General features: G+C 38.2%; 5 protein-coding genes, 1 long non-coding RNA gene and 1 other non-coding gene across 12 annotated transcripts in view; 2 read left to right on the forward strand and 5 right to left on the reverse strand.

The window, feature by feature from the left end:
• Positions 1-2,736: 2,736 nt before the first annotated feature.
• LOC145467067 (uncharacterized) lies at positions 2,737-25,049 on the forward strand. Of its 6 annotated transcripts, none has more exons than XM_081450581.1 (7): positions 2,737-2,983; positions 5,888-5,968; positions 9,386-9,583; positions 14,952-16,481; positions 20,456-20,617; positions 21,478-21,597; positions 22,238-25,049. In XM_081450581.1, exons 3-7 carry the CDS (start codon positions 9,530-9,532, stop codon positions 22,619-22,621), a joined length of 2,250 nt encoding a protein of 749 aa, XP_081306707.1. In that variant the 5' UTR covers positions 2,737-2,983; positions 5,888-5,968; positions 9,386-9,529; the 3' UTR covers positions 22,622-25,049. The 6 variants fall into 6 exon arrangements, with proteins under 6 accessions (XP_081306707.1, XP_081306710.1, XP_081306708.1 ...); XM_081450584.1 differs by lacking the exon at positions 2,737-2,983 and adding an exon at positions 4,954-5,241; XM_081450582.1 differs by lacking the exon at positions 2,737-2,983 and having other exon boundaries at positions 5,775-5,968.
• An 83-nt stretch (positions 25,050-25,132) lies between these two features.
• LOC145467069 (leucine-rich repeat-containing protein 42-like) lies at positions 25,133-31,813 on the reverse strand. The gene is made up of 4 exons (XM_081450588.1): positions 31,517-31,813; positions 29,794-30,169; positions 28,794-29,058; positions 25,133-27,330 (listed from the first exon to the last, which is right to left on the reverse strand). The coding sequence occupies exons 1-4, from the start codon at positions 31,668-31,670 to the stop codon at positions 26,839-26,841; spliced, it is 1,287 nt and encodes a 428-aa protein (XP_081306714.1). The 5' UTR covers positions 31,671-31,813; the 3' UTR covers positions 25,133-26,838.
• A 6,454-nt stretch (positions 31,814-38,267) lies between these two features.
• LOC145467877 (mas-related G-protein coupled receptor member B4-like) lies at positions 38,268-40,645 on the reverse strand. Its single transcript, XM_081451489.1, has one exon. The coding sequence runs from the start codon at positions 39,984-39,986 to the stop codon at positions 39,036-39,038; it is 951 nt and encodes a 316-aa protein (XP_081307615.1). The 5' UTR covers positions 39,987-40,645; the 3' UTR covers positions 38,268-39,035.
• A 2,895-nt stretch (positions 40,646-43,540) lies between these two features.
• On the reverse strand, positions 43,541-43,626 carry Trnam-cau (transfer RNA methionine (anticodon CAU)). The gene is given in 2 exon segments: positions 43,541-43,576; positions 43,590-43,626. It is a non-coding gene; the product is annotated as a tRNA-Met (tRNA).
• Positions 43,627-48,776: 5,150 nt separating this feature from the next.
• LOC145467862 (uncharacterized) lies at positions 48,777-50,529 on the reverse strand. Its single transcript, XM_081451470.1, has one exon. It carries the CDS (start codon positions 49,923-49,925, stop codon positions 49,005-49,007), a length of 921 nt encoding a protein of 306 aa, XP_081307596.1. The 5' UTR covers positions 49,926-50,529; the 3' UTR covers positions 48,777-49,004.
• A 2,373-nt stretch (positions 50,530-52,902) lies between these two features.
• Positions 52,903-56,205, reverse strand: LOC145468726 (nuclear receptor subfamily 2 group F member 5-like). The gene is made up of 3 exons (XM_081452427.1): positions 55,683-56,205; positions 53,620-54,105; positions 52,903-53,195 (listed from the first exon to the last, which is right to left on the reverse strand). Exons 1-3 carry the CDS (start codon positions 55,948-55,950, stop codon positions 52,903-52,905), a joined length of 1,047 nt encoding a protein of 348 aa, XP_081308553.1. The 5' UTR covers positions 55,951-56,205.
• Positions 56,206-62,952: 6,747 nt separating this feature from the next.
• LOC145468211 (uncharacterized) overlaps positions 62,953-71,193 on the forward strand; it is an 18,031-nt gene continuing 9,790 nt past the window's right edge. The window contains exons 1-3 of the long non-coding RNA XR_014042164.1: positions 62,953-63,951; positions 69,840-69,997; positions 70,408-70,504. This is a non-coding gene — a long non-coding RNA (uncharacterized LOC145468211). The remainder of the gene's footprint in view (positions 63,952-69,839; positions 69,998-70,407; positions 70,505-71,193) is intronic.

A 71,193-nucleotide genomic window follows, 5' to 3' on the forward strand; every position in this document is an offset into this window, starting at 1 on the left:
AGAATGGCTGACAACAGCGAGGATGGAAATAGATTTCAATATGGACTAACTTGAAAACAAGGCTCAAGTTTTGCAAAAAAAAAAATATACGTTATTGCGAAATAGTGCCTTGCTATTTTTACTGATGCTTTTATGCGGGTTTAGGAACAGTTCTTGCATTTAAGGTTTGGTTTAGACATATCATCCTTCTTCCTGTAAGCCAAACCGACAAACTTGAAAAATAATTAAAGTAAAGAGGTCACAATCTTACTGATAACTGTTGAAAACTACCTTATCAGTAAAGTTTCACAGTGGCAATATGCAAAACTACACACGGTCAGATTGAGCAGAAAGTAAGTCCAATATCTGCATAATTAAGTTGCAGTATTTATCTTTCACGGTTTCCGATACTTTAGAAGACCCGGGGGGAGGTACTCCCAGAAAAATTGGGTGGGGTGTGCGGCCCGCTTCCCAAAACCCTTACCCTATTTATGACCAAAATCTGCGATTTTTCCTACCCTATTTATGACCTGACCAAATATTCGATACCCCATTTATGACCTAACCCTTAATGAATCAGTAGCTTGTTTCAGACCTGCCATATAATTAGTTCCCTAGTTCAGACCAATTTTAAATTGCTGTAAACATAATTTGTAAAGGGTTTTTGCTGATGGTCTTATTGATAATGATGAAAAAGTAGCTTCTTAAAAACATACCTTATTCAAGACTAGAGTGCAAAAACCATACCCTATTTATGACCAAAATGGCCAAAATCGATACTCTATTTATGACCAAAAAGGCTGCAAAACCCTACCCTTTTGGACCGCACATACCTATATAGCCAATTTAAGGGAGTACCCCCCTCCTCGGTAGAGGACCCAGCTTCAAAGTTCAAAGTGTTTCTTTCACGTGACGATATTGGAGTTAAAGGCAACACGAGTAACGTTTTTGGCCAACGTCTCTTGAGCATTTCTATCTGCTCCATTACACTGCAAAGCATTTAACAGCCTGCACGAGAAAGTTGAGCACACTCTTAGAATTAAGGGTTTCTCTTAGAAGGCCTTATTTAAAACTATTTGGAATCTTCCAGACTGCAATTACGACTTGACCTTGCAGATAACATCTGCAGGACACATTTCGTGTGAATTTGACTCCTGCGTTTCCAACATTATAATAAAAGATGCAATATCACGTGAAAAGAAACCCTAAAACGGTGAAAATAATGAGACACATTAACTGTCAATCATTGGTTTCTATGACAACTGACGTAATACTGAGTCACTTGCAGAACACTTGGCTTTTGATACCCGGAGGTAATTTTAGAACCAGGGTTGAAACTTTCACCGTTGGTGATCAATATAATTTGAAAGAAACTTTTGAGTTGAGATTAAAACTTCACTCATATTGACAGTGTTTTCTAGTCTTCAAGGGCCTCTTTAAAATCGTTAAGTGTAAAATTTTAATTACAACGAAAGCTATAGCTCATTAGGACACTAATTATGCTAATGTGTGATTCGTGTCCAACGAACTTTGACAGGGATGTGTTTGGGATGGAAATCTGTGGGTGTGTCGAAATCGGTGGCTCGCTCGTTAATTTTCACCACAAAAACGTTTGTTTTTAACCCACGCATTCGCCGCTTATCAAAGCGTGAATCGAACCTACTCTTCCCGTACACACACATATTAGCTCGCATGCCATAAAAGCTTTAAGCAGGCACGGTCAATCATTAGATAATGCTCCTGATTGGAACCGCAAGCACTTTATTAGCGATAACTTTGTAAAATCTACTGAAAACAATCTAGCAAGCAGTTCAATAAGGACCAAATAAGGTTATGGTTGTAGCTTTGCTTACTTACACGAACACTCACACGATATAGCTATTGTTTGGTGTAACTCTTGGGAAATTTCCGTTTTGCGCTGACCACCACAATGGACTTTAAATTTCACAAAGGAGTGAACGACAGCTCACGGCGTCTGTTTCAAATGTAGTGCTCTCAGCTTTATTTAAATAACAATAAAATAGTTCTAAAGATTTGAATGATCATCGCTGTTATGTAACAATAAACATTTCTAGAGAGCCAGAGAAGCACAATCTTACCCTGAGGCAATCTATAGCAAACGGTTTGAACCCAGGAGTATCAGTAGTTCGTCAAGTTTTGTGATTGTCTGGGTGAGGGTAGTTCTGAAAAGAACTGTTGATGGTGACTGACGTTTCGACAACGTGAGCGGAAGTCACAACAACAGTTCTCTTCAGAACTACCCTCACCCGGACGATCACACAAGACGAACTAGAGACAATCTAACCGCTTAAACTACATAAAAGTACCTATTATTTGCGAACCCATACGAACACAGCTTCTGAGAGAATGCGTCTAGCATGCAGTTGTACATGTTTAGAAATCGCTGCCCACAAACTTGGTATTGAAACCATCCCTAGAATAAAATATAATTTCTCCTTAATGATTTTCATATGAATCTTTCAAAATCACCTTTGAGAATTTGCTAGTTCATCAATCTTCATTTTTTCTACCGGTCTGCTTGGCATATATAGTCGGCTATAGCTACTGCCTACTCTGCAACTGTGTTCTGTTTTAGCTAAGAAGGAGCTTTGATATTTCCAGGTCATCTCAGTTTGTTTAACATTCTGCGTAACTGAGCTCGTTGCAGAGAGTTATTATTAGGTCCGGTTTTAGAAACTGGACAAAGGTTAATTGGAAAAAAACAAGTAAAATCTCCAGTCTGATTTAAAAGGCAAGAACTTTTGACAATACTAGTTTAATATACAAGATCCTCTGGCACTTAATATGCAATAAAAAATAACAGCTACTGGAGTCCACTGTATTAGCATCCATGCAATAGCGGCCTTGTGGGCAAAAAGCCAGTTCTAACAGGGTTTTGAATTAGTATCAAGCTTGCTACAAACGTGTTCGGTATAGACTGCCTGTGTATCAGTTTACAAAGAGGTCTGACCCGCAAACACAGATGAATTGAGCACCCACGCAGGTAAAAAACGTTCCACATTTATAAAGCATAAGCCGTTGGCCAAAAGAAGAGGTACTATATAGACTACTTAGTGAGCTGTACTCCAGAACAAGAGGTCCATGCAGGTTTGAGCAGGCCCGGAATGGATCCTTGTTCTTGGGCAAGACACTTAACTCTCACAATGCCCCTCTCCATCCAATGGTATAAATGGGTGCTGGTAATCTGTTAGAAAACCTGATAGAATGCTTGACGGTAACCCTGCGATGGACTAGCATCCCATCCATGGAGTGTACCAATGCACCAAGTTGCTTCTTGCTACAGAAACTTTACAGTTGAACCACACTATCTCGTACTCAAACCACATGATTTTCCTTGCATGTAATTTTTCATCGAGGCACTTACTACGGGCTGTTACGAGCGCTAGTACTCTCGAACTATCTTTCTTGTTTGAGAAAGTGGCTTTTAGCTGTAAAGTCGAGGGCACTTCTGATGAGCAACCTTCAGTGCTTTTCAGACCACCAGGAGTTTAGTCACTAAACTAGGAGTGAATTTAGCAAAGCTCTTAGATGAGCTGTTTTTGTTTTGTAGATGAGGGTGGGTACCCCTCACCCCTCATTGATCAATAGCGTGAAACTGTCCAAGAATTAAAAACGCACTAGTCATAATTTGACTTTTACTACGAATAGAACTGATCCAGGCTAATACGAGGTCATTTTGGCGGATCTTTCTAGAAACATACACAAACTAACCTCACACCACAAGGGCCACTACAGAGAAAAGGCATTTTTCATAAGGAAGTCGCGTTAATACTTAAGGAGTTCTTAACTAAACGGAACTTGACCTTAACCAAGCAGCTTACGAGCTTTCTAGAAACACTGACAAGACCCATATAAACGTTGATATCAAGTCTTGGGGTAACGGAACAAACTTTGTCTGAAGCACAAGAAATGTACTTGTTATAAGTCAAGCACTGGAAGGTCCTAGAATGTTTATTTCGGTATATAGCGTTTGATATGAGCAGTGAGTGGGGCAAAGAAAAAAAAACTTCAATTGGGCTACATACTGGACCGCACTGTGTTGTGTTGAGTTCGGTTTGGATCACTGATAAAATTGATTAAAAACAAAGCAATATAAGGAAATTAAAGAAACAACGGAATTAAGAAGTTTAGGGTTTTCGTCCACTGTCTTGATATATCATTCAGACGGTTTTGTTTAGATCACGAAAAATGACACCATGGACGAGATATACAACGGGAGCACATTGAAACTCGACGTACGACCATATCTGTGAATTTTTCACTCGATACTCACTCCATTAGCGACCCTTAAGCTGTAAAAAGCACGAAAGCATAGTATAAACCTTTCTAAAGAATTTGCTGCTCAGAAACGCAAGCAAAACTAAAACAATCGTATAGCAAAATATTAAAAATTTAACCTTTATAAATTTCGAATAGTTAAATACGCGTTAAGTAAAGAAATGCCATCCTAGTGTGAGGTATTTTTGAGAAGACGTAATCGAGCAAGGTACATATTGCACTTTGTTCTGTACCTAAAGGGTTTTTTAAAATAACTTTTGCGGTTCCATGTCTGAAAACGTATGGATAGGCGATACCAACATCTTAATCAGAAAATATACCGGAAAAGGAATTAACCAAACCAACCACTGAAGTGTTTTAAAAGCCTGAGGTCTATTAATATATATTTTGAAGTTAAGGCACTGATTAGATCGCTGCCGTCCACTTCAGTTCTAAGTCACGTTCTTGACTAAGGTACGTGACACTTGGGTCGGATCTCTGATGGTATTGTTTGTACAGATATTGCTTTAGAGTAGATTTTTCAGTAGTTATTTTCGTGAGAACTGAACAAATCTAAACGCTATTAGTTTATAATCCTTGCGTCTGCATCGGGTTTTAGCATCTACGTACTTGAAACTTGAGTTGAAAGAAGAATGATTATATAATTGTCTCGATAATCTGTTCACTATACTCAGTAATCTTGCGTGCATTTCGTGTGGAATATCATGAATAAAACAGTTGTAGATCGATAAAAATCACCTCACAGGAAGTTGGAAGCGTTGACCTGTATGCTCTAACAAACTACCAACAACATCGATCAAACATGCGAATACCACTGCCTTGAGAAACTCCCTTGACAAAACGAAAGAAAATTTCGAGCGAAAACGGAAATGGGTGGTAACCACTCAAGTGGATTAGAATGAACCAACTATTAATCGTCCATTAACTAGGTGGAGTTCCGAAGCATTTTACACGTTCCTTCAGGTAAAACGTTTGCCAGTTTTTGTTTAGACTCCACACGTAGCTTTTGTAAGAGAGTTGTTCAGCATCGTGTCAAGACTGGTGTTCTCGTTTGTAAATTATGCAGGGTTCTTTGCGTGTGATATAGACAGATATCTGCCCGTTGTTGTTAACAATGGGAGAGAGAAAAGAAAGATATCTGCCCAAAAAACCAATTTAATAACCATCAATAGTACACCACAAACAATAGCAGAACTTTACTCGCTTTATTGGAGCTTATGCGTTTAAAAACTTTACGATTCCTTAGTCTAGCTGTGCTCACTACGACTTAGTTTGATGCTCTAGATATACAGCCGAAGGTGACTTTAGTATGAGGTACGTGGAATGAAAAAAGGAAAAACAAACTTATCATGGAAAAGATATCCTTTTTATCATTTTTGTGGTAATGTTTTCAAAGCAAATATGATTGCACTAGTCTATTCTTTGGATTATCCGCTTAAATTCCTAAGCTGCGACTTGGCTGACTTTTTTGGACAAAGGGGTTTTATACAAAAGACACTTGATACTCTCAAACCGTCGCGTAAAAGTTGAGGTCCTCAGCTCACAGGAAATACTTGCAAGCGTATTTAACGTTGCTTAGAGCCGAATATTCATTTTGTTTTCAACACAGGGCACGAAGAAAGACGACATAAGACTAAACAGAAAACAGCCGCAGCTCAATGAACTGTACTGAACAATTGGGAAGATTTTGGTAAGTGAGAATATGGAAGTGAAAGTGTACGTAAGACTGGTAATGAAATTAAACTAAACAGTCCCAAACTGACCCATAAAAACATTCCTGAACTAATTAATCTAATGAATTGTCATCTCACAATGACTAAGAGTTAACGAAGTAGTAATATACGTTATGAATGTTGACCTGCAGACTGTTCTTTTGCTTTTTCTTTCAGTTAGATATCACAGCGTTTCGACTTTCAAATTGCCTTACTAAAAACAAAACATAACAAAAATCAGCTTTATAGAGCCTATATGATAGTTCATACAGCTGACGCAGCGAAATCTTTTTAATACGAACACCAGAGGTCCAGGGTTGAGTGTCTGTATTATGGAGAAGAACATATTGTATGAAGGTAGAGATAATGCTAATTTTGGTTTCTCCACGACAAAATGAGCTATTCGTAACTTAGAAAGATCAGTATTATGGAGGTTTTGAGGTTTAAAGAGGTTAAGATGATAGAATTTCTGGTTTTTCTGAGAGATAATGACGTTTTCGTAAAATAGAAGTGTCCATAACTATGGAGGTACTGTTCGTATCCGGAAATGTTCGACTGGTTCCAGCTTATGTAGCTACATAAAGCGACTGCCAGTACTACAAGAGTTGGTAGAGCATTGCAGGTTACACCATAACATTTTGTCGAGTTGTCTTAAGAATTCACTGCTCCCCTATTATAATCCTGGGATGAGAAGCTTATAAGAGGCTCTGTGATAGTGAAGTGTCTTGCTCAAGAATACAACACAACACAAGTCGAAGAACATGATGACCCACACCTGAACTACATGACTTTCTACCGGGCACCCTCTCAAATGCTTCAAAACGCTGTTTTAAGCCATCTGGAGTGTTTTAAAGCCCTGTATCTTAATTTTAGGCTACACTATATAATTTGTATCTCAGTGTCGGGCCATTCTAGGGGGACGCGAGTCTTCTCGACATTGTTGGGCCTTTTTTGTTCATTTTAAGGCCTTCCGAGCAGATAATGTACCGAACCGTTCCATTGGGTGTCTTGAACGATTCAGACTGTTACAAAGCTACTTAATCTGCTTTTTGCAATCAAGATCAGTTTCCAACAAATGCAGACAGAATAAGCCAAAGTGTTGTTATCTTGAAAGACACTAACCTTGGTGTGAGATACTTGACATTTCAGTCCATGTGTGGAGTGTTTTCTTCTAACAGCTACGAACAATAATGAGCAATATGAAATTAATATGGCAATTTTATTCAGTCGTAGGTTATCAGTTTCTTAGACTTATTTAGTTGCTCTTAATCGATAAAATGTTTGGTTGTTCCCTTTTTTCTAAAAATCAAAGGAACAGAGAACCATTGAAGTTAATCATATAACCTGCAACGCTGCGAAACAATTAACAGAAGCACACACAAAAAAAACTTCTAACGCCAACCCTATAACGCGTACTTCTCGCTGATAACGCGTTTACTGACGGGATTCTAAGTTCTCCCAACTGGCCCTCTTACATTTCTTATAATGCTTGCTGGGAGGGTTGATTTATTTATCAAGACAGTTTTCTCTCTGTGATCGTTTCATTTACTCTCATGACCAGCACGGCTGATTTTGTTTTGGTATCGTGATGAGAAATTAGCTGCTGATCAACTTTTAAGACAGAAGGATGCGGATTAGTGATTACTAAATTTTCAGAAATCGAATAAATATTTCTCAAACACATTGATGCCAAGAAATATTTCAAAACGCAGTACCTTAACAACATGAAAGTAAAGTGTTAAAGATAAAAGCCTTTCCAGTGGGTCACTGGAATATTTGAATAGTATGAACGTAAAGAACAAAATAAATTAAACACAAGAAACATATGTTAGGGAGATCACCTTGGTATTCGCAACTACAATGGAGCCTAAAGGAACTATCTATGTAGGGTGAGCCAGGAGACTGAGAGATGAGGAGAGGAGAGTACTCACTAATATGGTTAAAAATACGAACACTATACTAAACATTCTTTAATAAGTTAGAAAAGTGTAGCATTATTTATATTCAAAATTAGCAGTAAATACGGCTAAACTACCTATTATTTCAGAGTAATTAAAATATACCAAAGACGAAATTTTTCTCCTAGAGCTAAATAACACTTAAGTATATCAGTGAAACATCTTATAACAACCACGCGCGACAATTTGGGTGGTCGGAAAAGAGAGGTTGTCAGTGCGTTATACAGAAAGATTTTCAACCGCGGGGTTGCTCAGTCATGTGATAAAGAAACTGCCATGTCACAAGACGCGAAAGTGGAGTTCACACAGTGGAAACAACCACAAATTGAAGTTATATTTTCACTTTCCCACACAACTGTCACGTTCGAGGGATAGACACTACTGCGCATGTACTTTGGTGACAAAGGGTCTTTGATCGCAAAGTCCCATTCCTTAACCACAATTAAAGCATGAAACCCTAACTAAATTGGGAACAAGGTCGAATTTATAAGATACATTCTACCACGAACTGAAACACTAAAGCGGGACTCATATGTTAAGTAAAGTCGTTTAAGTGAAGATTGGGACCGAAAGAAGATGATTTTGTTGAGACTTGAGACATTGTAAAACTAAAGGTTTTGATGAAACCTTAAAGGCTGCAAGACTTCGCTAAGACGATTGCGTAACTTTTTGAAACGCATGCTAGTTAATTCGCTAATTAATCAATTAATTAGTCAGTCATTAGTAAGGCCTAAGGCTATTGACGATCGAGGTTAACGTTAAAAAATCAGGTAAACGTTTGACCGTTGCTAGCTGACTCATGCTAGAGGTCGGACACGCATGCGCATACTGGACGGCTATGCTTCAAAGCACGTGCAAAATCACGTGACATGAACGATAATGAGGAGTTAAATGACGTATAATTACGTAGTTATCTGTCACTCGGGCTTGAAGGGCTTCAAGATGCCTTAATCGTCAAGAATCGACGCAAAATTGAAATGCCATGGCCATTATTGGAAAGCGAACAAAGTTTAGAAGTATAAGAATCTTGTATTTTCAAATGCGTCTAAGTACTTACACAAGCAATCAGAGTACAAGACTATTTTTAAACTCGAAAAGGAACTAGTCATAACGATGGTATTGTTTCCTAGGAGAAAAGAATAAAAGTTAAAATCCATTTAAACAAAAGAGTGATACACCTATGATGATTAAGAAATTTGTTGGTACTCAGTTAGAGACACTCACTAAAAGAAAAATTACCCTTCTTCTTAAAGAACTACGGTGATTTAAACCGGACGAGGCGCGTAATAAATAGCTAACAGTTAATAAACTTGTTTGTTAAACCTTTCAAGATTTTGTTCAGTAGAGAAATATAGTTCCCTCAAGAAAACTTGAGGAAAATCCCAAAAAATGTGCAAAATGCTCATCAAGTGTGTTTCTTGTGCTAATATCTTGCAGATATCGAGCACGTTTTATCTGAAGGCTACGCCTGAGAAAAAAAATCTCTCAAGTGCTTTCCCTGCCTGGTAAGAAAAAGAAAAAGTCCTTAATTCAAAGAACACTGCCGAAATATCACTGGAGCAACAGAGAGAACGGTAAGGAATGAAGGTGGAAATAACTGACATGGAGGAGGTTTTGGAATCTATATTCCCAACGGTAAGAACTTAAAAAAAGAACGCACTTCACTAAGTACTCTTCGAGTTAAGTTGTAATTGTATCACAAGGCTTTTGTGGAAATACTGGACGATTTCTTAGTAATGGTGTGTTTTTTGGCTATGGAATCTTTGATCGGTGACTATGCAAAAGTAAAAAAACTTTTCGTGCGCGGAAAGTAATTACATAAACGCTCTTACAATTGTCTGCACGCAACCTAAAGGTGAGCGCGGTTAGGCTGAGTACAGCCAAAGATGACGCAACAACCGCCGAACAATTTAACAATTTCAACACTCTAGAATGAACCAATGAACTAGAGAAGCATTCATTTTTACGCTTGGTCGAGTCAGACCCTTAGCAGCGTGTTTTATTTTTGGATACTTAATGACTTGTCAAATAGAAAGAGTTATTGGCTCTAAAAATTACATAGGAAAGTTTGGGCACGCGAGCCCACGATTCTAATGCAAATAGCCGGCTTTTTTAATTACTACATAATGAGTGGCCTTTGCGACCAGCGCTTAGTGTAGACAGCGAACCTAGTCTAGGAACATGCAACTTCTTCCAAGTCCGGAGCCGCGTGATGAGGTAAAGAGAAAACCTTGCTCTCTTCTGACTTGATTTACTGGAGTAGCTAAACAGCATTTAATCTAAGGATATGCCTCCTTCGGTTTATTAATTTATACAAGACTGTGATTTTAGCAAGCTTTCATTGCTACCTTTTACCAATGGATTCTGCAGGTGCACAAGGCCAGTTTTGATACACTTCGGCTTGCAAGCAACTCAAAAATACAATAAGAAACTCAGTGAAACGTACTGAGAATTTGTGGGAAAACTTGATTTGAAGTTCTTGTTCCAACAAGTTTTCGATAGCATTTTGGTTCCACTTTTCTCAACAACAGAATTGACAAAGTTACATCAATACAATTTCAAAAGACTTTGAAGAAAGCCATTAGCAGTGACTAAGGATCATAGAAGTGCTGAGTCAGAAACATTGCCAAAGTCATGCGAATCACTAGTTTGGACTTCTTGTAACTTTAAAATTTATTTACACAAGGCTGAAATTGTAGAATCAACAGATAAACCGCTTTGCAGCGGAAATTTCAATGGGATTAACTTCCCGAAGCACCAATATCAGAGGTACTCGCTAATTAGAGCCAGAAAGTGAACTTTAAATCTTTACTCATACCCAATACTCGGCAGCCACTACAAGAAAACGTCTGCTACCATGATAAGCGAAACTATAACGCTTGAGTTTGTCGAACCGACGCCTAAAATAAGTGTTCCCCAGGGAAAGTTTTCCTGCGTAAACTACACAAAGGAAAGTGAATCAAGTGGGGTCAGCCGAAGGGAAAACTTTGATTTTCGATAAATATTGAAAGTCTAGCAAAATGTGATAAAATAATCAAAAAGTGTATCACATAACTTTGATTTTCTTATAAAAGATAAGATGAACTTTTCAAGAACACACAAATTTAGTTGTAAACTTTAAGTCACGAATGACTAAGGGCAGAAGAGGCTTGCCTGACTTTTAACTGAGTGATCAATATAAGGTTGATCTTAGGTTCACCTTTACGCTCTTTGCTTTTGGGGAGGATTTTAAAAACTTCATTGCCGACAAGTTGCGTAATAGCGTAAACCGGCACATGCCCGCGTTTTTATATTACAGTTCTTCGTCCACACCGAGTCAAGGAACCCCTTTAAAATCTCCCACCAAAAAAAACCTGAGGCCTCCCCTCTGATTAAGGTTTTATCAAGTTTGACCTAAAATCGTGACTATGCAAATTTCGACGAATGGCTGTCAGTTCCCTGCTCTGACGTAAACTACGCTCTTAAAGCACATCCGGGACCAATTACGGTCTGCGACGCCTGACGAAAGTGCAGCAGAGAAGCAAAGAACACTGAAGAGTAAAATCGCGCTGTGTTACAATTGGATAATAAAGTCTCCCACGTTGTGTAAGGCCTGGATGATAACCCTGATAAGAAAGATTGTTTAGATGTTACAGCTGAAGCTGCGGAAAACAGCGAGGGTAGTTTTAGAGACAGACTGTGACTGCGCTCCCTCAGACTGGACTAAGGCGCTTTGTTTGAAGGCAATGTTTCGACAGAGCGCGCACCAAAGCGTAAAGGATGAGCCAATAACAGAAAATTCAAACCATATGCCAAGTCATGGTTTTAGTCTTAAAATATTCAAAATAATTTCAATTTGACGAGAAATCAGTGTTACTATGCAAAAGAATGAACATAACAGCAAGAGAGTTCGACGAGGCTGCTCGAGGAACATAAGCTTATCTAGCACTGTTCAAGAGCGGAAGCTTTTAAGAAGCCGGCTTGATTCAATCGGAACTCTTGCAGTGAATTCATTCCCCAAAGTACTCTCAACACAATACTCCTGAAAAAAAAAAAAAAAAAAAAGAGCTAAACGAATATTCACCAGTTAGGCAGGCTTGTTATGCTCGCGGCGAAGCCTTTATTACAGGCTTTCAAATAACCGGAGAGCAGCACTGGAACATGTGCGATTTTTTTCTCTTCGTTAAAAAGACTTTTTCGATCGATCCTAGCTGTGTCGTGGCGTTGTATGACTCACAGAGTTATTTCTCCACAAAATAGCTCCAGGCTTACTTCAGGCAAGGCTCAGAACAAGTTCCGGCGGATTATTAACAAGAATCCGGAATACAGCCAAACACCACTCGGTTCAATGATTTCATGTTCTCGAAGCAATGATCATGATTTGACTCACTTTTGCTTTTGAGTGGGTTTTCAGAATTGAGCCAATCACGACCGTCGAAAACAGAGAACCTACTTCAGTGTTTATTATTCAAGAAGGCAGTGTTTTGAAAAACAGAACCGAAAATAGAAGGAATTTTAACTCCAAAACTCAAAACAACTGAACTGGACTGTAGATTCTAATAAAAATTTTTAGTCGGAGCAAAACGAAGTCGGACTTCGCCATGTCAGCTAAGGCGGTATGTAACAGTTTACTTACTGGCTTTTCAGTTGGTTAGCTAGCTTCATGTGTAGGTGCATTGTGCAACGTTTTTGCTGTCGAGGAAAACAAATTGATTTAGTTTCGCTGCTACGGCAAGCGCGTGAAAAGAAAAAAAAAATACCCAAAAGGCCCGATCCAAGGCAGTCTAAACAAATTTACGTCTTTCAGCTTTTGTGAGTTTCAACGGCAAATATCACGGCCCTATTGATACACAAAAAATTATCAAAAGAGAGATTATTAAGGTCATAATGTGGCTAGCCAATGCTTTTATCTTTTAAAAGCGAATCTTGTCACGCATATCCGAACCTTACCGCATGCACCGGAAACGTTTTTTTGCGAATTGATACTTCTTGTTAGTTCAAGGTTTCCGTCGTTGGCATGAGATATAAACCATATGCCGGGCAAATACGACCTCGTATCGTCTGGCAGGAAAAATAAGCATCGAACTGTAACATCGTATTTCTCGGAGGGCTTTTAAATCGTTGTAACACGGCGAAAAAACAAAGAGGGAATTTTCTAATACTTTAGGTAAGATTCCTATCACATTAGTCTGATTTTATAAAGTGCTAAGTCAATTAGTTTACGGGGTTTATAAGTGATGTTATCAAACGGGCAACTGTAAGCTGCCACACGGGCTAGTTACAAGTCGACTCGAGAGCCGTACAGTTCTGTACACTTGGCGACTGAAGAGAAGTTCAACACGTTTTAAAAAGGTATAACCTCGACTTGCAGATGCTTGAAATATTTGAGGCTTCCTGTCAGAGCGCAGAGTTTACTTTTCTCATTTTGTTGTAATTTGCCAAGCAGTAAAGTGTAATTGTGTCACGAACTGACTCAAGACCCGTGCAACAATTACACAACAACGGATGACAGCGTACGCAGTTCTCAGCATTTTCTCAAGGACTTCTGAAAGGTATTCCGCTTCTATTTTGATTCCAACCGCTTACTTCCTTTGGATATTCGCATGGTCGGGCCAATAACAAAGCTTAATTTTACATCCTTCGGCAACCATAAAGTAATGCCTAGTTAATTCGAGGCGAAAAGAAAGCCCGGAACTTTAAAATAACCGAAACAAAGCTCGATTTTCGATAGGCTTATCATGACACCCATCTGTTTCCATCTGTTTGTTAAAGAAGGAGAGTTTTAGTGGCGAAGCAAATATGTTTATTTGCGTTCGGCGCGAGCAGCAATCCATGTTTCCCTCGTGCGCGTTTTATAACGATCCGCCTGGCGGATGCAGAATTTTCATTGGAAATAAAACAACTATTAGCGAAGCGGATCTGTTGTAAGGCGGTTTACTTTAATGGCTCGCTATCTGGCTTCGCCGAAAGCAGAGGAGTGGTCATTTCAGAATAGCCACGGGGATGTTGAATAATAAACTTATCTACCGGTCGGTCTGATATATTTTGACATGCTGCATGAAATGATGAATGAAGTAGAGATCGAGAAATGAGGAAAAAGCGTTTGGATATAAAAAGAGAATAGAGGTTATCACATATTTGAGAAATGTTTTACGATAAACTGTTGACAAAGCGAAAGATGGGGTGTTTAGTCTGGTGGTAAAGAAGTTTCTTCTCAACTCAAAGCGGCTTGTGACGTGGAGATGGGTAAAATATTAAACTAATAAACCTCAATTTGGTGCGAAAATTGCGCGTTTATGACAAACAAATACCGGAAATGATACGTAACTCAGCTTTTGTCAGTAACTGTCAAGCTCATGTCAGGTTTAATGAAACCCTTCAAATGCACACCTTAAATGAATCCGACTGAATGGGCCAATAGAAAGATCCTTATCGAACACCTCAGGGCATTTTGATTCTTGGGAAAGTCGTTTTGCCTACGGGTGGAACGATGACGGCCGTTCAAAGGCAAAGCCAATGAAGTTAAAACACTGCGAAAAAAATAGCTTCTCCGCCTCTCGAGGCCTTGCGCTGAAAAGTGATTGGTGAGGCGGTGAAATTTAATAAGTCTTTATTAGTCTCCATGGTGATAAATATGAATAGGTGTCAATCAAGCTGGGTTTCCTGCAGAAAAGCGGAGCGATCATACAAGTCAGGTGGCAGATTTAGTGCTCTAGTTTAGCATTTCTATTGTTATTTCCATTCGTGTGTAAAGATAAGAGAAAGACAGCTTTCCCTTAAGTAATTTACATGCTTTTACAGCGTATTATCAGCCCGGCGCGTTTGAACGGAGCTTTGCGCGGGCTTCACAGCAAAATCATTTGAAGCCAAGGTAACTTAAATGACCAGAATCGCTCAGCTGGGAATTTATTTTTCATTTACCAAGTGCGAGACACCGGCCTGTGGGAGTTTAGGGGCATTTTTCTCTCTTTGCTCATTTCACCAGTTGTTTAATCTTGTTTACTTTGTTATTTGAATGTTATAGGGGAATGTGATGAGAGAAGAGAATGCCGATCTCAACTTGAAGAATTATACAGATACAGTCAGATACCTCGAACAACTGCAAGAAATCAATCTTAAAACCTTCTCCGAGGAACTCGAGGGGAGCGAAGGTGAAATTTCTGAAGACACGGACAACAGGGCTCTGAGGTCCCCTGCGCCTTTCAACGGCATAATGTATGGATCTGGAAGTGGGTTTTACGCGACTCGTACGCAAGGGCCGAAATTTCAGAGTGAAGCCCACGAGATTTCTATGGCGGCAAGAGTCAGAAATTACCGTGGAAGTTACGATTCTTTTAATCAAGCAGAATTAACTGCCGACATCGGGAGTAGAAAACTGATTACGTCGGAGAGAAGTACAGCCATGTTTGATTATCATTACATGCATCACAATACACATGGTGGAATGTCCACATCAAGCGGTGTTAACTTGCCTAACGCGCTCAACACGCAAAATGGATTTGCGGCCGAAAAAGCTGCCGCGCATTATTCCCAAGGTGTTGGAAATGGCTGCCTTTCGCCGACCCTGCAAAATTGCCCGCAATCGGTGAACATTAACCCTCTAGCTGGCTTATCAGAGCTGGCCGAGAAGGCAAACTTTGAGTCTGAACTCGCCCGGAATGGCGTCTCGCTGTCTCGGTTTAGCTCTCAAGGAACTCGCGGCCAAATAAACGGCCCGGCTCGCCAGTACAACTACCCAGAAGCACCACAACGCCGGAGCTGGTCAAGTTCGACCTCTGATGGCGCTAGTAGCCTCTTCAATGGACGACAACAACCGTTTCAAGCTGATAACTTCTCGCCGTCATTCTCGACAGGGAGCTCCGCGCCATCAGAATCCGATCTTGGCAGTCCGTGCCATTCAACACGAGCGCGTCAATTTTTTCCCTACAGCGAGTCCGATTCGGACCTTTCACCTACAGAATCAATCCCCGGGTATGCTTTTGATAGAACAAGAGCATACCAGAACTACAATCCTAGATCTTTCGCCAATTACCGGGTCTGGAGTAACCAAGCTGACTCGATCACTCCCAACGTGACAGTAGTTCCCGACCCGAGAAGCAAGCTTTCGCAGTTATTCAAGCCAGGAAGCCGCACGAAATCCGAGCAGATTCTCAAGGAACATTTGCAAACGTTTGGAAAGTTTTTGTCACCGCCGAGGGACAAAGAAGACGAGAAAGCTTCCCAGGTTGAGAACGAGAAAAGTTGGAACAGCGGAGAAGAATCAATTAAAGAAAAGAAGCCTCCTACGACCTCTTCAAACAGTATAAAGGACTCGGTTCCTAGCGAGGAGAGCTGTGTGTTCCCTTGCAAATGGCTGGGATGTGATGGACTTTATTCGGAACAAGATGACCTGGTTCGGCATATTGAGAAAGTTCACATCGACCAACGAAAGGCTGACGATCTTTACATATGTTACTGGAAGGATTGCAGCAGACAGCGACGTTGTTTTAACGCACGGTACAAGTTGGTGATTCATATGAGAGTACACTCGGGCGAGAAACCCAACAAATGTACGGTGAGTATAGAGCAAACTGATTATGTGAACTCTTGTTTGTTTTGCATTGTTTTAACATTCTATCAAATACATCGCGTCAATTATTTTACACTCAATTTTTTACACTCAATTTGATCTGGAGAAATGTTTCGTCAAACCTCGAGGTTTTCCACTTCCATCGAACATGGCGCATATAGTGTTTTTGTTTTGCGCGAATTTCTAAAAATAAACCCGCAAGTGAATTTCAATTCATTCACCGCGCGGCTTAGCCGAAGTCACGAGCGTTTATATTCAAATGCCATTTTCGGTATAATTTAATCATGTTTTCATAGACCGAGTCTCACGAGTATCTTTTCTTCGGGCCGAGGGCTTTTGTTGCCCCGCTAATACAAAGCTACATGTGAAACGCACAGGAAATACGTTGCACAATTTCGTAACTTGCGGTCAGGAAAAAACCTCTTCTCCGTTTTCAAAGAAGACCGTTCCGTCGTAGCTATAGGTGACATTCTAGTGCGGCATGCATTCGTCCCTTCACGCCAGGGTTTCTGCAGTGATTTGCATAAGACACAATAATCGCATTGTTTGTCTTTCAGTTCGGCCTCTGGGGCTTAAAATTCAATGGCATATTTGTTATACTTGCGGTTCGGGGCACCCGAAAAGAAAAACAAATTTCTTGGATCGACATCGAGTAGACGGTGTAGATCACGAAAAGGTTTAATCCATTTTAAATCCTGTCTAGCGGGTCATGAGTGTTCAAGACGGTAATCCAAGCCTCACAAGAGATTATATCTTTGGTTTGTGAAACGTTGCCACGCATAATTTCGCGCAAAAATGTGGCATGTACGCGACCGCTGTAGATGCACCATGTGGTTGAGACTCGGGGGGTCAAAATACAATTGTTTTCGCAACCAATTATTCTTACACTAATGTACCTTGCTTGTTCGAAAAGTGTCCGATTTCTGCGCGAGAAAAGAAATTAAGAGAACAAAAAAAAAAAAGTAACTTAACACCTTCGCGATTTTGTATTTTCTTTATTGTTTGATTAGCTTCTCGTGTGTAAAAGAACAGAGAGGCCTCTTTGACACATTTGTTGGCTAACTTAGAGGGGAGGAGTTCGGAACAGTACAAAGACTGTACAAAGACATGCGGCTTTGAAAAGTTGTAAGATAACCTTTTCGAACCCAAGTGTTGTTTCTCCTTTCAAATCAGGGTGTTGCTTTAATTGAATTTAACGTAAAGTAAAATAGATCTAGCTTGAACTCAGTTGCTGAGCAATACGGGTGAGTTTTAGGAGCGCCATAGCTCTACCTAGTGTTTCTCAGTAGTAATTGACCTTGGTAAACAAGTTCCCTGCTGTTAGCGTGATTCGCTCAGTCACGGAACACTTTGCCAGGATTTTTTTACATTCGTGTATTGCTTCACCAGCTGGCTTTGAGTATCGAGTGTTATATTGTTCATACAACCTTTTTATTTTCGATTTATCAACACTTCAAAAAAATTCGCTTATAATTTGTTGAAGTGCGATTTTTCCTGTACACGTACGTGTGCGTCTTAAGTAAACACGGCAAATTTAATAGCCGTCTTTTTTTATTAAAATTTTCACGGGTATTTTTAATATTTTCTCAGTGTACGACTTTTTCTAGTGATGTCTGCGTTTGAGACAAAAAATATGATTGATATGTTTCTTTTGTGTGTTAAATTCTTGCACCTGCTGCCACAAAAATAGAAAAAAAAATTTGCTAGATTGTCTTAAGTTTGTTGTGTTAAAGGCAATTTTGTTTCAAATTGCATATTTAATTCAAGCCATTCACCGTCGGTTTAGTCACGGAACTTCAACAAACCATAAACTTTGCTGTGTTTTCTTACAATTCTTTCAAAAGCCGCAGAAGGCAATTTAACTTACATGGATTTTAATTGCTTTTTACTCAATTCTTTGTGGTTTTTCCAGCATTTATTAAGCTTCTTCCCTAAATCAATCAAAGTTAAATGAAATTGGACGTCTTCAATTGTTTCCCTAAATACAAATTAATTTTGGGGGACATTATAGTTTAAACATTTACTTCGGACAACCAGCAGTCTGTTTGATTTCAAATTGACGCACAGCTACCTAAACAAACTATTCATCTATTGTTTTCAGAAACCATTTGATGAAAAACTCAGTGGCGAATTTGATTGCAGCAATTACCAAATAGTACTTCTTTGCCCAATTTTTCCTGACAATGAATTTCCCATCGGTATAAGGCCAAAAGTCCTCTAGAACATCAACAAATGTCTATTTTATGACAAAAAATTGTCTGATACATCATATGACATCCATAAATAAATAACATGCGATGGTTGTCCATCTGAAAATTGAAAAAAAAAAAACTACATACAGTTAGAAATAATTTCCTTGATCAAATCTAACTGAAAAGCAAGAAAAAAATTAAATCCTCTTCAATGGATTTTATCTCTCGTTATTAAAAACCTCCAGCTGGTAAAGAACCGATTTTTTCTATTCTACTTGTGCTAGTTATATTACGCAAAGGACAGGTGTGTGATGTTGTGATCAAGTTACTGCTTATCCAAGAATTTTACACCATATGTTTGAACTGTGAAGTTTAGAGTCAATACTCTTAACATTGTTGAAATTACATTTTACTAAGCAAGGATTAAGTTAAAGCTCTAGCTGGTCCATAAAAAGTTTATTTCCTCTTTAAATTGTTTTGTTATTTGAAAATAGGTAGAAAAAGGCAAAGGTGAACAATCTTTGATAGAAGCAATATTGTGACAAGAAAATTATTTCTAACAAAACTAAACATTTTAGGTTAACCAACCTCTCTTTGTATAAATTAGATCCACTACAATGCCATTGAGTAAAGGTGTTTTTAAGAACTTTAAAATTGATGAAATAATCCTTAAACAAATGCACAGAAGTGGTATTAAAACACAAATGTACTTAAAGCAGCCCCACATAAAGAATTACAAACACAGAAGATATGCCTGGCAATGCTTGTGTTGTAAAAGTTCAATCTCGTGGTCTCTCAAACATGTCCCATTGCAAGGAAAAAAGTTCTCGTGTATTCAGGCTATGCTAGCAAGTCAAGCTCGAGAAGCTTTGAAACTTTGAACAAGATCAGATCAGATTGCAAAGATGATTTCTGTAAGGTTAACAAAAACTCAGAATTAAATATGTAAAACACTAAAAATACAAGTTACAAAGAGTCATTACATGATGTAGCTTAGTTCAGAGTGGAAATGCACATCAAGAATAGAGGAACAGCCCCCAAAAGATATTGTCAGTCGTCTGTCAGCAGACTTGAGCTGTTTGTCTGCCGTCTTTTGGGTGACTGTTGCGGTTAACAGTTGGTCGACAGTTATTTTTTTGTCAGTTAATTCAAAGCTATATTTATACTGACTTAGTAAACTTCACCTTATACTTTGAAAGACAAAAAAAAAGCACCGAGATTTGGGGAAAGGATGTTGACAACAAAAGGCTCGCAAATAAATGCAGAGTCTTCAAACACCCAGCCCTATTAATTTATCCAACTTTCGTTGGAATAACCTCTGCTAAAGCAGAATGTGGAAGAATACCCAAAATATACTGTCCAATGTAGCTACATGTAGCAACTAATAAGCGTTATGAATGAATGGTAAACTTCTTATATGTTTATGTCGATCCTTGTTTTGTTAAAAAAGAGGTATAATATAATGTTACATTAAATCTGTTGTATTGTGCTGATGTGGTGAAAAAAACCTCTTCTTCTACAATATTTCTTGTTGATATTTTAGCATCAAGTGGGGCATATTAGAAGAGATTTGACTTTCAAAACAGCTGAACATTCCTTTTTGTCTCCTATTTTTAAGTTGTAATATTGTCAGAAAAAGCAAATGTGATCCAGTCTTGTGGTGAATGAGTAGCATTAGTACTCAGGCACCTGGGCTTTCCTAGCTTAGGCTGAGCTTATACAAAAAGTATATCAAATGACCTTGAGATGATCTTCTTTGTCTTGCAGTTTCCAGGATGTAATAAAGCATTTTCAAGACTAGAAAATCTGAAAATACACATGCGGTCACACACTGGGGAAAAGCCATACTTGTGTCAACATCTTGGTTGTCCAAAATCATTTTCCAACTCATCAGACAGAGCCAAGCATCAAAGAACACATCAAGATACGGTATGTCTAATGGAAAAAATTTCTTCCTAATGTTTTAGTATATCCGGTGTACAAGTTATCAGAGTAAAAATATGTCACAGAGACAGAATTGCCTACCAAGGCAGGGAACATGAGGGAAAAAAGAGACAGAGTAGAAAAATAACAAAGCCATAATTTTACCCAACCAGTAATATGCATGATGGATTGTTTTCAGTCGTAAGATAATTCATCCTTTGAAATGTCATAAAAAATTTCAGATGTTAATTTACACTTCTAGAAAATTCTACTCTTACAGTGCAACTTGCCCTAATAATGCTGTGAAAAATCTATATCTCCCCAATCTCCTTTCACAATGACATGGCTGTAAAATCAGTGATTTGTTTTTTCAGGGTAGGGGGTATGAATTTTTGATGGACTCTTGGGGGTCCCTGGGAATTAATTTACACCTTCTTGGCACTTTTCTTTTTTTTTCCTCGAGTTTCTTCTGTGATGACTTGTGAAAGTTTCTTCAATGATGCATTGTTTCAGAGGAATTCAAGGTTTGCACCAGTGAAAAACCAAAAAACAGTCAACAAGATTAGCTGGGCTGACCTATGATTTTAGAAACACAAATCATTGTTTTAGTTGAATCTATTTTTTTTTTCATTCCTCTAAATTATCTTTTATTCAACTTTTGCAAACAGAAATGAACAGAAGAACTGCCATCACTAGTTTGCTACATTAAAATACATGTAACCTTTGCCCTTTCAATAGAAGAGTTTGAATAATCTATGGGAACTTGTAATAGCATTTAGGACTCTGTCAAATTTTGAATTTCTGTTCTCATGCTTGTTACAATGTGAAAGGAAAACAGCAATCTTATTAGTTTGTTCTGTTTGTAGAAACCATATGCTTGTCAAGTCCCTGGCTGCCCCAAGAGGTACACAGACCCTAGTTCACTGAGGAAACACTTCAAACAACATGCAAATGGCAAGATGCCTCAACAGAACTCAAGTGGAAAGGTGAGAATCACAAGAAGAAATCTGATGACTGAGGCCTCGTCTGCACTATGCTGGAGAGATCGTAAAACAGCATTTTCACCCTGAAAATGCATCAAATGTTGTCCCTCCTCAATACACGAAAGAAAATTTGAAAACACAACAATCATTGGTCAATTTGGATTTATGTTTGAGGAAAACTCACACAGGGAAATCATATGGTTATCATGATGTCATTGCTTTTAAAAAGCTCTATTTTCAAAATGTTCTTCTGCAAAGTCGGTGTTTTTTAAATTCCTCCAGTTTGAAAAGCATTTTCGAAAAGCTGTTTTTTGACAGATTAAAGTGGGTGGTAGGCCTAGCCATAACTAAAGCTGCATTTTCAAATTTCTTGGGTGTAGTGTCATGGACATGGCCTGAGAAAAGATACTACGTGCTTATAATATAGTCCATTATATCTTAGAAGATATATTTTGGAGTTTGTTGTTTCCTGTTTATCTCTCACATGTGAGTTAATATTGACAGTTATAGCATTTGAGGTGTGACTTATAGTTTTAGTCTCTATTTTAGTTTGTGTTGTTTTGCAAGAAAACTGAAGGAGGACTGAATTCCTTAGGAATGTTTTGTCTTGGGACAGTTTGTAATGTTTATTTTATCTATTTAGTCTAAACAGAAGCCCAGAGGAAACCGATCATCAAAAAGGGACCTACTCTGTGCTGGAGTGACAAGACCTTTGTCCGATTTCAGCTTTGTAGATGAGTATCAAGCAAGAAAACGTCAAAAAACACTGGATACCTTACGCCAGACAACAGAGAAAAAAATTGCTCTCGAAAATGGTTTCACGCAAGCTCTTGATGTTCAGAGGGCATGGTATGGCACAGATAGTCTATATGGCTACAACCCACCACCATTACAGCCTGTTGCAAGGGCTAGTACACCCACACCAGAAGAGGAAGCAGGATCCTTTTGTTATACTCAAATGTTAAGCAGTATGGACATACCCACATTCGAAGACACACTAAAGCCATTGTCAAGTGCATATTCATAGCTAATGTGGTCTGAAGAGAGACAATGAACTTTAAATAATATACAGCTTCATTTTGAGGAAAATTTCCCAGGATTACAGATCAACACAACATTAAGAAAACAGTGCTTCCTTTTTGTGGAGAATTTTCCCTGCTCAGTGCTGTCAGATTACTACTCTGTAGAAATGTGGTGTATTTCTGCTGAAGCGTAACTGCACATAAGTACTACTAAAATCACAAAAATGCACTTTTTGTAAGATCAAAACTAGTACGTTATGTACAAGTTGGACAAAGTAGTAGGACAAAAGTTATTTACCATCTTGAAGGGGATCAAAGGGAGTTTTAAAATTATGTGGTTATTGAATGAAAGACAGGTTCATAGATTTTCAAATTGTTTATACAGTGTAACAGTAAACTTGAGAAAGCATTTTGACAGTTAGGTGAAGTCATTGCTAATTTCCAGCTTAACTACATTCAAGTTTACAGAGCCAAATTCAATTTATTTTTCGCAATGTTGCTGCTGCTGCTGCTGCTAACAAGATTCAAGTAAAGTTAAAATTAAATTAAAGGCATGATGTGATGAAGAGTTCTATTTTGATAAATAAGAATCTGAGTGGTACAGATTCTTTGAGAACTTACCACAAATATGTTCAAGGGGGTACGGGATATAAAATTAATGATAACTCTATTGGGTAAATGCCAAATTAGATTATTGTTTAAAAGTTTAGGTATCTTGTACAATTACTAGTAGTCTTGCGGCATTGTGAAGTGAAGAAAATTATAGTAATTTATTGTATTATACATTTGAACTAGTTTCAATATCAAAGGACTTTTCGAGAGTGAGTTACTTCCATACCCACCAGTGCTATCACACATTTATAAACATTTCAGTTCAATCCGTACATGGTTTGCTGTTGTAAGTGCAGTTTAGTTAGCTTGCATGATCAAAATGTTTAACAAACAAGGACAGACTAAACCTCTATAGATTGTCAGTGTCTGAACTTAAAAACTGTTAGGTGTAGCAGCCACATCATTTGTAAAATTACCGGTAACGTAACTTCACTCTTTAAAGGAGCTATGTCACGGTTTGTGCAACTTGAAAAGTTCAGGCTCAATATTTCAAGTTTGCCATTTTAATCTGTGTTAATCTTCGCCAACCTTAACCATCCTTTTTCCTTTATGGCTTATTATCTCTTTTATGAGAACAACTTTTTTCAGGTTTCCTTCATTTTGCAGGTGATTTTGAACATCACCAAAACAACTCAAAAATACCATGACCGAGCTCCATTAATAAATCGAAGCATCAGAAACAGTTTTGAATTTGTATGTAGTGACTCATGCATTGTGTTAACCATAATCATTGATAATTTTGTGGGTTAGTAATATTTTAGATGCAAAATTTTGACCAGCCCTCTTTAGGGCGAAGATGTTGTTAGACAAACAGGTGTATGAGAACAATATTTATGCCTAAATGTTCACATTAGGCATTAATATTGGTTCCTTTTGTATCGGGAAATGTAGAATTCATATGCTGTTCCCGAATGTACATATCACATAAAATACACAAGTGTTACAATAATCTCAATCTTGTTATTTCAAACTCTTCTTTCCATATAGTGTTAATAATAGATCATATTTTGCCATGGTTTTGTAACATTTCACGTCATGCACCTCTTTTTCTTTCATAGTGTCATAGAAAATTTACAGTATTTGTTTTGCTTAAGAGTTTTGTTATGCTTACGGGATTCATGTGAAAGAACATGCGCATTGTTGATAGCATGGTTTATCTTTTTTAATTAATAAAACAATTATTACTGGCAATAACGTTAGGTGTCATAAAATCCATGTTTTAAAAATTATTTCAATTAGGTAGCTGAGTTGGGTGCTGTACCCCTCAGAGAGCAACAAGAGTGGACTATGACAATTTCCTCTATTGGAGGTGCGGTCACCTCATGGTTAGTGCAATTGACTCTGGATCAAGTGGTCTGGGTTCGAGCCCTGGCTGGGGACATTGTGTTGTATTCTTGAACAAGACACTTAACTCTCACATTGCCTCTCTCCACCCAGGTTTATAAATGGGTACCGGCGAATATAAGGCTGGGGGTAACCCTGCAATGGACTAGCATCTACAGAAACTGGGATAAACTCTGGCCTGATGGGCCTCTTAGCTTGTATGCAGACTTAACCTTTATATCAAGTTCCTCTAGAGGGCTAATTTTTGAAAACTTCTAACATTACCACTGGCTTTTCACAACAAAACACCTCCAGAACTCCACCAGGTGCCAGGTATTTTTGAAAGCATTGCATAATTATGTTAACTTGGTGGACAAAATATTATTTTAGAAAAGTCTCTGTAAATTTTGTATCCAATTGTCATACAAATCAAAAGGTGTGCTGATCGTTCCATGAACTTAGAGGGGCTGAAAACATTCTTTACGAATACTAACGAATGTTGTCTCTCATACTTCATGTTCAACTATATCTAAATTTTTGTTTTCTATGTTTTAATATTATTGACTGCAGTTTGGGACATCATTTACGTGTTTATTGGAATTTTAAGAAAAACTTTGCTGTAATTCAGGTAAACAGGGAATTTATGACAAGATTAATAGATAACAAAATTGATGGGGAAAAAAAACTGAAACACCAGCCCCTGAATAAATGCTGGGTCTATGATGTGCATGGATGATCTACTCCTGTTTAATGACACCTTTCCGTATGATTAGCATATAATTTTACAGTGAAACCTGTATGACACCAGCTTAAGCCACGAACTTTTTTTCACACATTTACTGTGAAATAAACCTGCATTCAGCAGACACCTCTATTAAATGGATGCAGGCACCAATATTAAGCCATTTTGTTGCACAAAACCTGCAATAAGCAGACACTTCAAGGGCTCAGTTTACTTCTGAAGGTTCAGCTGAGACTCCTTAACATTGTTCAGCAATAACGTTTTAAAGCTAAGTGATTATTCCAGATTGATGTATTGATCGACTGGATATTGCACTACAAGCAGTCTTAGCTAGTCTTTGATCTCACAAAGTGTTACACTGTGAGGGTCCCAAGGGGTCCCGCTTAATACAGGTTTCACTTTATTCTCATGCTCAGACATATTAGCATACTGTGCACAGTGCATACCACCCCTGACATTTAATCAAGAAAACACAGAATAGTTTTTGCATGGGTACATTATGTGTACAATATCATTTTGTGGAATGCAGTTTACTGCCCGCAGCCCGATGCTTGTACAATTTAGTCAGGATTTAGAGGTGAATGCTTTGCAGAGAAAGAGGGCTATTCCCTAAAAATTGGATAAATAACATGGTTCAGTTTGAACAAGGCTTTCTTTGCACTTAAAATCATGTTTAGAGACTTTTCCTCACTCATTTCTTCTGCAACTCATGCTCAATATTTTTGTGTACCTGTTTAGTGTTAGATGAGCTGTGTTTGAGGACTAGCAGCATTTGATAATACAATCAAATCTTTCCTTATGAACAATATGTTTGCCAAAGACTGCAAGCAGTCTCTTTCTTTTCCTAGCCAGCAAGAAGTTAGGTTTCTGCGATCGAGCGGCAAAGGGTGAAGCCATGAGAAGCGCGGACCTACTTTGTATGATATTAACTGAGTTCCACGCACAGAAGATTTGAGGAGCACAATGCTAAGCAGGGTTTTAAGTACAGAGGGGAGAACTTATTGGTAACTAGGTACTAAAATGTATACAATAGAACCCACTCCATAAATGTGACCAGAAATAGGCCACCATGATCTGATCATGAATCAGTTTTCTTGGGGACAACAGAACAGGACAGTATAACAGGGGTTTCATTAAGGGCCAGGCACCTGGTAAATTTACTAGCTGTAAGGATGATTTTGCCCACCTAGTTTGACCATCTAGATGACAGTTCAGAAAGTTTTGTCCACTTGTGAAAACCAGTTGTCCTCCTGCTGAAAATGTCAATGGAACCCCTGGTAATCAGGGCTGTCATTAAGTTTTGAGTCACCCGTAGCCCTGTCCTTCACATTTTATGGGACAGTGAATTCTATTACCAACAGGCAATTTCACCTGTAACATCAATGGCCAATCAAGCATACTTGATTAGGGGTCACGGCCCTTAATGATAGCCCTGGTAATAACCAGATGGCTAAATCAACTAGGCAGTTGATCATCGGAGGTCTATTTATAGAACATTATAGACTAACTATTTCACTTAACCTATCTAATCTCTATTTTACTTACCTATCTGACCTGATCTAATGACTCTAATAGTGAACATTTTCTCTGCGCAGGCTTCCACTGCTTGTTGTAGTTTAAATACTGTTCAATGAAGTCATCTTCTAAAGTTTCCACATTGTTCAATGTTACTAAAGCATCTGCACTCATCTTTAACTTCTTTTTGGGTTGATCATTCCTTGCAGAATTCTCCTTGTTGTCTTTCATACATTTTCTTTCAGGTTGCCGCTTTTCTGTAGAGCTTGAACAAGCAAGTCTAGTTGTCTTTGAACTCAGCATGATTGTTGGAAGTTCACTGATGGTGTTGTTTTTGTCAGCAGTCTTTTGCATTAAGCCTGATCGTGATGATTTGTAGAACTTAACACTTTTCTTTTCAAGTTGTGCATTTGCTTTGCCTCTTGCAGTGCAAGTCTTGGACTTTTCTGTCCAGTCATCAATCACACCAACAGCCCATCCTTCAGTGACTGTAAAAACTTGACCTGACTTGAAATGATCAACCTGTGTAAATATAGATAAATAAAATAAAATAAATACCAGATTTTTCATACATTTTCATAAAATAATTAATCATAAATTTATATACATTTTCATAAATTCAGAAATAAATTTCATGCATTTTTCATACATTTTTATGAATAAAATAAAATAAAATAAATACCAGATTTTAGAATAGTGCATACTAAGGATAAGTCTGAGTTTGAGCCCAGTGGCCTATCAGGCAAGCCCCGTATATCTCTGGTTTCAAAAGCATTAAGCAACAAAGAGTGTTCCCAATGGGACGGGATGCTAGTCTGTCACAGGGTTACCCCTAACATTAACATTAATTTGCTGCTACCCATTTCTACACCTGGATGAAGAGAAGTGTGAAAATAAAGTGTCTTGCTGAAGAACATACCAAAACAGCCCATTTCGGTTTCCAGGCTTCAAACCCAGACCACTGGATCTAGAGTCCAGCATGCTAATATTATTATTATTAGGCCACCAAGTCTATACCTCCCACAGTGTATACCAAACCCACTGAACATTATATTATACAGTACATAGAGCTTATTATAAGCACAAAGAAATGGTAGAAACAATAAGAATATAACTGAGTGAAATGAACTACATAGTACAATGCCTTAGCCTGTGTAGCAAGTGTTTTCAAGGTTGAACAAGCAAAGTCTGGTCATGTGAAAATTGGGGTGAAAGCAAAAAATCAAAGGAGTTGGGGTGTGGCCACCTTACCCTTTGTCGATTTGTTTTGCTCTTGCCACAATTTTTGCATGGCCAGAATGTGGAAAAAGCTATTTGTTCATAGGAGAACTCTTGCTATGCAGGCCAGCAATGCCTCAGGTGTGCATTATATTTTATACACCTTGATTCACATTTTTAGTTCTCTGCAAAAAATAGATCGTAATTGTATGATGTCATGTCACATGCTCAAAATCTATCCCCCGGGCCTCGTTTATGCAATTTAATTTTTTCAAACATTAGGTCCCTTGTGCTGTTTTACATGTAAAAGTAGAATGGATCATGACAGATCATATGTACTTAAGGCATCCGTGGTCGGGTATCAATTTTACCCTTGATGGACCCTCAATCAAAATTTGATGGACATCTTGATTGATACTTAATCAACACCTGATCAACAGTGGGTTGAAAGCTGGCTAAATGTTGACTGACTCATATGTATCAATTGACACTTGATTGTGTGTCTGCAAAAATTAGTTGACTCACAACTGACTGTCGACTGAGATGTTGGTAAGTGTAGACTGAGTATCGATCAAGATGTTGATCGAGTGTTGATCCAGGTGTTGATCGACACTCGTCTGCAGATGCCTTTAGTACACATGATCCAGGGGAACTGTATCTCTGCAACAGCGTCTCTGAAACAACAGTTTTTTGTTTGTAGGGACCTAAAGGTACTGTATATCTCTGAGTTCCTTCGTCATTAAGCTATGTATATTTCTGTTACTTACATCCATTGCTAAACACAAGTTTGTGTGGTTCATAAGTTGTGGGACTCCATATCCAAAAGTTACTTTAGTACCAGACAGATTTAAGGCAGTCAAAGAATTAAGCTTTATGACGTGCTTGATGCTATCATCTGTGATACTAGGATTTAAGGATAAATCCAGAATTGATAGGTTCCCAAGTCCACCTCTCAAAAGACGCTGTGGTATTGTCAGTTTTCTTATGCCAGTGTCGGAAAGGCAGTTCTCTTTGAGGCTGAGCTTTGTTAAACTGCAATAAAAATCAGGGAGAGAATAAAGAGATTGAAAAATGGTTTGCTAGATTCTACATGACCAACAAGTTGCTAGACTTGTGTACAATATGTTATTAGAATCATGTTCAATGACAAGCAGCAAATCAACCTTGTTTAACAGTTTTGCAATACCTAACACATTAACCACAATTCAGAAGACACCGAAGTGTAAAGGCCACAGATCATGTTTACTGTAGGTAGTGTCAGCCGACACTGTGGACCAATATATTGACCAACACTTGGTCGACACATCGGCAGAGTATCAGTTGACACTTGGGTGATACATAACTCATATATCAGCTGACAGTCATTGCAGTGTCGGTTGAGCATTGGTCCAGTTTTGGTCAAATGTCGATCAACATTTCGGCAGTTACTAGACTGACACTTGACTGACACGCATACCCAACCAACACACGACCGACTGTCGGCCCATATATCAGCTGTGTATCAGTTGACACTCAGGCAATACAAGGCAGATACTCGGCTGATGTATCAAGTGTTGGCTGATAAATTGGTTGATAATGTTGATTGACACTGCCTATAGTAAACATGCTTCAAGGTTGCTTCAAATGACCAACAAGAGTTGTCAACTACTCAAGCGGCCTAAAAGAAAACATTCTATAGATGACCTAGCATTTCTACATTGTTAGTGTTTTCCTGAGATCCTAAGGTGTGTCAAAACACAAAAATACAAAATTATGTACAACCCCTACCCATGTAAATGAGCAATGTATGACACCAGCTCATGAGTATCTCCAAGACGACAGTGACTGACATCAAGCTCTGTCAGATATACAAACAGTTGAAGATATTCCAAATAATTGCTTGTTAGAATGTGTGCTGAGGTAAGGGACAGTTTTGACAACACAAGAATACCATACGCTTCACAGAACAACTTCAAATTCTTGGGGTCGGATCCAAATCCATCATTCTGTTGGACTTTTTTGAAAAGCTCCTCTCCAACAATGTCTGGAAATCCGTCTAAAGATTCTACCATAGATATGTTCTTAGCAACATAATCCAGACAGATACGAAAGAGGAGTTGAGGATTGTAGGTGTTGTTATCCGTGTTGACTGAACAGTTTGCTCCTGTGGAAAAAAAAAAACATATTAAGAGCTAAGTAACAATTTTTTTAACCTTTTAGTTGGCAGATAAAGAAAGGTCAGAGGGAAAAGCCTTCCACATAGGTCATAATGGTTCCACATCAAAAATCTGCCCTCTGTATACTGTAACCCTGACCTAGAAATTCAATAACCAGGTTTTTACACTGCAGTAACTGACAATTCATAATCATAAGAGGGTTCCTAAGTGGGGCTGAGGAGTAAGGGGAACCTGGTTGATGTGGCAAAACATCTGTGGGAGGTGAGGCAACAGAGTGGAAAATGGAATTCTAAAGGTTGAAGGAACTGAGAAAAATAAAAACAAATATTCAAACACAACATAACACAGTTGAGCCTCTCCACAAAGACCACCTTGGTGACAGAGGAAAGTGGCTGCTGTAAAGAAATGGCTATCATGAGGAGGTAGGGGTGTAATATGACACCTGTTTCTTAAGGGGGGTGCTACATGTTTTGTTAAAAGATGCCCATTTTAGCATATAAAGATAAAAATGTGTCAATGCGACAGACACTTAACAGAAACAGAGACTAGTGATGTGTGGTACAGATAAAGTTTGGTGTCCATTTACAATAAAAAAATGGGATTTTGTATACACCTTTCATCAGTCGTTGATTAACTGGCTGCTCAGTAGCGGTTTTTTTGGCTGGTTGAGATGAGTTTTCCATTGCTGTTGTGGAAAGGTGGACATTGTAGACAGGTTAAAATGAGAGTGAATGTATGGACTGTCCACTGGGACCAAACAAAGTGGCCGTTGTCGAGAGGTGGCCGTTAGTGGAGGTTCAAATGTACAGTAGTTTGAGACATAAATGCACAAAAAATACCGAAGCCACAGAGTAGGAAGCAGGAATTGAAAGCAATAGGTATGAGAATCAGGAAGAAATCTGCGTCCTCCCTCTTCCTATCCATCCCCTGGGCACCAAAACCACATTGAGTACCCACTGAGGGGAACTCTCCTGTGAGAGGGTCGGGATGCTTGTCACCTTAAACTAATGTCACATCTTGCTGCGGTCACCATTGCAGATTGGCATTATTTAGGGTGTTCAGGGAGGAAAATAGTATATATTTTTATAGCAGTCAAGCTATTACTCAGGATTGCATAAGAAGAAAGATGAAAACACTGACATCCACGTCAGTAGTCAAGACTGATTCGGTATAAATTTTTATTTCAATATTTTCTTTTCGGGGCCAAATAAAGCTTGATCAAAGCCTATATTAGACTTCTCTAGGAGAGGACTTCAAATTTTATGAGCTTATAAACTCAAAAAGCTTTTCAACTATTGATAGCACATCTTATCGTTAGTAATATTAAGACATACCTCTGAAGAGACTGTCTTTGAAAGAACCATCGTTTTTGCGACTTAATGTGTATCCTGGAGGCGAACGCATACGGCCATATTTGTTTCGCGTGTAAACCAAACCAACTTCGTTCCAGCTTTCACAAGCTTCCCTGGGAAAATCTTCGAACGACATTTAATCCAGCACGCAAGTTGTATTTATCCGTAAAACAAGGGTTTCCTCCAAAGCAACGTTGACAATAAAAACCAAAATTAAAAGAGAAACGATCAAATCAAAGCTAATGAACAGCTGAACCCCTCTGAGAAACTCTGCTGCGATTTGTATTTTCCCGCCATGCTAAGCGTGTTGCCCTGTCGAAAGGGGATTGGGAATTAGTTGTTTGCGAAAGAAGAAACTTCTTCAAATTTTTTTCCTCGATATAATTAGTTTATGGGGGAGTGGGGGAGGGGGTGGGCGAGGGAGGGGGGAGAGGCAGTAATAATCGGAGACAGGAGCCCATCATGGGCAATCATGGGCTCCTGTCGGAGATCTGGAGCAGAGCGTACCAGCCGCAAGAAAACTACGGTGGCCCACAGGGACAGTACAAAAATATTTCTCCCAATACAAAACATTTATCCCAGTACAAAAATAATTATCCCAGTACAAAAATAATTACCCCAATAAAAAAAAATATTTATCCCAGTACAAAAGCAATTATCCCAGTACAAAAATATTTATCCCAGTTCAAAAATTTTTATCCCAGTACAAAAATATTTCTCCCAGTACTAACAATTTCTTAAACATTTCGTTTCCAAGAAGAGCACATGGAATAACTGTTTTAAAAGTCTTCAATCGATTGGATGACGTGGACATTTCAGTGTGATCTAAACGAAGTAATGGTTTGAAAAGGCGGGAAAGTTTGTGACGCGGTGTTCACAAATTAAAGACACGGTGTTCATGAATTTGATTGAAATGTGTGGAGAGGGAGCGTGAAAGTCTAGCTCCTTCCGAAATATTCCAAGGACAATCTCCTGTTAATTAAGTCGCCCGTATTGTGGAATGATTGTGACAGCCGAGAAAAGTTTTCGGGAAGATACCATGTGGCAGGCCGAGACTGCTGGAAATGATACTCCTTGGGCGAGTCAAACCAGGAAGCAAGCTTAGAATACTTCTTCACGCAGCTGTTTTACAAGAGGACAAGACTCAAATATAAGGTGAAAAACTGAAATGCTAAGGTTAATTTTAGGCCTAAAATCAATTTCTGGCCGATCTTTCAGTTTTGCTGCTTTCGCCTTCTTCGCAAATGTATTCAGTCCTAGTTTCGTATCATAGCTGATTGTGACATTCCGGCTGTAGCTTTTTCTGGTTTCCAAAATGCCATTGCCCATTATTCCATGCACCTTAGTTAGTAACTATGACTTCACGGAGTGAAAAGGCCATTTCAAGGCCAAATTTGTTAAGCATTATGCACTTTCCTTTTAGTTAACTTTAATAGCTGTCATGGTTGAGCCAAAGCTTCTTTGCTCAAAAGTCTAGGATTTGTTGTGAAACTCAAGTCAAGGTTTACATCACAATAGTATGGCGTCAATCGTATTCCGCGCTCTGAAAACAAGTACTAGTAGGGGTAAGCATTTTAATGGCCGTTTCAGCTTTATGTTGTAAGAAGCTTGACCTCTTAAGAAACCCACAGAAAATTCTATTGGTTAAGTGATGGCAAGTGTAATACAAAGCGGGAAACACACATTGTATTATATGTGCACATTGTATTACTCTGCAAGGGCTTTGGCAAGCATAGGTTGGTTCGTCCCCCGGGGGGACTCCTATATCAAAAGGACGTGGATACTCGTCGTAGCTTTTAGGTGTTAAGCCCCGAAAGATCCATAGCAAGAGCTTGTGCGTTACCTTTTGGGGCACTGAGTCGAAAAAATATAAATGGAGATAATGTGTTATGTAAGAATTGGTACCTCTAGGAGGAGAAAAAAATTCAAGCCACGCCCACAAAACAGGATCTTTGTACCTCTTATGGGTTCTTTTCAAAATTTCCGACGAGCATGGGAGCATGGGAGCATGGGAGTCCCCCTGGGGTTTACCAAAACTATTGCAATCATCTTTCAGAAACAGATTGTGCACCTAGTCCACCAATCAAAATAGAAATATTTCCACCAATCAGAGAAAAGCCCGCCAGGTATAAACTTTTGAAAGGTCAATTCAAGCAAAGTTTCGATCCGGCATTTTTGAAGTCTTATCGATTTGCAAAACATGGTCCGTACAAAGCAAACTGCTTGTAAATCAACTGGTGGAAAAGCTCCACGTAAACAGCTCGCCACAAAGGCAGCTTGTAAGAGCGCTCCTGCCACCGGTGGAGTCAAGAAACCTCATTGTTACAGGCCTGGGACAGTCGCTCTTCGTGAGATCCGTCGTTACCAGAAATCCATCGAGCTGCTGATCCACAAGCTGCCCTTTCAGCGTTTTAGGAGACACTACATGAACAAATGCAAAGATCCGACGTCGTTATATCTTTTTCATTTTGGGCTTTTTACTCAATACATGTTCGTAGGTGCAGCAAGACCATTCAAAGTGAGGCACGCAATTTGCGTCACTAAGCGTTTTGCGCCGCGATCCGCCAAGAGTCGGTTTCGCACCATACCGTTACCCGATAATGTGCAGTTGGCGCCATTTTTGCAATGGTCTGGTTTTCGTTCAGCTGTAACAGGCTTTTATTGTCGTTGACAGTTTCTTTGCTCCAGAGATTATCCACAAACTAAACAAACACAAAAGCTGAGCAAAGTGCGACCATTTTCTGTTTCCAAATGCTCAGTGACCACTCCTGCAGTACAGGGGAATGCCTGCTACTACTATCCAGAACTCCTGCAGAGTCCCATTTTCTTTCTTTCTCTTCCAAGTTTTCTGTAGTGATTTACGAAAGAAATATGCAAAAACTCGGCGTTACATGCAAACAGCAGCAATACAGTGAAGTTGCAATATAATCTCCTGCCTCAAGTGAGCCATTACATCTTTGTTTGACCGGATCATAAGAAATTCCACAATAATAACTTTAATTTGCAGAACAATACTCGGTAAATGACTGGGACTCATTTCGCAATGAGAATGATTGACGATGGGTGAGAATAGAAACGAATAGTTTATACTGCAATATGGTCAATTAGCAAACTTACGAAAATACCACTTGTGGAGGAGTTGGCTGAAATTTGCCAACATCTTGTTGAAATTTGGCATAGCTTTCTGTCAGGAAATCGCTTTCTAATTCTATGTTTAAAGTTAAGCTCATATTATTTTCTCTGACAAACAAAGAATGTGCCAGGAAATATATTGCCTCCACTGAATTGTATTTTAAACAAATATCGAGTGACATTACACGTCTCACTCTACAGTGATGTGTTTTCTTTTTCTTTATATCAGAGTATGAATCAACAGCTGCACCGGAATCAACTCTGAATAGACTGTAATTCAGATCAATGAATAAAAAACAAACAGATCGAAAAACATAAATCAACAGCATGGCAGTTGTATTAAGGCTTTCTGAAATATTTGTTTTACAGTTCATTTCCTGTCTTACGACGGATAAGTTAGGCAGCCTCCACACTACACCGGAGAATATTGAAAACGCGGCCGTTTATTTCCACAGTTAGGCCAACCGTCTACACTAATCCGTCACGAAAACAGAGCTTTCCGAAAACGCCCTTCAAACCGGAGGGATTTGAAAACGCCGGCTTTTTGTTTTCGTGTGGACGGAAAACATTTTTAAAACGGATCTTTTAGAAAACGATGGCGTCACGATTCTCATTTGATTTCCCTATCCGAGTTTTCTTCAAACACAAACAATGTGATTTTTGCGTTTTTACGTTCCACCGGCGCAGTGTGGACGGAAAACATTGGATGCGTTTTCAGAATGAAACCTTCGTGTTGAGGCCTTAGTAACGACACCGATGTATCCGTTAGCACAGCAGATGTCCCGATGCAGGATTGAAAATGACGAACACATGCTGACCGACTTGAGTTTCTACATACATACAGACATAATCTTTATTTCAACAAATAAAAATTCGTCAGCTAAAACTCCTAATATCAAATACAATTTTAAAAAAAATGATAATCAAATAAAAAAGCTGCTTTCCACGAATGCCGTGCCTTATAGATCTCTTTTGTGTAGGCGTTTAAACTGCCTCAGCGACTCACCTCTTCCCTTAAGGTTACCGTATACCTTCAGGGGTGTCTCGCGTCCAAGCGATGTAGCGCGTCCGGTTTAAGCTGTAGATACCTAAGCCCCTATATCAAATTAAAGCTTATAGAGCTGGCTATCAAACCATACCAAAAATTTTGAAATAAAATGAATTGCCAATTTTTTCACGGTCACCAAATGCAAGCGTCCTAATCACCTTTTGGAAGCTACAAGTCAAAGCGAATTTTGTTTTTCGCCAATTTATTTTTTCCTCGGTTTCAGGACAAAAAGCGCTAAAAAAGCGTGTCTGCGTTTTTCCATATTCAATTGTAGTAAAAAGTTACAGAACATTTTCGAAATAGGATTTAAAAAATGTGAAGGGATCGTACAAAAATCGCTCTCGGAGAAAAAATATTTCGAAATAAACAATTCGCAGACACGTTTTTGTTTTTTATATGTTAATCTAGCTACTGTCCAAATTTGAGGGCAAACAAACAAATTCCGTTTGAGTTGTAACTCTTTAAAGTGTCTGCTTCAAGTGAAAAAATTTATCCGAGAAAACAACGCTAAGAAAAATATCTTACTTCGCAAACAAACTCCGCCCACAAACGCCTTCAACTGGGTTCTCAGATCACTGAGCCAATCAGCGCTTGGAAAATTTACTACCATTAACTCGCGGTGAAATTTACGCGTGAATCTGCAAAAAAAAACCTTGCGTTTCGCAATGCGCTCAAGGCGGAGAGATAATTTTTCTGCAGCTGGGTTTTTCTTGAAGCTGGTTTGGCAAAATGGGGAAGACGAAAAAGGATACGAACGTTAGAGTAGCCGGGCGACGAGAACAAACAAAAGAAAGCGCGGCAGAGCAAATGTGCATGGATAATATTACAATGGATCTCAATGAGTTGGACGATTCATCGGTATCGAACTCAACAAAAGAGTCACTGTAAACATCGCTGTTATCGCTGTCGAGTTCCCAAATTTTACACAACCTTTCTCTTCTCTTGACTCGATCTTTTTGCCTGCTTGATACGTCCGTAGCTTCATCCGCGAGGCCAACTTTCGCTTCTTCACTCATTGATCTATTTTTATTCATTCTTCGCTCTTTCGAACTGGTAAACGGAGTTTTCCGTGGTCCATGTTTACTTATAACTTAATAGAATTACATCTAACACGAAAAATGCTTGGATTAACAATGCTGATTAACTGAGTAGCCAGCCAATTCGTGGTATCAATATCGGTAATATTCCCGCGAAAGTAGTCTCGGTTGATTGCATACACGTTATAGGGCTGTCAATCAAGAGGGAACTTTTACTTCCGGCCATAACGTAAAACATCCATTTCTCCGCCAATATTAGGTTTTTCTCAATTTTGTTTTCAGAAATTAAAGATTACTCTTCGACCATTAATTTGAACCAAAAATCCAAATTTGAAGAAAATTGCCGATCTGAAGGTATACTGTAACCTTAAGTCACGCGGAAAACTGTTCCAAAGAATAGCGCCACTATAGCTAAAGCTATTTTTATAATGGTTTGTAGGCGGTAAGGGAACATTTAGTTTATTCTCAGTCTCTTAGATTATATGCGGTTTCTTGCCTCTCGAATTTAGAATTTAGATATTCTGGAGCCAACGCGTGTAGAGACTTATAAACCATAGTAGCTCTTTGAATTTGTTGCTGACTTGTTACTTTTGTAGATTTTTCCACCCGACAAGTTTGAACAGGTGACCAGCAGGTCAAAACACAGGCTGCTCTATTTCTGCGTCTTTTTTCTTGAAGCACCAAGAGGAAAAAAAATGACCAGGAAGGCTATAACGGTGTCTTCTCTTTAATTTTGTCAAAGTGTTTCAAAGTGTTGTCGTTGTTCATTAAAGGGAATCCATTTCAGCGTTGCGATAAAACTACAAGAATTAACCGCTAAGATTCCCGAGGCGCCGTTTGGCACGATTAATACCTGTAACTTTAATTATTAATTGTGACATGTCATGATATAGTCAGCAATTTTTTTCAAGGACAAGATTACTTTTACTCAAAGAACACCGTAAAATGATGTTTTGCTTTCTTAGATGGAAAAACACTTAAAAGAGGTAGTAGTAACAGTGAAAAAAATTAACAAGGATCAAGATATATTGAGTCATTTCTCAGGGGCCGAGTTCTCACAAAGTAAACTGAATAAATTCAAGATATGGCTTTGATAAACACGTTCTTTTAAAAGAGATTTGAACATCGATGAAACCAAGCTGAGATCGAATAAATCGTAAGCTGTGAACTATATGGGTTTTATAGGCACGTATTTACTGAGAGGTTTGAACATTAATGAAACCAAAATGAGAGCCGGAATGATTCTAAGAATGAACCTCATGCTATTTTCGAAAAGTCTTAAGATTTTTAAGAGTCGCAATGAGTACAAACAGAGTCACCTAGAACCTCTTCGATCTAGGCGAGCAACTGGCTCTTAAAGCAAAGACAAGCAACATGGCGCAACGACATCCCAAGTTGTAAAAAAACGCTTATGTTTATGTATACTGGGGCTACCAGAGGAGTGGCAGTGGGCTAGAGGAACTGAGAAAAGGCAGGCCCGGTGAAACGACAAACTGTTAGAACAACATGCGTCCATAAATAATTTACTTGTGCGGAAAGCCAATTTTATTAACATATTTATCACAATGCATTATCATACATAATTCAGCAAGAGACATGCTATATCTGCAAAACACATATCTAATCTCTCTTTCAAGAAGTCTCTTCAAGTTCTTTGCTAAGAGAAGTGAGTTGGAACATTTGAAAACAAGTAGCCGATTTACAATATTTAAGTTAAAGTCATTTTTTATCTGTAAATATTCTCGTGACTTTAGACGGCTAAAACATTAAGGAAGCTGGTGGTATTAAAATTTAATTAACACGATTAAAGCTGCGAATAATTTCGTACCGAACAGCAGTAGGCTATTAAATAAATAACATATATCGCAAATAAAAATCGAAAACAAAATATTACCCTCTTTTCTTCAATTACAAGTTTTTTAAAGAGATACAAATGAGGTTGAGTTGTTATTGTCTATACCTTTCAACTGAAGGGTGCTAAGGTATAGCGTATCTTAAAATTAAAAAGAAAACTTCGTTTGAATAACATTTGCTGAGGCAGAAAAACGCTAAATATATGATAAGATAAGTTAAGAATCTTTAAGTATTAAACCCTAGTGTCAAAGTATTTAGCCTTAGCGGTGATATTCGATAACTGAATCAAAATGGGACAAGGATGGCTCAAATTGAACTCGGGGAGTTATGTACAAACAATTTAATGACGGAGTAAAATCAAGCCCATAAAATTATTGAAAATGAGCCATCGCTGATGGTCTTTAAAACAAAGTTAAGAACATTCTTTTCTTCAGTTTCTGATTTCGTTTGCCGGTTGAGTAGTTTGCGATATTTCGAGGTCTGCTTGATCAAGACGAGACCTACAGAAAATTGCCATGAAGGAGTTTCGAAATTGCTTGACGCGCCACCCATACAAAAACGGATTGGCAATAGAGCTGACGCACAATAGGAAATCAGCAAATTTCTTGCATACGAAAAACCACGAAGTTTCAACACAACTTTCACAGTTTGACTCAATTTTCGTCATAACCAAAAACGGAATCTGCGTAAAAACTAACGCTAGAAGTATCAGAAAGGCAGTGTAAGCGAATTCTTTCTCGCGTTTTAGATTTCGCAAGTGCTTTTCGGCTTTCTGACCTGAAACTTCCTCGCCTGGAAAAAGGTTTCTTCTTTTTCGGATGATCCAGTATATCATGAAATATATGACTCCAGTGGCTGACAACGCCAACGTTATGTGTATATGTACATCGATAGCATCGTAGATTTCCTCAGGAATATCAGCAAGTTGGAGTAAACTAAACGCTAAACAGTATACCCAGATGACAAGGACCGCAATGGCAGAATGAGTTTTTTTGACGGAGCAGCGGTAGTAAATGGGGAAAGCCACGGCCATTAGCCGGTCAACAGACAAAGCCACGACCAGTACTGTAGCGGAGTTATCGATAAAATAATCCATAATCCAATCGAAGTAAGTCTCACCGTCTTCATTTTTAACGCAGTAAAACTCATTCTTAGCAGACGTTGTGTCTCCGATAGCTCCAACAAGAAAGTCGGTTGTGGCCAATCCAGTTATTAAAACCGCGAACGGTCGTCTGAAGCATTTCAAAGGATCTTTGAATATCACGAACAATAACAGTCCGTTTATTGTTAGTGTGATAATCGAGGCGAGTAAATAAAGCGCTCCAACTGTAGAACATACACCGACTCGCAACTTATCCGGGATTTCGCTCTCTTCTTCCATAACGGTCACTCATAGGTCGTCCAACTTTTCAGAAACATTGACAAAAAGTGATACCACAGGAAGCTTAGAGTTTCATTTATACAAATGAATTAATCAACTCGGGAATTGTGCCAAATGTGTTAACGAGTCACCGACCTGTATTTGCAAGTTAAATAGAAGTTTTCTGTAACAGTACAGACCCGATGATTAGGGCCGATCGGGTCTACATGAATAGCGCAATTATTATTTTCGTATTATACCTGATAACTGATAACTGATTTTTATTTCACAATTCAATTGCCTCCCTCTTCTTACTATACCGTCGAGAGAATTGAAATTTTCTTGTTCTCTAGTTAAACATTTCATTTTAATATTTACTCAAAGTTCTGCATTACAATTGCAAAAAAAAGAAAATGCTTGTCACCGGGACGTCAGTATTTGGCATAAAACGATCATTACCAACAATCAGCTGCACAATTGTTTGTCGCCCGCCGGCTGTTTAGAACACTGAGAAACTTATTTCTACTTAAAGCCTTGCATCAAAAACAGAGCCAAAGAACAGCAAGGAACTATCCGCAAATCGCCGATATATTTTGTAACCCTGATAAAGGTAACATTAGGAGAACCGGTGTACTGGTTTAAATATTTTAACTGAGCCACAAGTTCTGCTTGCCTCATGAACAGTGACTGGTTTTTCTCCCAGCAAATAATAAGCTAGATCGCATCACATAATCCTTAATTCTAAATCAAAATGCAAAATCTTTAGTTGCAGATTAAAATATTTTCTTTTTCTCGTATAAAGAGTTATCCTTTGGAACCCAATTAGCAAAGCTTTTAAATCATTTTTAGCGCTTCTCCGTTTGATGAATCAATTCTAGCAAAATAAACGTCAATCAGGTAGTAAAGCAGTTAAAAACGTTTTCAGCACTGCTTTTCTTGATGAATCAATTCTTACACTTTTTTTAAAAATTTCAATTGATGTTATAAATAGGATATCACAGTATACCCAACGATTGGTAAACATGTTATGTTCATTTGCGTGAGGCAAAAAGGTGACCATAGCAACAGCATAACCATTAAGAACAGCCTTGATTAATTTAACTGCTTTACAAGTTCATAACTCAAATGCGAGTCCAGAGATCCGAATCTTTTTAGCAATTGTAGTTAGCATATTGAAATACATCTTTTTACCAAGAATAAAATAAAAATTTGTGGGAAGGGGTTCAGAGAAACTTCAAGTTGGTTCTGATTCCGATCCCACCACCTGCAGCTTCCACTAATTGTGTAAAACTTTGTTGGTGGTCTCAGTATACCCCCCACCCCCCTCCCAAATGATTTTTATTAATAAAACAACTCTGTGGGACAGTTACTCACCACGGAACTTCGCAGTCTGACTTCAAAAATGAGCTTTTCGATGTCACATGACACAATAGTTAATAAATAACTTCTCCCTAAGTTTTGGAAAGTTGTTCGTTATAAGCACGATAACTTGCTAATGTAAGCTTAGTTTTGAAAAGTTGTTCATTATAAGCACGATAACTTACTAATGCAAGGTTTGAGAAGTATGTAATTAAGGGTTGATGTGGCTCAAAACAGTTTCCAACACTTTCCAAGGCTTAGATTTTGATGGACCATTATAACTACTCTTTATCATATGATACTACAATTATGAGATTAAAACACTGCCCAATCGTTGGTTAACACGCTGTTATCATTTTCGTGACACATTATGTTACCATAGCAACAGTCTGCCCTGCCAAAAACACCGTTAATTTTAGTTTTAAGTGCTTATAATTAAAAAAGGGCCCGGCAAAGCGCATTTTTTATCATCGAATTTTCATAAGCAGGACAAGACGCAACGTTTGGCAAAGTTTATAAAACAAATTGTGGCCAATCCTCCGTAAGAAAAAAGATGGCGACTGGTACATTTACCCATAATTCTTAGCCCACGAAAACTGTAACAATGCTCATAAAAACGTACAGAAAAGTTCTGAAATCCTTAAACCTAGCATAGACAATGTCGTTAGCACGGAGGCAAATATCGCAAAAAATATGGCTTTCCTGGTTTTTTATGGGCTGTGTAAGGTTCGCATGGTATTGTGGTAAAATGTACAGCCGCCATCTTTTTACTTACGGCGGATTACGGTGTGTAACGTTTGCAGACTGTGGACTACATTTAGGCTTTAAACAGCGCTCCGGTTGGCCTGGCCTGAATAGCGCTCGTGGTTAGCCTGTTTACGGTTAGCTTCCGGTAATGGAGATGGGAATACCATATCTGCATTTGCCGTCTGCAAATGTCATAGACCGCAATAGTAATTGAGCATTTAGCAGCATTTGTCTAATACCTTTCGACACCATTATACTGGCATCAACTGAATAAGTGTAGCATTGATTCATCAAAGAAGAAGCGCTGAAAAATACATACACTTTATTCGATGGTTTATCAATTAACATATAATAACTGCGGATATCTTGCGAATTGCGTAGTATCTTTTCCGAGCCCTGAGGTAACATCAATCAGACCCTGTTGCCACATTTCCAAACACCAAGAAAAGAGTTGAAACCAGGTTGAAACAAACGACGTGTAGCGGAGTATTTTTGACAAACGTTTGTTTGAAAATGCGGTGAAACACAGTTTTTGAGTGTTTGATGAATCTTCTAAATGGAAGCTAAAATTTAGTAGAAAACGGAGAAATAAAATCGTAAAATATATCTTTATAAAGATCCGAGGTACGCGTACGCGGCTCAATAAACAACGTCAAGGTCGACATGATACTTGATGAATTATTAATGAGTCTCAAAATAAAAATGATAAAACTTAACTTAAGCAGTAAATTTAATTAGTATATACAGCACAAGTGAATAGTGCTTTTCGCGCCCTCTGATTGGTTAGCTCGGAGGTGATTAGCAAGTACTATTCACCTCCGAGCAGCCGGCGTGAGAGATTTTAAAATTTCCGACCGCTTGTCACACATAAAATAACGTTTTGGTCCGCTAATTTTTCAGCAGTGTGTGGTATATACTAAAACAATTATTCACCTCAGTGTCGGTGAAAGTGATAGATATTTACCTCCACTTCAGTGAATAATAATTATTGTTAAATATTACTCTTCCACCATTGTTCAAGGATACTAAAATAAGGCTATATCTTGAAGGAAAATTCCAACCAAGTATCAACACTGTGTTAAAACATAAAAGCTGGAGATTAATACCAGGCCGACACTTGAAATTTTTGAGATCGGTGATCGACTAATCGAGGCGAACTCGTCGGCTGAAATTGAAAAAAACTTAATTGACATCTAAGAAGTAGAATTCTACATTTCAATTATTCTTGACATCGTTACCACCTGTATTTGAACCAAAGGGAAAATATTGATTATAAAGAAGCTACGAGACATTTAATATGCGCTGTAGTTTTTGCATAAATTAGCTTCATGAGTGTCGGAGAGAAACGTTTGATGCTATACGCAAGGCCAAACAAAAAATATTTTCTTCGGAGGAAAGAGATAATAAAAAAGAGTAAAAGAAGAAAAATTGTCAGAAAAGGAAGGAAAACGAAAGAAAAAAAAATTCCGTGCCCCGTGTGAGGATCGAACTCACGACCTTCAGATATCTTTCATGGATTATGAGACTGACGCGCTGCCTACTGCGCTAACGAGGCCGGTTATGAGTCCGGGTCTAAATTTATATATTTAAACAACGGAAGTAAAATCCACAGGCCAATTACAGGATTAAAATTGCTCGCGTTATCAGTTGAACGTGAAAAGGAGGCGTCCAGACCGTAGGTGAAGTTAAGAAAAAATATGAAAATCCTTTGGTCGCATTTTTACGCCTTTGTTCTGTTGAAGTCATTGTGCAACCAATACCATGGCCTATGTGGACAAGAACGGCAACAGATTGCAAATCGGAAAATTGTTAATTGCTCGCAGCTCTCAGACTTATTAAAATAAAAAATTAAAATGACATGAAAACGGATGACGGAATCTATTTCATGAACGTATTAAAAGAGGATCCAGGGTACAAATGCAAGATTTGATCAGTAGTGTCCAGTCCCCCGGGGATAACACCCATATAAAAAGGACTGGGTGCTCGTCGGTTAAAAAAAGCGCTTTTGGTACGTTTTAGGATATTGAGCAGAAAAAAATATGACAGGAGATCTTGGTTGTTTTAGAATTGATACCTCTTACAGGGGAGAAAAAATTTCAAGCCAAGTCCACTAAACGGTACGTATCTTGGTACCTCCTAAGAGTTCCTTTGAAAAGTTTCGACGAACAAGCCCGTTCTTTTCATATGAGAGGTCCCTCCGCTGGGAAAGATGTTAGACGAAGAGTAGATTCCGTCCAACCACTTGATGACAATCAATCAATCAATCAATCAATCAGTCAGTCAGTCAGTCAGTCAGTCAGTCAATCAATCATTCAACCAAAAAATGAATTAATTAGTCGACAAATCTATATAGGGGATATTCCAGGCGATTTCATCGGTTAACGTATTGTCAGTTATTGTCCTCCGAGCATCCAGCTGAACAAACATTGTAACCGAAGTGAGGGACCGTTTTCATATTTTGTGAAATTAGTGGGGGAGGGGTGAGATTTAGGGGATCATAGAAAACAAGGCTTCAAGCGGGGTGGGGGACGGAGAGAATATGGTGTGTAAAGGAGTTTTACTCATAATGATTACCATTTAAGTGTATTGAATGGAATCTATAAAAGTGGCAAAAAGCTCTACCAGAATGTCTAAAATAGTGTTCGTGAGGTTCTGAAAATTTATTAAGTTTTCGTGGGCTAGCATGTCCTCAGAACACCTACTTTATTATGCATGTTGCAACCAAGGTAAATACCTCTTACTAACCAAGTTCGAGAGCCGTACTGTAAGCTACGGACCGAGCTGTTTACCCCAATGGCCTAGGCGCAAAGCGAGCGGGCGGCCATAAATCGACGGGAAAAAAAACGAGGATCCGTAGCTTACAGTAGGGACCGAGAAGACGAGGTTAGTAAGATATTTGTTATACCTTTACTGTGTGTCTGACGGGTTCGGGAACGATTTGTATTCACGTGAAACGGCTTCAAATTTATGACGCACGTCAAAAGCAAAACGAGTCAATTTGAAATTGTTGTCAAGTGACTCTTGACGTAAGCGTATTAAAATACACAAATTTAGAAGGAAAAAAAAAGTTTTAAACTTTTACTTGCTATAAAGTGAGTTGAGAACGGCTTGGTGATAAATCACGAAACACTTTGGCAACAAAAACAGCTTTAAATTTTAGCCGACCGTACAGTAAAATTTGGCCCGCCAAGTTGACCAAACACGGCGCGGGTACCAACTGAGAGATATAATAAAGCATATTACTATTTTTTCTATCTACTCAGCTAGTTTAGTTTTCTTACTATTCTGAGTAGGTTTTTTTCTCTGCCGAATTTAGTTTATCGTTTTTATGCTAGTTTTTTACATGTAAATGTGGCAAAATAAAATAGATGGTTGTTGTTGTTGTAAATGTACCCACGGCATCAACTCAACCCCACCGAACACTCGGTTGTAAAAGAACTCCACAAAACGGCAGCCAACAGTTAATCGGTGCAATATTATTACTATTACTATCACTTAAAACTGAAATTCTACCTTCAATCCAATCTTATTCCAAATGGCCTCACCGCTTTTTGTCTTCATTAGATAGTTCGTAATTTCGATCTGCCGGGAGAAGGTGAAGGGTAATCTTACCTGTTATTCTTTCCTGGGGCCGTGTAAAGGAACAAATAGCGGCGCACTGCAAACCAGGACAGGAACGCGGCGCTTATTCAAACCACACAGGCAAAAATGCTTGAACTCTAGGGCGGGACTCATTCAGTTTCTATTTCTTCTGGAAGAGACTCACAATAACTTCACAATTTTCGCATTTCAATTGCCTTTCGCTCTCTTCTTTAACCTCTCTTTCCATCGGCCAGTACGAAAAGGTTTGATCTATCATTTCAAATAAACTTGTAGGTCCCGCACCTCTCCTGGCTCTTGTGTGGGCACTTGAAGTCAGCTCCCAGCCGGCCGCTTGGATTTTACAGGCGGAAAGCAGAGGTAAGTACACAGTAATGAGAAGTGGCTATATTCTAGTCTTTCTTCGAGTGCGCGAGGGCGGCCGCCAAGCGTGCACAAAAAAATTAATTTGATCTTTCCCCAGCCCCATCGAGTTAATTCGCTTAGCTTGGGATCTCGACGAACTCAAGACAAAATAGAGCGTCTGTGGACAGCCCAGCTGTATCATACAGCCGAATCGCGATTTCTCGAATCTCTAAGGGAAACGATAAATTAGTCGTAGAAATTGTGAGTTCGAGGTATCTGGGATAAAACTACAGTGAAACACATCGAAGAGAAACGACTTTTGGTTCAAGTTATCGGAAGGCTAGAGGAATCGAGATTTCGAGAAATTGGGATTCAATAGGCCATTTCCGAGTTACTTTGTGACTCTGTTCCAAGACGAATCTTCGTCCAAAACCTTTCTTATCATGAAAATAAGTTTGATTTGCATGAGTATGAACATGAAGGCGGAGCGCATTTTCATATGAATGCTTTCACCCGAAGACTCGTTTTCACACAGAGGCAAAAGACAACTCGGAAATGGCCTATTGTAATTCACTGAGGCGCGCGAGAATTTAATTGTTACCGTCGACTTCTCTTTCCAAACGAAAAGAAGTGTTTTATTTACTCGTGTATCAGTTTTCATAGTATTATGTTCTTAGGTTTTATCCTATATATTTGTAATTTTAACGAGTTGTAAAGTATGTCACAATTCGGCCGCTTCGGGGGCTGCAATGATTTTACTTAATAAAGCTATCTATCTATCTATCTATCTATCTCGCATAAAAATGCGCTCTCGAACTATGTCAGGTTTACGCCAGCGGCGTGGGTCAATGTTGCTGATTTGTACTTTATTTATTTTATTTTATTTTTCACTTCTGTTTTATGATCAATTTTATTATTTCACTCTATTGCCTGCTCCTTTAAGTTTTTATTAGTCCTTCCATTGTATTTTAAGTCTTACTAATTATAACTTTTAACTCGTTATAGCAGATATAGTTTCCCAGGCGAAAAACCACCCTAGGGCGACTGCAATGCAGTCGAATTAAGTGGCCACGTATTAAACGGCCACCCCTATAAGGCGGCCAGTAATCTAAGTCCCGATGAGGGCTTTCTAATGTTGTTTACCGAAATTAAGCAGTCAGCCCGCTTAAAGGGCTCTTGTCAGCCACATTTTTGTTTTGGTTTTTTTGCGAGAGTTTGGCTATTATGTTACAGATTCGCCATGAGGCAGGTGAGCATACAAACGAACGCTAGGTCCCCTACTAGGTAAACCCACCCCCATCCCCTTAAAAACGCTGTAACTCATTCCCTAGAACCCCAATATAAATAATCATAAAAACCAAAAGAAAAGAAATTCAAAAAAAAAAGAAAAAAAGGTAACAAGAACAACGTGTAACAGTATTGGTACCACGGTACTTAAGACAGACTAACATTGTATGAACGAATGTCATCTTGATTGAACACCAAACTTAATCTATTATTACTACCTTAATCTATTATATTTTATTCGGAGCGTGTCGAAACGAAGGAAATCACTATGAAACTACTGAAAATAATTAAACATACTTTTAGGAACACAACTTACTGTAAAGGTCTGTAAAGTAATAAGATTTCACTTCCCCATGCAATATCACTAATTTCGATGGCATCGAAAATGGCAGAAGCTGACTAGGGTCCTTTAAGCGACCACTATCCATTTCCTCGAGGGTGGCTGTTTAATAGGGTTGAACTGTAGTAAATTTATTCTTACAACGTCATTATTATCGTACCATTATTCTGTATCAAGAATACTGAAAAATGATAGAAAGATGTAAACAAATTACAGGCGGCCTACATCTTACTATCATTGTTTGCAAGGCTTCCCTGGCTTGATTAAGACGGGGGTTAAGTGGACATTTCCAGCGTTTATAAGGCATCTGGGTCACTAGTCTCTCTAACAGAACAAATGGCAGAGGCCATACTAAATTTACCATACATCATTAAATAATTTCTCGGAGGACTAAAAAAAAAAACAAAACTTCGGAAAATGGCTAACTAATATTTACGGCAAAAAATACAAAGTGATATTTTAGCAAATTTTTCCTCCATTACCAAAATTTAAGCATTCGTACACAGGAATATGTTATTTAATCGCATAATATAAAATTTTAGATAGTAAATAGTTAAATAAAATGTTAGAAGAGCTGCTATGGCTAAAACAACTTGTCACACCCACTCCTTGAAATCCCACGATCTGACTGCTTACTCCCGTGGGGAGGGGGGGGGGGAGAGGAGGACTCCGTTTTAAAAAGGACGGGGGTGCTCATCGTACCTTTTAGAGGTTAAAAAAGTGATTTGGTACTGCTTAGCGTGTTTAGCCTCATAATGTCCACAGCGGGAGCTTTCACAACTCCCCACGTTCACCCTCGTCCTTTTTATATGAGAGTGCCCCCCTTCCCCCCCTCCCCCCGCCCACCTCACGCCCGGTGCTTACTCTGTGAATACAAACTGAACGGTTTGCTCAAGCAGCGAAAAATAATGACAGCAACTGTTACTTTCAGACTGGCGTATTTACTATACCGAAAACAAAATGTAATTTTACTTTTTGACAAAAATGCGCGCATGAGCGTTTTACTATCAGGGCATAATCCTGAAGGTGGGTCGAAGCCAATCAGATTGATACACAGCAAAATTAGAAATCATTATTAATTTTTTATGAAATGCTACAAATTAAGCTACTGAGTACTGTAGACCTGTATGATAAACATTACCGCGTACTCTTGTATTCTTTCTTTCTTTATCTTTCATTACGCGTTCTTTTTGTAAATTAATGAAAGTGCTATGTATTTATCTTGAAAAATGAACGTTTCAGTGAACTTTAAGTACTAGCCGGATAAAACTATGTACAAACCATGGAAAGAAATTTTTAAAATGGCTACAAAACGCGGTTTGTCGAGAGCATGCAATACAGAAATCTTCAAAGTTAGTAAATTACCGTAACCTAAGGATGTGCTTTATCGATCGCGAGTATTCAGGAATTCTTAAAACAAGTACATGAGGGTTAAGAGCAGCACTCAAAAACAACAGCATTAAAACGACGTTGCTAAGAACCACGAACCATCTTTCGTTGACACAGCCATCATCGCACGTTATTTCCACGAGTCTTATGGCGTAAAACAGAAACAGGGAGAGCAACACTGGCAGTAGAATGCTAAATAAAGTGACCAACAGTTTGTAAACCAGCTGAGAATTTCTTTTCCTTGTTTCACGGGCAAACAACTGAGCGATTGGCAGACCACTGTTGATTGCCGAGACGCGAGCGTGCTTCTTAAAATTTCTTAATCTCGCCGCACATGAGGCGAGGATGCCACAAACTGGAAGCAAAATAAATATATGAAGGTAAACCATGTAAAAGGAAGTCTTTGAGATGGGAAGAAACATAACAGCGCAAAACAAGAAACACGTAACAGCGGCTGTAATGCTCACGACTTTTGCCCGCTTAAGCGTCAACCATTTTGTGCTAAATCGCGGGTGAAGAACAGCGACACATCTTTCAGTTGATATAGTAAACAATAACACCGTCGCAGTAGCTATAATGAAATTCACCAAAAACGCGTCTAGGTCAATCACTGCTGATGAAAGCGACCTCTCTGTCGAGCGTTGTCCTCTGAGAATATTTAAAACGCCAGTAAATGGCAGGACGACCACTCCAGCGAAGAGGTGCGCCACGGTTAATGCGATGTTGAAAACATTTGTAGGTTTGTTGAAGCATTTTAAGGGATCTCTTTTGACAACGTAAAGTATAAAAGTATTTCCTGCCGAGGCAACGAGTCCAATCACTAGAAAAATAATTCCAAATGTCGTGCGAATACCCCTGGTCGTATCTGCTAAGTTGCCACTTGGATCGGCCATCTCACACGACGGTCATTTTGCTCAGTTTCAACTCACGGATGACTGGGAAATAGATGAAAAAGATATGTCAAGTCAATAAGGTACTCAGTATTGTTTTTCCAGCTTACTTTTCTCTGCCTATTGCTGTGAACTACAGGCTATTTTAACGCTGTCAGCTTTATGCAAATAAAGTGGAATAAGAACGCCAAATAGTGTAAAATGAGAATTTTTCTTTGGTTGTCAGGAGTGGAAATCTATTGAAAATCTGAGGAAACAATCGCAGACAATAGTTCACAGTATGAGCTTGAAACTAAACGATTTTCTCAGTCGAAAAGATTACTGCTCCACGATAATTAATTTTTATCCTCTGCGAGGAAATTGTTTTCTGGGACAATGAGTGATCCGGCCTAGGTTTGTACCATCTGCCGCGGTCTGTCAAGGTCTATTAAATACAAGCTGACAGCTGACAAGATATTGAAGGAAAATATCTTTGCTGGCCATCTACAGAGAAAATTAGTCGCTTTAAATGAGGTGCGCGTTATTTTAGTTATTTATGGGGCGTTTCAATTTAGAACAAAGTATATTAAAACAGAGAGCAGTTAATATAAGTGGCCGCTGAGATTTTACAATTTTAAATTGGTGTCATTTGCTGTCTCTTTACTTTTCGATCTTGTAACGCTTAAACGGCAGGATATTTTACTTATTCATTTTGTCTTCGAGTTCTGTTTGCATAAATTTCAACCCAGCCTAGTCCTCTAGTCCGTAGTCCTCACGGCGCTTTTCATTTCTCGTAAGATGTGAAAAAAAGACCTGGGAACAAGTTTGAATTTCAGCCGTCTTCCCTCGGTCGCACTCTCTCGGGAGTAAACTACCAAAAGAAATGGCTTTAATCCAGGCTACCTGTCTTTCTGCTAGATTGTTAGGAAAAGGAGAAGAGGGGAGTGATGGGGGGGGGGGGGGGGGAGGGGACGGGGACGGGGGAAGGGGGAAAACCGACGGAGTAACAGATAAAGGAAGTAGAAAGGTCATAGACCCCTGTTCCCACTCCCAGCTAGTTTACTGGTGATCTGAATAGGTGATCCCGAAGCAGACAAACCAAGAGAAGGAAAAGAAAAGTTATGAGTCTAAAACTGATTCTTAATATTAGGAACAACGTTCTTCAGAAATTTAAACGGACATTACCTGGTTTCAGATTGAAACAGGCTGTAATTAAACCTGGGTCATGATCTTTGTAGACGACTTTTATTAATTGTTACAACCTTACTTTTTGAAGAAACAACAGGTTTTTTAGCGGCCTAACTAACTGTGAAGTACATTTTCGCTTTATTACGACACAGTCTATAAAAAATCTGAATACTGAGAACAGGAAGATTACGGACGGATTCAATATAAGTGCAAAAATTATTTTCTCAAAATCCATTCATAGCAAGGAAACGTTTTGAAGACTTTTTGAGACATCTCAGTTTAATTCATTTTTCTAAGTGACCTCGCAATTAATTTCTCAAGCATTCTCGAGAAAGTTAATGTCAAACCTCGTAAGAATGCAGTATGTGTTAGTGTTCTGAACTGATGTGGAACGTCCGTTTAAATTAAAATACGGATAACTTCAGATTCAATTTTCCCTCGATAAGTTCTTATTAACTGTATTCAAATATTTACCATGCTATGAGATTTTTTGGTAACTTTATTTTTGCTATTCTTGCTCGAATGTTTGGCGGAGATCATATTTCAAAAACATCAGTTTGAACACCAGATTCTCCCCACAGTTCTTTAAAGATTTATAGCATTTCTCTTCAGTGAGAATTTTCTTTATTTTCATTGGCTGAAGGAGTTACTTTGTGTCGATTTCATAAGGAGGAATTTTTAATGTCAAACACTACATAGAGTTAGAGAGCCAGAAAATATTACTTCACGGTTAAGATACGTCTTCTTTTTATTATCGAAACATTATTTTACACCAAAGTTCTTCTTCTAAAAATCATTATTTTGTCATTTCATGAAGAGAGCAAATGTGTTTTAATACTAATTTATGAAACGCTAAATACATCGAGACCTCAGTGAAACAAATTAAACTGAAGAATATCATTTCAATTTTCAAACTATTTACAATTTACTATAAAGTTTTTCCACTGTGTTTTTAACAAGAAAGTCTCATTGTTTTGAGGTTTGATTGTTTACTGAGAGCCCTGCAATATATATTTATGTTTAATGCACTATACCTTGGTAGGGTACTTGTGTTGAATATCATGCTGTTTTTATACAAAGGACGATCGTAATAAGTCATTTGACCAAGACTTAATATACATATGTCGCATTTCAGCTGCAGCGGGGCTATTTCCACCCGCAGAAAACTTGCTAATATCAGTTTAAATCAGTGCAACTACCACACAAATACAACTGAGGTAGAAGTAATTAGTTCTTATCAATATTATAACGTAGTACTAGACATGTGGTATTATTTTTATTTTCAGTTTTGCACAGTTATCTTTTCAAGATGCCCTTCATTATTTCTAACATCAAACCTTTTTCATTTGGTGCCTCAAATAAACTAATCAACTTGTAATTTGTTAACCTGCAACTTGGTTTATTGCAGTACAATCGAACTGAGTAATATAAACGAAACTTTTGTTACTAGAATTGCTTTTCGATGCGACTCAATGCTATTTGTAGAGCGGTTTTTCACTTGAGTGTCGAAAAGCAATTGGTTTTGCATTATCATGCACGCTACACGACTGGAAAAACTCGCGCCACTTTCTTATCCAATCAGATGTTAAACCAAAACCAATCACTACTCGCTCGCACACGTTTTCCCGCGCTTTGCGTCAGCTACATGTAATTACTTCGAGTTTTGATTGGTTCACTGGATTGTCTGTGTCCTTTGTGATTGGCTAGACTGATTTCTTTAGTTTAGGCTTTACGACACCCGATTGAAAGCCGCTATATAAGTAAGATTTTAATAAATTATGTAGTTTGCTTTTCTGTTTGCTGGTTTTGTTTTTTACTTGTGGCTTTTGAAGCTTGTCTCTTTAAAAGACGAGTCAGGAGAGGGTAATTCGCTAACAAGCTGGTTTCCAATCACGCCAGCGATAGATGTGTGATGTAGGATTTTGGAGAAGAACAAGAATTCCAAATCGGTCGCGTTCACTGCTCGAAGTCCCATCAGCTTGAGGAGTATTTTGCCAAATCTGAACGTTTCCGTGGGAAAACGGTTCTTGCAGTAGCGTTCCATGGCAGATAAAACAACCTCTTGACTTGTTTCAGCGTCTGGCAGACAACGAGCTTCGGCGCTGTCTAGGAAAGAAAACGAAAAACAGTGTTTACATGTAATTGAGTTTACTTTTATCACAGATAACGTAAACCTGAATCAACGAACGTTTAGCAAAACTCCTAATGCGGCTCGTTCTGTGCTTTAATTTAAAGAGCTGCGTCACAATTTTCGCGTCTTGAAAAGTTTAGCATAAATTTCTCAATTTCGTCGTTTTTAATGCATGTTAATCTTCTCCATCCTTAACATCCTTGTTTCTTTATGGTTTATTATTATCTCTTTGGTGTTTTTCCATCTTACTGAAGTATTGTTTTCAGGTTTCCTTCAATTTAAAGGTAATTTTGTACTTAGCCAAAATAACTCAATATACCGTAAGCTCCTTTAAGCGTCCTACCAAGCTGAGTATTTTACTTTATTACACTGGTATACAATTAATATATTTTGTCTCACCTGAAGAAAATAGTACCATAACTTTCAGACATGCGTTTTCAGCTTCCTCTAAACCACGCAGGCGCAGCAAGCACTCATGAAAATTGGCCAGTGTCTGCTTCAATCGAAGCTTTCGTTCGTTGCACATTCCTGCGCATGTCTCGATCTCGTACGCGAGGGCCACCGAATCAATTTGTAGATCATACTGGGCTGCGACTAGAATGAATAAATCACTCCAACAACATCGTAACATGGCGTACTTTTCGCAGATATCAAGGTTAGAAAACATAGGCACCTGCTTAGCCCATTCCAAGGTGGCCGAAAATAAGGTCCAGACTTTATGGCATGGACTAGACTTCAAGGTCGTGGAGCTTAGAGCATCAGTTATGGACGCTCTGGCACTTCTTTCTAACTGGGTCAGGAGCGTTATAAGGTCGTACTGAGAGGTGAACGACTTGGAGGACCTTGACAGATATGAGTACTTTGTGGGTCGTCCTCTTCTGATTGCTGAAATAAATACGAAAATTCGTGAACGTGTTTGCTTGACAAAAAATAACAGAAACTTACTTTTAAAATTTGTATTCTGCCTTTCTTTTATTTCTCCTCTTGATGATAAGAATACAGTGTTGTTAAAAATAAGTGCAGTGCAAGGAAAGTGGAAAGGGTAAAATAAGGTAAACTTCTGACTGCCAAGATAATGTGTTAAGAAAATTCCACAAAAATTTACCTTAACAGTTGAACACAGCCAAGCTTTTGGGTAATAGTCGCAGTTTAAAATAAAGATATTCTACTGAAAGAAACTGAGTTATATTCCGTGGTATTTTGCCATTGAAATTAATTACATTAAAAATTTATGAGCACACTCCAAGTTTTGGCCATTAAATATCTTAAGAGTTGGGATCGAGTTAATTGGTTTCTGAAAAGGCTATTCACTAGTATTTATTCAATCCTGGCAATAAATTGTGCATCGTATTTATCAAATTTCTGTCCAGTAATTTAAATTGTATATATACAGGCTAAGTCAGTTATAATGGTTATATCGACTACAACCGTTTCTTCGTCAAAATCAGTCTGTATAAGGGATCGTTTGGTCTGATTCCGTTCGAAAAGAAACATGTTCATGGGCAACGAATGGCTGGTTCTATTCCTTTAAAGAGTTTGTAGTTTGACTAGCGATAATACTTGGTAAATTCTTGAATATCCTTAACACAAAGTAAACCAGAAAAATCATTACGCTTTCAAAACGTTCGGGGAAAACTTGCGATACATTTATTCACGGTTCACGTAAATATCCAAACGCAAAAAAATAGAAAGTTATAAGATATAATTTTTGACTTTCAGTTCAAGTATGAGAAGTCATTATTTGAAAAAGGAACAAAATAAGCTTCAAAACGTCTTCTGTAGGAAAGAATGTACTGAGAGGAAAGCATGACGGTCACGCAGTAGTTTTTTTTCCCTGTGTGATGAAAAAACGAGACTGAGAAAAAGCCAACTCGAAAGTAAACTTCACAGTAAAAATAAACCTTGCTTTTAAAAAAGTTAGGTCGCTATTGCAGATAAGTTTAACAGGTTGAAGAGAAAAAGATATCTCAATGATATCAAACGGTCGTGCTTAACATGTCATGACGACATCTAATAGATGAATCCATTGGCGTTTTCAAAGAAAGAAAAGAAAGATCTAATTTCTTGCGCTGGAGGAAAAAAACTGTCCAATTCAATTAAACTAATAAACGTGGCATTAGAGTAAGGTCGCTATTACAACTAGGGTGATACCATAGCTTATAGAGAGAACAAAATACCCGCCGCGGTCATGAGATATGAACTTGTTGTGCTATATGCTGACAAGTAAAAGATAAATTCCCATACTGCCGGAAAATGCTCTAAGTCTCATTGACATTTGTTAATAAACGGCTATGTCTTTATAACTGGGTTAAAGAATAGCAGCTTACAGATAAAGGTATATAACAAAGACATCTAACGGTCGCGCCTATGTTACGTTGATACATAATGAAAAAATTAAGGGTCGTTTCCCTAACTGAGAGGATATAAGGAAATTCATACACAGCAGTAAAAACATAGCTTACCATCTCTTCTCATCCCAACCTTGACGCATTTCTCGAACCTGCAGTGCTGACATTGTGTTCTGTTCTGGCGGTCGATCCGACAGTTTCCAGAGGACTCACAAGTATAAGACAACTTGTAGCGGACCGTACGGTTGAAGAAACATTTACACCCCTCACATGTAAAAACACCATAGTGACGGCCAGAGGACGGCGCGTTACACACGGCGCAATCGATCGTCTTTTCTGGGTTATCGTACCAATAAACCTCATGAAGCTGTGACCAGGACATTCTTATTTTCTAGGTTTAAGAACTAGGTTTGAGAACTATTTCTCTCAGTGCACGACCGTTTAGAATAACCCACCCTGATTCTGGAGGCGAGTTAAGTGTGACATAAACCTTAATAAATTCTTAATGTGTTTCTTCTGTGCATTTTTATTGGAAGTTCGAGTGTGGAATTAACCTGTATAGGACAAAGGTTGCCGAGCTTTCAAAGGTGAAATATGGCATTGTTCCGACAAAATCTCGATTGTTCTTCGCATTCCGTTAAACTTAGCTTAAAGACACGTTCCACAGATGATACTTTCGTTATTTATTTGCTTTTCGTGCTTGTAAATTACTTATTTCCCAAACGTTCAATACACGTAATTCTAAGTGACCTATCGAACATTATTAATTCATGTAATTTGTGAATGACACTATCCATAAGGTCGGCAACGGCCTTTCAAAACAAAATCATTGTCTGGCCTCTCTTGTTTGGGAAGGGCAGAGGTAAAATATGAATAAATATCAACCCGGTGGTTAATATCGTAGCTTACTAACCTACAAGATTCTGTTAGATAACCCACTTAAGACTACGTCAAGTAATGATTTGGCAACAACTATCTTCCAGTATGATGCAACTCATGCCGTGAATTTTCAGTAACGTTCGGTAAGAGATTGCGCTGTTGTCTTAAGGCTTAAAAGTAAAACGCACGAAAGGATTAGCGTTGGACAAAGTCTTTGGATTTCTAATTTCCACGCAGCTTTTCATTATCGTCCACGTGTCTTGGTGATAATGATACCACTATTGACATTTGTCCAGTTTCTTTACGATAAAAGGCTGTTAAACGGCTGTATGGAAAAGAATAGGCCCGCTTAACACTTAAGCAACTGGTGACGGGCCATACAAGGGGGCTATCACAAGCTTATTCACCACCAGGGAGATCCATTGTTCTAAATGAAGAATCATTAAACAAAGAACGTGCTACTTGTAGTCCATCCAGACACGTGCTCGACGTTTAAACCAATTTTCCTGACATTTTAAAGGAGAAATACACAAGAAAAGTTTGCCAGAAAAGTGGCCTAATTTTGTTTTTAACTGATAACGATCACACGTGTGCTATTTCGATGAGAATTACTGCCTTTTGGTCAGGTCTATTACTACTCTTGTGCGGGTGCCGAGGTCAACCTACACAAAATATGTTTAATATTTAATGTTGTTGAGGGAAATATTGGTTGTTATCCAAACAGTATCATTGAATGTCAAACTAACAAACCATAAGTAAATCTTTCTGTACCCTCGTTGTTAATTGAAACATGCGAGTGAACTATACATTCAAGATTGACTGGCCGAAAGTACATTGGATCGATATGCTTCTAGCGAAAATAGTCGAAAATGTTCTCTTTTATCAGTCAGCTAGATGGGTAAGAAAAGCTAACAACTTAGCACTTCTGTTTTTTTAAAAGTGTTGTTTGTTTTCTCATTTACAGCATTTGTTTTAAGACGAAAACACTGCTTGGAGGTAACTGAACCGCTGAAGTGTTTACAAATCCTTTTGACAAACGGCTTAATGTGAACAGGTCTTAACAAGTAAAGAGAAATCACATGCAACAATAGTTAAACAATCAGGAGATTATAACGACAACAATAAGCTTTCATTTCAAGGCACTTTGTAAATTGTGCTCTAAAACATCTGTCCATTTCTAGCTAGTTTCCTTGCTAGTTTCCAAACCTAGCGGCTTCACTGTTATTGGTCTGCATTTAGCGCTGGTTTCTATTTTAGGCGGAATTCTAGTCCACGACAGGTTGTCACCAGAACTTTTCTTGCCTACCTCGACAATACGCTGGTAACTATTTTTACACCTGGGTGCAGAGAGGCGCACTCTTAAGGCCTTGCCCAACAACACTACGCAACGACATTACCTAATAGATTCGCCCTTTAAAACCATAGTAGAAGAACTTTTAGCTTCTGATAAGTGAAACAATTTAATTAAATGTACCGCCTAAATTATCAGACACCGTTCTTTCTTGAAAAATTTTGATGAAACATCGAAACACCGTGTTGCATGAAAATGTCTGGTCGTTTCGCTAGAAGTTTTTACCACAGCGCCTTCAGAACCTAGTTAGTAACAAAAATGTATTTGGCGTATCAGTCAACTAACTGAAGCTCTGAGGGAGCGCTGACACTTGAAAAGTCAACTATCTTGGCTTTCAACTAAGGTGGTTCACTTTCTAAAGTCACTTATAGTTGAAAACAGTTTAAGTGATTCGGTCTAACTTCTCCTTACCTATATCGAGCACTACTTTGTGCTCCACAGTATTAGAATTCCCTTTAAGTTTTCATGTTTTTCTATAAACCACCCAAGGAGAAATAAGCTTTTGGTGCAGTCTTTTCTCTCAGATGATCAAGAGTGTAAGCGTTTGATAAGAACTAACGCTCCTTCAACTCTTTACAGAAACTTGCTTCATGGAATGGATTAAGAGTGACAGAAATTGTTATACAAGGATAAGAAAAGTCACTTTGCTTTCGGTTTGCATGTTCGTTCCCCCAAAACAGAAAAAAAAAGCAATTAGCCCTGCGGACATGAGGTTTAACGATGGCATGCTTCCAAATTGCCTGTTAGACAATTTTCTATCATTGTCTTTTAAGGTTTCAATCTATTTTTCTTCTTACCTCAACAAGCCGAGAGCCATAGTTGTACTAATGGCTCAGCTTATAATAAGTAATAATAAGTATGGAAATTCGGTACGTTAGTCGAGTGTGTTTTTTTAGCTTATTCTATCATCTATCTTTAAGCTTCTTCAAAGTTAAGGCAGTCTCAGTAAGGAGTACTCAAGTTTTCAACCTGTTACGACACTCCTGTTTAATAATTTATAATAAAATGCTAATTTGCTCGAACATAAAATGAATTCGTTCAAAAGCGAAGTAAATTACGGCCTCACTAATCAGTGAGATAAGGCACACGACAGGGAAATATGGTATGAAAATACAACGCCCAGGACGAAAAAGAAGTAAATACATACTGTTATACGTCCTTTTACAAAGAGATCTTTTAGAAAGAACAACCAACCGGTTAATTATTAAACCTTGTACATTCCTTACCAAACAGCAAGCTACACCACTTTTAACAGGTAAGCAATTGAGTGATCAAAAACGCCGAAACATAGAGAAAAATTTCCTGGATAATTCTGATAAACATGTTATTGCCAAATAGCATCAAAATGGTTCGAAGAAAATAAGGTACACGAAGAACAATTGAGTGAAACAAGAAAGCAGGGATAAATGCTTTAATTAATTTTTATGAATCACACATTTACATGGTAACAGCTCTTTTTAAACTTTCAAAGAAGTTTCCTCACAGGCCTGGACAAGACCAACTCTGCTTTGGCAAAGCTAGGAAATATCAAGCAAATAGCACAATAGGGGTTTTAAGCCATACACCCTAAACTGAACTATAACGTGAGGAAGAACTAAACCGCATATTTGCCGTCGTAGAATACAAAAATCAAGACGTGTTCTGACTGTTAAAAGTGCCATGTGCCGATAACAATAGAGCTCAATTTTACTGAGCTAAAATCTTTAGCACACAGGACTTGAAAAACCCCTCTTCGAGACCTTTCCTTTTTCATTGGTTTTTAAATTCATTCCTACAGGTACAAATTTTCTTGTGGAACGAAAAATTAACGCCTTCACACCTGTCTGTTCGTTAAGGAACAGAAATAGACTTGTGGAGGGTGAAAGCATTGAATTTCTTTATAATTATCCCAATGGAGGTAATCACTCAAAGCCAACGACACTTGAGGCGAAAACAAATGGATGCATGCCAATTTTTCGCTAAACTTCCGTCTTAATGACGAACCATACTCTTCTATTCAGAAGTTTCCACTTCCTCAGGTTTTCATTTTTATCGTAACTATTAAAAACAATGCGGAACTTGCAAGTTTTTCTGATTGTCAGAACAACCAGACCTTTCTCGAATAATGCTGTGCAATTGGTTTTAAAGTTATTCCTATTAAATCGAAGGGACGTAAAGAATATTCCAGATAAATTGTTGGAAGCCCAGTTCACGTAGGTCAGTAGATATCGGTAGATATTCTACGGGTCGTCCTCAAAGATTCTATATCTTTGTTGCTCTTTGAAGCCGTGGCTATTTTGAGTCGCTTAATTCCTTGCCACTGCATGCATTACTTAGTTTGTTTATTACGCTTTCCTAGAACATTTAACCTTTTGTTCGCAATGAACAGGTGGTCGCTTTTAAAACCGAGCTGTTCACAAGGAGAAACTGAACGCTTTGTATGGATAACTTACATATATATGTTAAATCAATTAAACTATATGAACTTAAGTTTAAAAAACGGAATTAACGCAATTTTGAGCAAGTCGACACAACTTTTCACTTCACTGCTAATTATGTTATGTAGGAAAGACTAACTGAAAAATTGCAGGTACTTGCGCTACGCTTATTAACTCAAGTCTTAATAGTTTCGAGGCCCTTTCTCATTCCTCTTGCTTAAACAAGGCACATGCGACTGATAAGCTACAGGAGAATTACATTTTTTGCACTGTCATCTCATGACAAATGATTATTAAGCATTTTTTAACACAGATAAACGGATTTGAACAATGAAGAGAGAAATGATCGTCTATTCTTCTGCATAGGACATCTTGGGGAGAGGTCGTCGATGATCGGAACATCAAATAGCACTGTAAGCCTAGCGTTAAAATCGGACAACAAGAATTTTTGAATTTTTAGCTGGCTAGGAAATTAACTTGTTTTTAGAAAAAATTGCAAGTCGTGGAAAGCAAACTGGAGGAAGACAATCGTTTCACACAAAATATGAAATACAGTTCACTTTACCCAACTTGGATTCTTGTCTAGCGAAGTCTTTGGGCGATTTTCAGATACTCATCAAAGTACGCAATCAAAAAATTTCCACTCTTACCTTTATTATCGTAAGTTGCTTTATTGTAGCTTAACTCCTTGCTTTTTCGATCTGCGAGCGACTAATTTGCTTCCGTTGGAAATGTCAGCTCCTAAGCTACTCTGCGGCTTATTAGCACAAGTGTTGACAAACATGCGGCTAATATGTAAACTTGCGTGACGCTTGAAATCGATGTTGACTGAGCAATTTAGTATTGAAAACTAGACAGTTAATGATCTCTTACGATAGCGGATAGCGAGTTTGAAGAGCATTTTATTTCGGAAATGAAAGGAAGCTTAATTTTCCTTTACGTGATTTGTTTTCTAGTTAGAAGCTTTGCCACGCGCCTAAACAGAGTATTTTATGCTATTTGCATTTTTACAGTTTCACTGGAGTAAAACAATGGTTTTTATTGTTTTATGCGGTTTCTAACACTAAAGAGGCTTGTGTCCAGATATTACTTACTGGATACAAGACGTAACCATATCTTTAATTCACCACCAGAAGTACTCATTGTTCTAAATAAAGACCGTCTTTTCTGTTTTGCAATAACACAATGAACAAACTAAGTACTTGTGGCAATCTGCGTTAGCAGGCGCTGTCAACCAGTGCTTACTTCCGTTCCTTGTAACTTTTAGGCCCCGTCCACACTACGCCGGAGGAATTTGAAAACGGAGGTTTCACTCTGAAAACGCATCAAATGTTTCCCGTCCACACTACGCCGGAGGAATTTAAAAACGCAGCAATAACCGGTCATTTTGGATTTGTGTTTGAGGAAAACTCAATCGGACAGGGAAATCACTTGATTATTGTGACGTCATAGTTTTCGAAAAGCCCAGTTTTCAAAACGTTTTCCGCCCACACTTAAACGCAAAGCCGGCGTTTTCAAATTCCTCCGATTTGAAGAGCGTTTTCGAAAAGCTCCGTTATCGTGACGGATTAGTGTGAAGGATAGGCCTAACCGTAGAAAAAAGCTGCGTTTTCAAATTCCTCCGGCGTAATCAGTGGGCGTGGCTTTAAACTTCCGGCTGAATCGACCAGCACCTTTACTGGTCTTCTGGAGACTTAAAAATGTTAAGAGGTAGAAAGCCAAAATCGAGTAGGGTATTTCTACTTCCCTCCCTGGATGGGATGCTAGTCTATCGTAGGGTTACCACCAGCATTAAATTCGTCGGTACGCTTTGATAAACCTGGATGAAGAGAGGCAAGTGTCTTGCCCAAGAACATGACACAATTGTCCGCAGCCAGTCCTCGAACCCTGACCGCTCGATCCGGCACATATAACCACGAGGCCATCGAGCCTCTCACAGTTGATCGAACTGATTGTTGCGCAGCTTGGCTCGGTTCCCGGCCTTTACGCGTGCCTATAAAACAACTGGTACACTTTTCTTGTCAAAGTTAATGAGATAAAATAATGACGAGCAGATTTGATGTTTTGTCTCTACCAAACGGACCGTTTTTATGGAAACGGTCATAAGCTGTGTCACATTTAAAATTTCAGGAGCGGATTAAGAGGGGAAGGGTGGATTGGGTGGCTAGCCACCTCCCTTTTGGAGAAGCAAAAAATAACAAAGTTGGAAAAGGTTGTGAATATTATGGAAGAAGTAAAGGCAAACTCTCTGGAAAGGTACCTCATTGTAGTTTCTACTTTGTGGCATTGCTAGGATTTCTATTGAAACGGTTTTCAGTCAAGTTCCGGTTATCAAATTTCAGCATTCTAAGAACATGCCCCATTGATTTCTGCGACCTCAAAGGACCAGCCACTCCCCTTGAAAAATCCTGGATCCGCCACTGGATTTATGGCTGAATTTGTTACAACATCGACGATATTGTAATCAAGCGGCTGCACCTCTAATTAGGCTTCAATAAAATAAATTACTTGATTGATACTGTTGAGTAACAGTGCATATTAAAACGACTTTGTCCAGCTCTCTTGATCGATAACGTTTATGAGTAAAATTTATGCATCTGTTCGACAAACTGTTTTCATTTTAAATTCAACGTGCTCTGCAGAACATTCAGTTAACCCAGGAGATCGCGATCTCTTTGAAGTTTGTTAAACATGTTGAAAATTGAAAGGTCTTCGTCTTTGTAACTTTCTCAATATTTATCCGGCAGTTACTTTCTTTCTTTAGTCTTCTTACTTAGTATAAAACTCATTTACAGAGCTCTCCTTGACCCTTCCCTAGTTGTCTCTTGAGGTCTTTTGAATAGACGATACCTTGAGGCGACCAAGGACAAGTCAGGAGTTGTCTCTGACTTGTCCCTGACTGTGTCTTTTACCGGTATATCACAGTTTCTGCCATCCTTTAGCGATATGATACGGCAATGTGACTCCGACTCCCGCCCTTGCAGGTCTGTACTCAGGCCGGTTGCTCTGTACTGTCTTCCTTGGGTGAGACGTCAAAGCGCATTCGAGAATAAGGTTTTCCTGAGTGTCATAAGTCTTTTTGGCGGCAGTGTGCTCACTATCTTGTATCTTGTTGGCGTCCTCTCTCCTCCGCAGGGGCTCTAAGGTTTTTCGGGTGGGAAGAATGCGCTGAGTAATGTAAGTGCGGGCATGGCGGGTTCATATAACGAACGTTCGAACCTGTTGTTGGTCTCAATTTCCCGCTCTTTCTGAGTTCTGTTCACAACTCTTGCCTTTGGGCTGGTTCAATCCCTGTAACATTGTTTGCTGACACAAGCATTCTGTAAGGAATGAAAAAGAAAAATGCATTTAAACTGGAAAAAGAAATAAAACACAGGGCCTTACGCGAAATGGTACATGAATAACGTGATCCCGCGTAAACTCCCGCGTAAAACCGTCTCCCACGCGAAAACTATCCGTGACGTGACACGAAAGAGACTGGGAACGAAAGAGAATTCCAACATGGCCGTGGAAACTCGCGGTTTTGAGAGGATTATAAACTTATTTTGGTGCCAAAGATACGACGAATACGCCATCTGTGGTATGAATTGCCTTTTTAAACATATTTTTCCTCGTCTGGTTGGTTTTGAGGGCAAGGAAAATGGCTTTGGCGGCTACAGAACACTGAAATGAAGACCACGTTTCGTATTGCGATCGCTGACAACAGCTTGGCAATTCCGCAAAACTTCTACCAAAGGTAAGTTTAGGCACAAAAGCTGCTGTTTACGAAAATATGTTTTTCTACTAGTGTTTCGCTCTTGTTATTGCCTGAGAAAGTTTTCAAGTTGGTTGAATTACATCAGTTAGAAGTGTTGCGCTTTTATAATTTATACAGCGGTAAATTCAAATTCTTCGGTTCTTACACCTGGCACGTGCTAGCCGTTGTTCCGTGCAAAACATTTACGAGACTGATCTTTGTTGGAGCTTATAGCTTACAAAACGAAATTCCAACCTCTTAGAAATCCTCTCACACAATACTTAAGGTGTTAAAAGATGCTAAAAGGATAAAAGGTGCTAAAATTCTTGATTTAAACACAAAGGGTTTCTATCTAATTTGCATTTTTGCACGTGGTATCTTGAAGTTCTGTAAAACTCTTGGATTCCTTTACGAATTTCAAATATGCCATACAAACTAACTGCTCTAAATTATTATTGTTATCTGCCTGTTTTTGTAAAATAGCATTTTTTCTCAAAAAGTACTTATTTTTGATAGTAGCAAAGGATTTATGTGTGACACATGAAAAGTATTATAAAACTAAAGGACAAACATGATTTCTGAATTTTTTTTTATTTTTCATGTTCTCCCAACATCCTGTGTGGGGTTAGGGGTTGTGAATAATGAATGCAAAGACTACGAGAAGGCGAGATTAGCATTCTTCTTTGCAATCTGTGTCAATATTTATTAGCATAGTTAATTAACATTTGGTGCATGTGCATACTCTGTGTGGTATGTACCCGATTGTACATATATATTTAAGTCATCTGTAATTTATGCATGTGCCAGTTGCATCCAATCTTGGTTGCTATCAAGATGTCTGCGAGGAGTTCAATTAAAGTTACTTAACGTTGCACAATCTAAGACTTGAAATAAACAAACAAATCAGTATTTCAAGACTTTCTTAGCTTTGCAAAAAGTCAATCTTGACTGGGAGATGGCTTTGTGTATAAACCAAGACAGGAAGACGCACATAACCACTAAAAAGCGAGACTCTGAGACCTGTGAAATTTGACAATAATGTTGTGAGACTCATGGTTTTTAAAGGACCATTTGTCACCCCTTGGGTTAACCCATAGAAATGGTAGAGCTTTTAAGCTGTATTTAAAAATAGTTACAGTTTGCAGTCACAATTTATTATTGATTTCCAATACAAATTGTGTAGGTCCAGAAAATATCCATACTCCCCCCACAGAAGGGATTGGAATTTCCTGGATGTAGGAGGGTTCTGTAAGACCGAAAAATTTAAAGAAATGTGGGAAGCTTTTTTGGAATTTCCAGAGGAGTTGGGGGGTCTTAGAAAAAAATCCTTTCCATGGGGGAGGTATGGTTATTTTCTGTAACTACGCATTGCAAAATAGAATTTACGTTCACGGTTCTCATTAAGTACCAGCCATGGGCTAAAAAAAACTGGCCACTTCGATTTCTGAGCTGCCTACTTTTCATGAAATATTACGTGAGTAAGTTGTATGTAAAGAGTAATTTATAGAAAACACAGGTTTGAATCACTGAATCTTGACTGTTCATGTGAAGGTATTAGCTAGGGAGAGGGCATGGGGTTGGGATGAATTATGCCAGCGCTGTAGTCTTTGTAACCCTTTAACATTCTTGGCATTTCGACCTTTTCCAAAATTGAATTTTTTTTGAAGAAATACCACTAAGAGAATGCATAAAATAACATTTCAGAAAATCTCAATTTCAAATTTTCTGGGAAAGCATGTCCCCAGGCCTCCCTAGAGGCTTGTCCCTTCGGCACTCGAATTGGTGTCAGCCGTCTACATCATGAAACAAGCCCTGTACTCCCTAAATTAATGAGAACCCTGTATGTTACCAGGCATATAGCCAATGCTAATTGAGGCGGGCACAGTATGCAGTGGCTGAAGGTTGTCCACATAATGGTAACATTTTCTGGTTTCTCTGATGTTTTGAAGAAAAATTTAGAGGTACCACTGTATAATTAAATTCACAAGAACACTAGAGAAAGAAAATTGAACCATTCTGTGACTTTCAAACCTGAAAATTGTTCATTGAATGTACAGAGTATAATTTATGGGTGCATGAAAACAGCTACAAGTTTCAAACAGCAGTTCAATCTCTATTTGGTTTAATTGCTACATATGTGTAATGTGGGGTTTAAAACTTCTTAATATGAATTAAATGGAAAATCCTAATTTGAAGGAATTAGTTAGAATTCCACTAATGAACAATTATTTTTAGATTATTCACTCTTGATTTATATGAAGTGATTTGTTTCATCATTCTAGTTTCATTGGCTCTGAAAAGCCCCATTGGGGGAGTGGTCAATTAAGATTTTTTTTCATTATTGTTGATTCAGCCTTTAGCGCCATCAGCTATGACCACAGAAATGTCAAATTCATAGATATTCTGTGAAAAGTTTTGGGAAATTATGCAGAATTTTCAAGTCACATTCAAGTTCTCTTAGGCAGCAAATTATGCGATTTCTTTTTAGCTTGTTTAACCTCCTATTTATTAGGTCCTGGTTGAGCACAACCCATTTTTGGTTGTCCAAGACCCTATTAGAGCATAAAGGAATGATTAAAGCATCTGAAATAAATCGTCTGTTGCCTCATTTTAAATTATTGAAATTAGAGATGCCTAATTTAGCCAATTTAATATTAATATGATTAACTATTTGTATTATTAATTTTATTAGTATATTTACTGGAAGGTGCAATCTTTTTTTCTCCTGTGAAGAAGCACTCAGTGATTTAACCTATCCATGAGGATGTCTGTTTCAAGTTAAACGAAAATAACTACATCTCACAAGTGACTATCGAGCAGATCACTCTGATACTTACATACATACATACAAACTTTATTGATACTCCCTAAGTGGGTTTTTCAGCTCAATACAATTACAATTACAAATTTAAATTTAAATTAATTAAGAATATAAGTACAATAATGTTGTAATTGCAAAAAATATGTCAAGAATATTACAAATTATATATCTAAAAAAAAAAAGGAAAAAATCAACCTAATAAAACATTTCCAAAATGACGCCTAAAATTCTTGGGGCATTTTAAGGACTTAATATTATTATTCTAAGAGTTCCAGAGTTTGGCTCCTCTGAAAGCAAAAGTGCGCTGCCCTGTTGACAGGCGACGTAAGGGTATGTCCAAGGCACCAGACGATTGAGTTTGTCTATTATGGACTTGGGAACGTAGTTTGAACATATCAGCAAGATGGTCTGGAACAAGTTTGTTAATACATTTGTGCATCATAGTTGCATCATTTAGAATAAGTTTCTCTCCAATAGGAAGCCATTTCAGTGATCACAGCCCATCCGAAATATGGTCATATTTTTTCAGTTCCAGAATAATTCGTCCAGCGAAATTTTGGACTTTTTGTAACTTGTCAATATTGCTGTTGCTGGTATTACTCCAAACAGTTGAACAATACTGAAGTTTACTAGAAAAATATTAATTTATTACTAACAAAAAAGCGTTTTCCTATCCAGGAGATGCTTAATTCTGTTAATTCGTTTCAATTTAAGGAGGCAGTTCGAAGCAGTCTTATTGATATGTTTGTTGTAACTGAGGCATGTGTCGAGAAGAACACCTAAGTCTTTAACAACAGGCACAGGTGTTAATTCTTTGTCAAACAGTGTTATACTGAATGATGACAGTTTCTGCAAAAGTGGAAAAAAAATTCTTACAATAATATGGGGGATCAAGTAACATGTTCAGAGAATATATCAATGATTGTGATTGGTCCATATACAGAAAAGGATTGTTTAATCTGTACCAATGAACAATCTCATAGTACTGAATACTAGCACCAGGTCCCCATCGGCTAATTTTCATTGTCAATAAGTAGACAGATGCATGAATTTACAATCCATGCGATGTTGACGCGATGAGCAAGAGCGGATATGTCAACATTTGTTACTTGTAAAAAACAAATTGACATCAGTTTTTTATGCGTCTATCCTGTTATTGACAATGAATTTCGTCATAACATTGTCAATTGAAAGTAGTCTGTGGATCTACCCGGCTATCACCTTGTGGATCCACAGCTACTTTGACAATGTTATGATGAAATGCATGATCAATATGTTCAGGACGGATACATGAAAGACTGACGTCAATTTGTTAAATAACGAAAATGTAGGTAAACAAAGTCAAAAATACTCAATGAAAATATGCAGTTCCAGAAAATATCCATACTCCCCCCACAGAAGAAATTGGAATTTCTTGGGGATAGGGGGCTCTATGAGACCAAAAAATTAAAGAAATGTATGAAGCTTATCTGGAATTTCCAGAGGGGTGGGGAGGTGTTAGAAAAAATCCTTTCCATGGGGGAGGTATGGATATTTTCTGGAACTACACAATGTAGACAAACAAATTAAGTCTAAATACTCAAGTTCTGGTAAACATCTTTTGTAGCTTGGCAAAAGTCAAAGGCTCAAAGTAAGGTTTGGATTGTTCAGAAGGATGTTCACATTGCTGAAACTTTCACAAAAGGATCTCGCAGCTAAACTCAGTGGAAATTTTGCAGCTAGAATGGAACTGCATATGTCATGTCTAGTAATAGAGATTTCTACCATGATGGCTCAATAGGAATTAGGTAGCACCAGTGTGTGTGCTATGTTGTAATAGTAGATTTATACTAAAATGCCATACAGTAGGAAAATGAAATGAAATGAAAAGCCCTCCCTTAAATATCATTTCTTGAAAACTTTTTATGTTGTAAGAGCGATGTTGGCCATCTTTTAAATTTCCCATGCTTTCAAGATATGGACTTACAGTGATGTCTTTTTAATAAATGGAAATTCAATCAACCGTGTGCCATGTTTCTATTTACTTGCCTAGATGGCAGAGGTGGTATAGCGTAATAACCAAACGTAAAAAAGATTTCATATTCACCACCTAGTGCAGTGAATCTACGATCGCAAGTCCTGTAAGCTTTTTGTCAAATCAGAATGTTCAATTCTTGAATTCGAATTAACCACTAGAAGTCATCATTAATACTCAAATTCTCATTGAAGGCCTTTGGATCTCATCTACATTTACACCTCTTTGTCAGTTTGATAAATTTAAAAATTTTGATATCCATGCAATTATTAATATTATTAGGCCATCCAGACTTCTCTTGCTTCTCTTTTAATAATTGCAAATTTTATCAATTTCCAGTTAGTGTTTTAAATTTTTTAAGGAAAGGTATGGTGAAGCATTTACTTATACATGATAACAATATAATGGCAACACTGATGTGGATGTGCCTAAAAATTAAAAAAAAAAAAACTAGTAACTTCATGAAATTTACAACTTCAGTTGAGCCTTTCCTGAATTGAATGCACTATGTCACTTTTGATGTATGCAAGACATGATTTCTGCAAAAGCAAAAGAAAAATGTCTAGATAATAGGAAAGTCTGGATAATCGAGGTTTGATCGTGCCTTGATAATAAAAGGGGCATCATTTGTCAGTATTGGTTATGAGGATCAATTGATTACCAGTATTAAAATCATAATAACAGCTACTCCTTCTTCCCACAAATGATTACATGTAAGTAGCTTGCAGTGCGGGCATTTTGTTGAAGGCAAGTGCTGGGCAAGTGGTAATTTTATTTGTATATCTGGCAGCAGTCTTCATGTCCTTAAGCCTCATTCCTTCTCTTGAGGATGCTTTATTCCTCCCAGTCCAAGTCTCTCCTGTTTTTCAAATCCAAAATAATGCTTGCTCACTCAACATGCACTCACTCAATATTAATAATAATAAAATTGTGCCTGCATTGGAGGCTAATGATTAGACGGTGCAATGAGCCCTTAAATCAAACAGCCATGCCAGAGTCCAAAACAGGGTAGAAGTTTCATACATGTCTGATTCATACAATTTTTTTTGTCAGACCAAGGACAGACTGTGGATAGACCAGACAAGGGGCATAGAAAATGACTGGACGAAAGGGAGCTATAGAACTGTTGATGGACCACAATGGACTGAGTGCATCTGCATGGCAACATTTATAACTGGAAGAAACCAAACCAGTCACTTTCTGCTGACCAGGTAAATATATGTAAACTGTTTGCTATATGCTTGCATGTGACACCACCAGTTGTCAGCTTTTTTACCGGACATTTGCATGTTGTAAGGAGGATGGGGGGTTAAAGGTTATTATTATTTATTAGAGGTCTGGGTACATACATGTAGTGCTCCGAATAAACTACATGTAGCTGTTTTAAGGACAAACAGGAAGACAGAGATTATATTTTGTAGCCTGTTCCAGGCTCTCGGTCAGTGGAGACAATAAATAAAAGCGGGCTGGTGACAGGCAACAAGCGACAAGCGTGGTCTGGTAGAGAAAAAGGGGAGAATATTTTAACAAGAGAAATTAGTCAGCATCTGTATAAATTAAATAGTTAGAGATCAGGTTTAAATTAATGAAAAGTGTTTTGTAAAATTCTTATTCATTTTAGATTAATTAGATGGATAGTGGACATTAACCTTCATGGCGAGTGAAAACGTCTTGATGGACAGTGGAGAACCCAAAATGTTCAGACCTTGACCAACCAGGTGAGTATGCTTGCATTATGACCACTTGTTAGCTTTTCTATTGGACATTAATTTTGTAAATATTAAGGGGGGGAGGCAGGCTTCTTTGTGAGGAGAAACAACTAGCAAAATTAATTTAAAGAGAAAAGGCAAGACAGAGATTTCATTTAAAAAAATAATAAGAATTAATCACTGGATATCAAGGGCATTTGCACCCAAAATGTTCCCATGGACAGAGTTTTTGAAACTTACCAATCAACTTTTGCAACTCCACCCCCCCCCCCCCAAAAAAAAATGGGGGTCACCATGCTCATTTTCAAGATAAGGCATGTTGACGAGCATCCATTTTTAGACGTTATCGTTATTTTAAGACGCTGTTAGCTTTCAACTATTGGCCACAAAGAAGCTACGTTAGTGAAATTTAGATCAGTTAAACATACTCAATTCAACACAACTAAGTATATAAGTACACTTTTGGAGCTGATGACTTGTTATTCTTTGAAGTAGAATAGGCTTAGAAAAAGAATAAACATTAACCTTGCCCATCCACATTTGAAGGACACTCTGCTCACACGAGAACAGATTGAAGAAGTGAAATATTTGTAACTTCTCACAGATAGTCTGATTTTTTCCTGTTTTTTTGTTGTTGTTAAATTGGATAAAATCAGGAAAGGAATTGGTATACAGATTGAAAAATGGGGGTCACTGAG

This window comes from Orbicella franksi, chromosome 14 (assembly GCF_964199315.1).
Source record: "Orbicella franksi chromosome 14, jaOrbFran1.1, whole genome shotgun sequence".
Lineage (NCBI taxonomy): Eukaryota > Metazoa > Cnidaria > Anthozoa > Scleractinia > Merulinidae > Orbicella > Orbicella franksi.

Coding starts and splice junctions, on each gene's coding strand:
- LOC145467067 (XM_081450581.1), top strand. CDS start 9,530: ATGAAGGTGGAAATAACTGACATGGAGGAGGTTTTGGAATCTATATTC. Junction 16,482..20,455: donor AGAAACCCAACAAATGTACG/GTGAGTATAGAG, acceptor TTTGTCTTGCAG/TTTCCAGGATGTAATAAAGC. Junction 20,618..21,477: donor AAAGAACACATCAAGATACG/GTATGTCTAATG, acceptor TTCTGTTTGTAG/AAACCATATGCTTGTCAAGT.
- LOC145467069 (XM_081450588.1), bottom strand. CDS start 31,670: ATGTCGTTCGAAGATTTTCCCAGGGAAGCTTGTGAAAGCTGGAACGAA. Junction 29,059..29,793: donor TACATTGCTCATTTACATGG/GTAGGGGTTGTA, acceptor TTTTTATTGCAG/TTTAACAAAGCTCAGCCTCA. Junction 27,331..28,793: donor ACTTGTGTTTAGCAATGGAT/GTAAGTAACAGA, acceptor ATATTTACACAG/GTTGATCATTTCAAGTCAGG.
- LOC145467877 (XM_081451489.1), bottom strand. CDS start 39,986: ATGGAAGAAGAGAGCGAAATCCCGGATAAGTTGCGAGTCGGTGTATGT.
- LOC145467862 (XM_081451470.1), bottom strand. CDS start 49,925: ATGGCCGATCCAAGTGGCAACTTAGCAGATACGACCAGGGGTATTCGC.
- LOC145468726 (XM_081452427.1), bottom strand. CDS start 55,950: ATGTCCTGGTCACAGCTTCATGAGGTTTATTGGTACGATAACCCAGAA. Junction 54,106..55,682: donor GGTTGGGATGAGAAGAGATG/GTAAGCTATGTT, acceptor TATTTATTTCAG/CAATCAGAAGAGGACGACCC. Junction 53,196..53,619: donor TATGGTACTATTTTCTTCAG/GTGAGACAAAAT, acceptor TTTCTTTCCTAG/ACAGCGCCGAAGCTCGTTGT.